General features: G+C 38.7%; 1 protein-coding gene across 5 annotated transcripts; it reads left to right on the forward strand.

Moving 5' to 3' along the window:
• The first annotated feature begins 8,400 nt into the window (after positions 1–8,400).
• Positions 8,401–53,598, forward strand: LUC7L (LUC7 like). 5 transcript variants are annotated; one of them, XM_036738349.1, is made up of 11 exons: positions 8,401–8,652; positions 10,051–10,121; positions 11,127–11,221; positions 23,897–23,995; positions 37,038–37,148; positions 41,054–41,197; positions 46,368–46,544; positions 48,037–48,125; positions 49,422–49,451; positions 50,839–51,041; positions 51,634–53,598. In XM_036738349.1, the coding sequence occupies exons 4-10, from the start codon at positions 23,900–23,902 to the stop codon at positions 51,005–51,007; spliced, it is 816 nt and encodes a 271-aa protein (XP_036594244.1). In that variant the 5' UTR covers positions 8,401–8,652; positions 10,051–10,121; positions 11,127–11,221; positions 23,897–23,899; the 3' UTR covers positions 51,008–51,041; positions 51,634–53,598. The 5 variants fall into 5 exon arrangements, with proteins under 5 accessions (XP_036594244.1, XP_036594242.1, XP_036594245.1 ...); XM_036738351.1 differs by having other exon boundaries at positions 8,534–8,652; positions 50,839–51,003; XM_036738347.1 differs by lacking the exon at positions 10,051–10,121 and having other exon boundaries at positions 50,839–51,003.
• The last annotated feature ends 7,864 nt before the right edge of the window (positions 53,599–61,462 follow it).

A 61,462-nucleotide genomic window follows, 5' to 3' on the forward strand; every position in this document is an offset into this window, starting at 1 on the left:
GTTACCCTTACACTAGCCTAGTCCTACATTGTCTGTTATCTGCAGGTAGCCTTCAGCTACCTCCCAACCCTTAATGCCATTCTCTTGGTTCCTGGAGTCTGCCTCATCCTAGTCCCATCAAGCTCCTCCTTAGACTCCTCCTCAAGACCTTCCCTAAACCCCTCCTCTCATCACCCCAGGACCACCCTAGATCCCTCCCACAGTCTTTGTGTATATAAGTTTCATCTTGCCCCTCCATGAAGGTGCTCGGATTCCATCTAGCTAAGATGAAATCTGGTCCACTTGTGAAAACAAGTGTCACAAATGGTGAGATTTGTTAAGACAACCCAATATGGAGAATCTGTAATAAACTTTGTTTCTCTTTGGCTGTGAGAAGACTTGAGTCGAATTCATTTGAGCAGGACCTGGCATGTTGGTGTTTTGGGATCTCCAGCACCCCTAAAAACATACAGTTCTTTGACCTTATCAGGAGGGCTGTGCAAAAAGTCACTAACCTCACTTTCTTCTCTGGGGTCATCTGGGTCCAGTGGCAACATATAAATCAGGACAACTGGTGAGGGTCTCCTCCTGGAGATTATAGGGAGCCATTACTAAAAGACTGAGCTCAAATACTACCTTTTGCAGGAGGCTATCATCTTGAAGATTATCCTGTTTTTATGTACCTGAGGTCTATACGCATACTTCTTATCTCTTTCTTAAAATGTAAGCTCCCAGAGGGAAATTTTGCTTTTACTTTTGATGATCATTTAATATCATTTTTTGTAACTTCAGTAAGAGCCAGAGCCTGAATTGATTAACCAGAAGAAGAGACTGAACTGATTAACCAGCTGAACCTAAGCTTCTTTGTTCTCTGAGTAAACTCTTCTTATGTCAACGAGGCCAGATGGGGCTGATTTAAGAGCATTCTTTCGCCTGCCTATTAGCCATTAAGGATGAGACCCTTAACCCGAGAAACTATCTTGCTTAATATTTTATGGGCATATACTATGTTATGGAGTGTTAATGGTAAATTAAACACAGAAACGCTGGGTTGTAGTTTCAACTGACACTCGTCAACTCTTATCTTATTGTGTTTACAACCTATTCAATTTAGAAAAGTCCTTTTTCTTGTGTCATGTTTAAACATACATGGAGATCATAAAATTGAAGTAACGTGGGCATGCTGAGTTGGGACTAAAAAAATGTATTTAAGCCTTCTCATTCTTTGTTCAGGCAGTCAGACTTTGTCTGGCCCCATACATGTATGTATCCACTAGCTTTAAGGGAATAAATTAATAAGTAATATAAAATTTTCTATCACCTAGCCTGTTGTCTCCTTTAACCAAATTTTCAGGTCAACACTTTGTATCACCAGCACCTAGCACAAAGCCTAGAACCTAGTAAGAGCTTAAAAAAAACATTTATTAATCAACTGATTAATTGACCCTGGACAAATCAATTAATATCACTTCCTCCTTAACTGGCTTCTTACCTCATTATTCAGTCTAAACTCCTCCCACCAAAGCTATCAATCAATGATCTCTTCATTACCAGACCTGGTATTTTTCCTCAGTCTTCATTCTTTTAGAGCTCTCTTAGGGACATCTAGGTGGCACAGTAACTAGAATGTAGGGTTTGGAATCAGGAGGACCTGAGACTGAATGCTCCCTCAGACACTTGCTAAGTGTATGACTCGTGGCAAATGGCCTAATCTTTATGTGCCTCTGTTTCATCATCTGTAAAACGGGGATAATAACAGCTGCTTTTGAGGATTGGCGTGAGGACCAAGGGAGGAGAGAAGAAAACAAATATTTGTTAAGTGTGTACTATCCACCAGGCACTGTGCTAATTGCTATATAACTGTCATCTCATTTGATCTTTACAATAGCCCTGTGAGGTAGGTGTTATTATCCTTCATTTTACAATTCAGGAAACTGAGGCAGAGGTTAAATGTGAAAGTGAAGCTGGATTTGGATTCAAATCTTCCCGACTCTAGGCCCAGTACTCTGTGCACTATGACACTACTCAGCTACCCCTGTGCTACCTAGCTGGCAGCTATATAAAGTGCACTGTATATGCTAGCCATTGTCATTATTCCTACATCCTTGATACTCGCTGCTCCCTTCTGGTTCTCCTACCTGTCTCCTTGCTCCTTCTTGGTCCCTCTCGCATCATGGTGGATATCCTGCAAGGTTCTGTCCTGGGCCCTCTTCTCTTCTTCCTTTTTACTATCGTACTTGGTGATCTCACCAGTGTCTATGGATTAACTCGTCATTTCTATGCAGGTGATTCTCAGATCTATTATTGTGTGGGATGGATTTTACGAATCCAAGAATTAAAAACAGAGGCATCTCAAGGTGAAAGTAGAAAGGAAAATTTATTACGATCCCGCGGGGAAAGGGCAACCTGGACATCAAAAGGACTGGGGGTCCTCTCAGTGTCAGAGTGCGCTGGACACAGAGAATTGGGGTGTTTATATAGGTCCCTAACCACAATTCCCCCTCCCAACCTCCTTCCTCTCAGCTTGCAGACGTAAGCTTTGAGGGTACAATCTGGACGTGATAAATCTATCCCAGGGACAATAGCAAGGAACAAACAGTATGGTTATTTTTGACAAGCAGGTGACGAACATGAACTTCCCACCATTCTTATTTCATTCTACTATCAACCTCAAGGTAGTAAATCTGTCTTAATGACAATGACAATGACGATTGAACAAACAGTTCGGTTATCGGTAACAGGCAGGAATTAGTTGTTGGTTACCTCATCTTCACATCTGTGGCAAACTAGCCTTTCCCATCACCCTTACATCTGTGACGGATATCCCCAGCACCCTTACACCTTGTCTCCCATCATTCATACCTGACTGGTCTTACACGTCTACATTGCACCTGGCTTTCCGGCTTTTCATTCATTTTTCTGCTGAGCTGAGGGTCCCTTATCTTGGGGTCAGTACACAGGGGGTGAGCATCCTGTGTCCTATCCTTACTTTCAGAGGATTTTATGGTTGCTGACTTATTCACCTCAACCCTTCTTTCTTTCAGGCCTCTCGCCATTAGGTAAAGACACAGGGTGTCCTGTTCTTAACCTCGGGGGCCTTATGGTCACTAGCTAAGCTTGTGGAGGGGAAAACATCTAAGTAGAGAAATGGCTTTACAGAAAGGAAAATATCTAAGTAGAGAAATGGGACTCACTATCCTACTTATTTCTATTTATCTAATTTGTTCCCTTTTATGAGAGGTCTTCACTCGTCCCACACATTATGATCTATCTCGCCTCTCTCTGAATCTTCAGTTTCACCATGTCCAGCTGCCTACTGGGCATCTCGAACTGGATGGATCTCTTAGGGACATCTAGGCGGCACAGAAACTAGATTTCAGGACAAACATCTTAAACTCAATAGGGACGAAACAACTTTGTGTTGTCCCCCAAGCCTTCCCCCTTCCTAACTGCCCTCCCAGTCACTCAGGCTCAAAACCTAGCTGTCATCCTTGACTCTTCACACGCTCTTCACTCCTCACATCCAATCTGTTGCCAAGTTCTGTGATTTTGCCTTTCTAACGTCTCTCATATAGGTCAATCACTCAATAAACCTTTATTAAGTGCCTACTATATACTAAGTTCTGGGGATACACAAAGGCAAAAAATACATGTTCATGCCCTCAAGGAGCTCACAATCCAATGGAGGAGATAGCAAACAAAAAAATATGTACAGGCATGCTATATATAGGATAAAAAGGAAATAAATAACAGAAGGAAGGAACTAGAATTAAGATGGGTTGGGAAAAGTTTCTGGTGGAAGCCTGTGATACATCCAAACCCTGTTGCAGAGAACACTATTCCATTGGGCTGGCTACATTATTTGAATGTCAAAGGTATATTTTATGGAGAACTCACACAAAGCAGGCAGCTCACTTGGTGGTCAGAAGAAGTGATACAAGGATACTCCCACGGTCTCCCTGAGGAACTTTGACAGGTGATACAATGTCAAAGGATCATCCATCATAGCTTACCACATCAAAGAAGGCACTGTGCTCTTGAAGAGAAATGTAAGATATGCAAAATTTAGAGACATCTCCACTCCAAATGTTTGTATGAATTATTTGTGCCTAATCTGTGGCATAGACTTTCAAGCTCATATTGGTCTGATTAGCCACAGTTGGACATACTGTACCTTGACTCAAACATAGTGATGTCATTTTAGTTCTCTTCAAGAGAGCAAAGGTCAACAATCAATAGATCACTGCCACCATTTTGCTGTTGGCCTTCATCATCTCACATTAAGACAATTGCAATGGCTATCCAGTTGTTTTCTCCACCTCTGATTTATACACAGCAGTCAAACTGATCTTCTTAAAGCCCAGGTCTTGTTATGCCCTGCCCCCTCTCTCCAGTTTCTCCATCTTGCCCCAGCTCACCCCACTGTTTTTACGCCCATCTTCATGGACCCCACTGTTTGTGTTCCCTTCTCCACGGAAATAATCCTTCCTCAGCTTGTCCCACTGTTTGTGTCCCCATCTCCTCAGAAATCTAATTGTGTTCTTTCCCTTTAAATACTCTATCCCTACCCCTACTTGGGGCTGTTCTATTTGAGTAATTACTCCCAACAGTCTCGCGCTTGAATAAATCCACATCCAAATTTATATCTGGGTCTCACTTGCTTTTTTTCGGCACAACAGTCTGACCATGTCATCCCTCTACTCAAAGGTGGATGGACACAGCTATGGGCTTACACAGACCAGGTTCAAAGTGAAGAGGATTTCTCTTTATGATTTTTGCTCCCATCCAGTATTTCCCATGGAAACATCAGGATTTGGCTTGTCTGTTGAAACTGTCCCATACAAGTACCTGATCTACCAAAACACTGAATATAAGACAAGTTTCATTAACATCAACAAAAAATGCAAAGCACTCTTTAAGCTCATAAGTAATCAAGACCATTTGGGAGACAGTGGAGCAGAGCAGTGTGCAATTGGTAGTTACGACAATCTGATTTCAAATCTTGTCCCTGCCATTTACCAGCTTCCTGATGTTGGTCCAGGCACTTAACCTCAGACTCACCTCTTAGAAGAGGGGAGGGTCTCTTCTAGCTCTATGATGTCATGAGCTCACCTCTGTTAGTCTCCACTTTCCTGAGAAACTGGCTCTTCCAGATTTATAGCCCTATTTTGAGGGAGCAGTCCTACAAAAGGAAAGCATTTGGCACTGCCCTCTTATACAGTACATACTAGAGTGGCAAAAAATTCAAAAATAAATAAAGCTTTCTGCTTTTAACCTGTGTGAACTTTTTGGTATTTTTGGAGTTAACGGGGTTGCAAAACTCCTGTGACTCTTTGGTCATTGATTTGTTACCAGAGTTGACACTCTATTTGACATTGAGAGAAATGATTTTTAAATAACCACTTGTTAATATTGGGGAGATCCAGGATTTTTTTCCCTTCCTATTTCCTCATTCTCTACTAGGTCAAATCAGCCTCTGAAGAGTAGGGCTGATAATGAAGTTGGATTTAACATTCTCCTGCATCTTATTCAGACCCTACTCAACTGGGGAAGCCCACCATGTTCCACTCATGTGGGGGTGGGTGGGACAGGTGTGAGTGGGTGGGTATGGGGTGTGGGAGTATCCCTTTATAAGTATCCCTTATCCTTTGTCTAGATGTATTAAAAATGATTGCTTGGTTGTTGTCCTTCATTCTCCAAGAAGACCAAAATGACATCGCTACGCTAGAGTCAAGTTTCAATATGTCTAACTGTGGCTGATCAGACCAATATGAGCTCAGAATGCTCTACCAAAGGTCGGGCACAAATAGTCCATGTGAACATTTGGGCAGCTAAGTGGTACAGTGAATAGAGCATGGGCCCTGGAGTCAGGAGGACCTGAGTTCAAATCTGGCTTCACACACATGAACTTACTATGGGTCCAGTGGTTAAGGTGATAGACTGCTAATCCATTGTGCTCTACACATGTGGATTTGAATCCCATCCTTGTTCCATTCCTCTTACTCATGAGGAGTATGGCTTTGGGGTGTAGGGTGTGTTCAGAGAAGGCTAGTACCTCTGGTGTGATGGCTGCCAAGCCCTTTTCAGGCTTGCTTTCCACCTTTGGTGTCTACCTGTCCCACCCAATTCTCACTCTCACCTGTGGATTAAAAACAGCACCTACTTCACAGGGTTGTTATGAGGCTCAAATAAGATAACAGTTGTAAAAAGCACTTAGCACAGTGTTTGGCACCTACTAGGTGCTATATAAATGTTACCCTTCATTTCCCCCCTCCTCCATCAACCTGCGCAAACTTCCCTTGGCCTCAGCATTTTGCAAACTAGGGTTTATATAAAGTGCTATATTATAAATGGTATTTTAAAAATTATACCATTGGTTTCCTTCAAGTACTCCCTACAGCAGCCAAACTGCTCTACTTGCAGAAAGTTTCCCTTACAGGACATCCCTTCTGATACCTCCATGGTTTTACACAGGGCACTAGTCCTCCAGGCCTGCAGTACTCCCTCTCCTCACCCAGGCTGAGCTCAAGTGAGACTTCCTAAGAGTGCTTTCCTTTCCTAATTACCTCCAGTTGTTAATTCTCCCTCCTTAATGTTACTTTGTACTTTTTGATATTTGCTTATTTGTCTGTGTACTGTTATTTCCCTCCTGGGAAAGTGTAAGCTCCGTGAGGGCTGGTACTGTTCCAGTTTTGTCTTTATAGCCACACTGCGAAACAAAACTGTTGGGCACATAGTAGGGCATCAAGCAATGCTTGTTAAATTGAATTGATTCTTTTAAAAAAAAATTTAAATAATTTAATAAACTTATTTATTTTTAGTTTACAACATTCAGTTCCATAAGCTTTTGAGTTCCAAATTTTCCACCCCCCCTTCCCCTTCACCCTCCCCAAGACAGCCTGCAATCTGATATAGGCTCTACATATACATTCACATTAAACATTTTTTCACATTAGTCATGTTGCAAAGAATCATCATAACCAATGGAATGAACCATGAGAAAGAAGAAACAAAACAAAAAAGAGAGAGCAAATAGTATGTTTCAGTGTGCATTCAGACTTCATAATTCTTTCTTTGGATGTGGATAGCATTTTCCATCATAAGCCTTTTGGAGTTGTCTTAGATCCTTGCATTGCTGAGAAGATCCAGGTTTATCAAAATCAGTCATCTCAGACTGTGGCTGTAACTGTGTACAATGTTCTCCTGGTTCTGCTCCCCTCACTCAGCAACAGTTCATATATGTCTTTCCAGGTCTTTCTGAAGTGCTCCTGCTGATCATTTCTTATAGCACAATAGTATTCCATTCATTAATATACCACGACTTGTTCAGCCATTGCCCAACCGATGGGTACCCCCACCATTTCCAGTTCTTTGCTTCCACAAAAAGAGCTGCTATAAATATTTTTGTATATGTGGGTCCTTTTCCCGTTTGTATGATCTTGTTGGGATACAGCCCTAGAAGTGGAATTGCTGGGTCAAAGGGTATGCGCATTTTTTATAGCCCTTTGGGCATAGTTCCAAATTGCTCTCCAGAATGGTTGGATCAGTTCATAACTCCAACAATGCATTAATGTTCCCATTTTCCCACATCTCCAGCATTTATAATTTTCCTGTTTTGTCATCTTAGCCAATCTGCTAGGTGTGAAGTGCTACCTCAGAGATGTTTTGATTTGCATGTCTCTAATCAATAGTGCCTTAGAACATTTTTTTCATACAATTATAGATATCTTTAATTTCTTCCTCTGAAAATTGCCTGTTCATATCCTTTGACCATTTATCGATTGGGGAATGACTTGTGTTCTTATAAATTTGACTCAGTTCTCTGTATATTTTAGAAATGAGGCCTTTATCAAAGACGCTGGCTGAAAATTCTTTCCTAGATTTCTGCTTCCCTTCTAATCTTGGTTGCATTGACTGTGTACAAAAAATTTTTAATTTAATGTAATCAAAATTATCCATTTTGTATTTTGTAATGTTCTCTATCTCTTGTTTGGATTATAAATTGATCTGTTCTCCATAAATCTGACAGGTAAACTATTCCTTGCTCTCCCAGTTTGCTTACAGTTATCAGCCTTTATATCCAAATCTTGTACCCATTTGGACTCTATTTTGTTATAGGGTGTAAGTTATTGGTCTGTGCCTAGTTTCTGTGATACTATTTTCCAATTTTCCCAGCAGTTTTTGTCAAATAGTGAGTTCTTATCCAATTCTTTATTTTTTTTAAACCCGTTAAGTACAGAATGCAGTATGAAAAAAACTAGCCCCCAGAAGACGTAAAAGGTCGAGTTGCGTCAAAGAAATTCGAGCACTTTCCCCTTACCATCGCCCAGTGAAACTAGAGCGTGAAACGTCCCACCCAATCCATTAACCCCACCTCAGCCGAACTACAACACCCAGAAGCCATTGTGTCCCGGTGCATACGCACTTCCTCCCAACATCCCCAGCGGCAGGGAAGGAGCAAGCAGGAGAGAAGTAGAGCTCTCGAGGCCGACGCGACCCGTCCCGACCTCGCAGCAGCGGAAGGCCGCCACTGCGGCTGGCGCCGTGAGAGGAACCTCCGGCCAGGTCCCCAGCGGCTCCTTTCCTTCTCTGTCGGCCCGCCGCAGCCAACCATGTCGGCCCAGGCGCAGATGCGGGCTCTGCTGGATCAGCTCATGGGCACGGCCCGGGACGGTGAGTAGGGAGCGGCCGAGGAGCTTGCGGGTGGGAATGGCGGGCGGTAAGGGCGGGGAGCGGAGAGGGAGGGGGATGGGGAGCGGCCTGGAGGGAGGTGGCGGGGCCTGGGCAGCCCGGGCGGCCCGAGGTGAGGCGGGGTGGGGGCGGCCTGCTCGGCCCTGCGCGTGCGCCCCAGGTGACCCAGGATCCCTCTCTTGTCTCCCCCGCCCGCCCCGGCGAGGCGCTCAGGCCTTTTGTGCATCCGCCTCTGGCCTCCCAGCGTCGGCCGGCCCAGCTCGGAGGCCCAGGTCCTGAGCCCCTTTGTCTCCCGTGCAGATCCTGCCTCCTGGAGGCCGATGCCGCGAGCGCTCGGGCATCTTACTTACCGGATTCTCCCCCATGCCCCGGCACGCATGCATACGCACTCCTTCCTGGGCCTGCGGAGGCCCAGCTTGGGCCTTTTTGTGGCTCACTCCCTTTCTTTCCACTCAAGACTAAGAGGCCGCGGAGCGCTGGCTCCCTCCACGCACGTCTCTTCCTCTGGAGGCTCTGGCGGTCCTTTTTGCCCTTCTGAAATTTGAATCCTCCTTCGTGGCTTCTTCTGGCCCCCCCCCACCTGAGCGAAACTTAAAGGGTGTCAGTAGTTGCTGGCTCAGAGTAACCGATTTGTATTTATATTTGGTGGTTTACAACCCCCCCTCAACGCTAACCAGCTAATACTGCCCGCTTTTGACCGTCTTTTCTTTGCCCCAGGGCCGACTTTTACTTCCTCCTCTCCTGCACACATACCCTTGCTTGTTGGCCTAGAAACAGCCACCTTAGGAGAAAATAGGGAATTTAGCGAAGGGCCTGAGTTTCTTGATCTCAGACAGTATGTTTTCCAAGCCATGTGGCAGTATTTTTCCTGGGCTTCCTCTGGGAAGAAGTTCTATCAGAGAGGGAGCCTAATATACAGATAATATATCTAAGTGCCATTTTTATTCTGTTTCATTGCAAGGGAAATGGTAAGGTCGGCTTTTCTAATATGGGGGTTTGTGCAAAGTGACTTTACCACGTTAAGCCTTCACATGAGAAACCTAGTGTTTAGTCAACTCCTTACAGATATAGGTAGGTTTGTACTATAGATAGGAAAGCAAAATTCTAATTGTCTCAGGAAAAAAGGCTGCAAAACAAACAAAAAAACCAAAACAAAGCTATATTCCAGTTGTGGTTTGTGTTTTCTTTTCTATGGAAATAATGAAGTTGTAAATTCACACTGGCACATTTTCAGGGCTGTGCAGATTCTTTGCACTTTATTTCATAGATGAATAAGTGCTTTTTAGCTTACTTTGTATATTGAGTTGCTTTTGAATTGCTTCCCATATTTTTATTTCATACAAACTGAACAATTGTGGCCCCTCTATTTTATTTATAAAGGTTCAGTGTATCTTTGCCTGCCTACATCAATCTGCAAGGGAGTTGCAGAAAAGCCTCATGTTCATCGAGCCGTGAGTCACAACCAATTTTTAAAGCTGTTATAACAAAAAAGTGTTTGCTTTTTTCACAAGTAACTTTAAAAGCGTAGTTTAGAAAGAAAACATTTTCAATAAAAAAGACACTACATTAATCCTGGATGCTTGCAAATCCTAAAATATAGTCCTACTTTAGTATTACACAGATCTGTGTCATATACACAGATTAGCTTTAAAATTGTCACATTCCATTGCCACTTTGCCTTTACTTTTATGTATCATTCCCCTGACTTCCTTACTGCAGGTGTGGGCAAGAAAACTTTTCCTTTAAAACTTTTCAACAGCGGGCATAAAATTCTGCAGCTGAGGTCTTGAAGAATGCAGATGGGTACAGTATGTGTTGGAGCTCGCAGTGTGTATTGACTAACCTAGTTTCTTTCTGCCTTTCTCATATTGTCTTGTTAAAAGTGACTCCCAAATGCCAAAATATTTTTAAGGGTGGGAAAAAGGGAACCAGGGAGATGCCTAGATCATAGGGTTCTACAATGACATTTGAATACTTTTCCTGGACTCTGGACAAAAAAACACTGCCTACTCAGTTGTCCACATGAAGAAAATAGATGAATAAGTACCTGTTGCTGGTGGAAATTTGGAGGTGTAAGTGTCATAGTCTTTGATTCATGGCCCACTGAGAAATGTGGGTTTTGGTATCTCCATCCCTATCTGCTCTCCTTGAGTAGGGTCCAGGTAAACTTTTGATAATTGTTAAAGCCTTTTAATTGTGGCCTTTTGTCTATTTTGCATAATGAGCAGGTCAGACATCATTTGGTAAGATCCCATACTCTGTCATGATGTACTTAAGTCTATAAATACATCAGTAGTCCAGTTTCCAATTACGTTTCTAGACCCTGTTTTTCAATGAATTTGATGGGGAGTACGCAAAATTGATAGTCGGCAAATCCAGGTGAATTGTTGCAGCAGATATCCATGCATGGTTAATATGATAATACTGTCTTATTTAAAACCAAACATGAATTTCAGGAGACGAAACCAGACAGAGGGTGAAGTTTACAGATGATCGTGTCTGCAAGAGCCATCTCCTGGATTGCTGTCCTCATGACATTCTGGCTGGAACGGTACGTGCTTTTTCATAATACAATAAAGTAAAGGAAGAATTGTTGCTGTCTTAGTGAAGCTGTTCAGCTGGTGCTTTATTTTACATAGCCTAGTAGAAATTTCCTGATGCCCTTCAAATTATACAGTATTAAGAGATGTCTTTGGGTATAATAGAATTATTGTGTGTCTTACTACTATAAAATTATTTACATAAAATTATTAGACTTCAGAAAGCCAGTCATGCTGATTACTAAGAAAATATTGTTATTTCCTGAAATATCCATATGTAGATTTGTATATTAACTGCTCCTATTTAGGCAAACAGATTCTAGACCCTCTCTGACTCTTACCAATCACACTCTTCAGTGTTGCCAATAATCTAGATTTATGGCTGTCTTTTTATTTTTTTTTTAAAGCTAATAGGTGTTATTTCTTAAGCTTTTTTATTTTTGGAGAACTTTTTAATCACTTAGTGTCTGGTTTCCTTTTTGCAAATTTATATCATGTTACTATTTTTAGAAAAGCAGTATGTGAAAGTCAGTAAATATGGATTTTTCTCCCATCTTACATTTTATTTTTCTTTTCATTTATTTATTTATTTTGGGGGGCATTCAGGGTTAAGTCACTTGCCCAGGATCACACAGAGCTAGTAACTGTCTGAGATGGAATCTGAACCCAGGTTCTCCTAACTCCAGGGCTGATCTGCTGTCTGTTGCACCACCTCGTTGCCCCCCATTTTATTTTGCTTTTAACTTTCTCCACTGAAGTCTGACCCTCATGTCTCCTGTGAAGTTGATCCTTGAGGATTGTCTGTGGGAGGCAATCTCTAGTAGGCCTTACCAGAAAGACTGAGTATAAGTCTAGGAGTTGACTCTTAAGTCTTTAGGCCGAGGACCAACCTGCTTAGCTAATAGATGAGATTCTTGTTACTAGGTTAACTATCAAGTATTGAATTTTTTTCAACCACAGAAACTCATGAAAACTAAGGTTTTTTTCTAGAGGGGTGCATTGCAAGCCGTGTTGGTGGAGAGACTCAGAGATGTGTTGGGGCCAGCTCATACTGGCTCTTCAGAGCTAATTGTTAAATTTTCCATAGGAGCATTTATATCTTGTACATTGGCAATTGGCTACAAATCAAGGCTTAATTGTTTGGTTTGCTGATTGTCTAGACTTAAAAGTAATGGTGAAAATGCTAATGTTGTAAATTAATGTGTTCTGCTTGCATTATTTTTTGAAAGCTGCTTGTAAACATTTACCAACATACCCCCAGGAAGCATCTTTGAGATACTGAAATAAATACAGATTTTGAGTAGAAAGAAAAGCAGCAGGTCTGTGCCACTTTTGTTTCGTACACATTTCCAAGATCAGTTAGGATTAAAAAGTCTGAAGGGTACAACTTTGCCTGTAGTGAAGAACACAGAAATGTAGAATGTAAATTCCTTGAGAGCAGGGACTTTTTTTTTTTCTTCTTATATCCCTACTAACGCAAGGCTTTGTACATAGCTCTGCAAATACTAGTGGATTCCAGAAACTTCATGGTTTCCTTAGATGTAACGTTCCTTCCACAAACAATTTTGAGGGCTGTATAGCATATATTCACTAAAGTGCTCATTTTGGCATTGGGCATGAACCTAGATTTTTAAAGGCTATGCCAGTGGAGTAGGAGCTCTGGCATATCCTACATAGCTTGAAAAGTTTTTGGCTTGTACAATACTATTTTATTATAAGCTTTCTCTTGTGTTTTTCCATGTGTGCTATACTTATCTCACCACTAGAACAATTTTAAGATAATTAGAAGAGATTTAATTTTTAAATAATACTTAATATAGCATCATTAGAAATGGGTATTGAATATTAATTGTTGGATTGTATGTCTTTCATCTTAGAGAACCATCTCAATGGGCTACTATTCCCTGCTATCAAACTGGGAAATACTAGCTAGATTCAGAAAGGTTTATCACCTAGTTGGCTGTAGAGTGATGCATTTTTAAGCCACAGTAATTCCTGAAGACCATTTACTAAGGTATAGAGGGGTTGCTATCTGTGTTAGTGGAGGACACCAAAACTATAGATCCTTAAAAGTATTGAAGGATGATGTGCATGTTCTAAGAGATAATTTTCTCTGTGATGAATCATTACTTTGTCTATTATTAACTTGAGGAAAGAGCCAGAAGAGCAGTCAGTTTCATCTTTGGTATTACAAAAGCTGGTAATTTGACTACCATAGCTTATCGCTACAGTTTGACAAGGTATTTTTGATAATGCTATAGCTATTTATATACCAGACCTTTGTGGCTCAATAGTAATCATCATTTTCTCCATTCATAAACATTCTGATTGGAAAGCAGTAATGGGAATGATCTTGGATTATATCCTGTAGTTGTGCATGAAAGGGAGCCATTTTAACCTTGTTTTGAATAACTGTTGAAATCTCATTCTTCACTTAACCACAATTGCCCTGCCTTCCCCCCTTCAAAAAAAAAATCACATTCTTTTTGATCACTGAGTGTGACATTTTTTCAGTCATGGAATATGTATTGTGAAATTAATATTTCAGTACCCACTTGTAGTAATGCTGTATTAATTAAACATCTTCTAATTATCTTTAAATAGTTCTAGTGGTGAGATAAGTATAGCCCACTTAGAAAAATATTAAGAAAAAGTTCATAGTAAGGTAATAGCTAGTGTTGTTTAGGAGAAAGTGTGCTATGTTTGAGTCCTAGCTCCCATGTTTATTAGTGCTGTGATTCTGAGCAGGTCATTTCTCCATGCTGGGTTTGGTTTCCTCTAAGATCTAGGTTAAAACTAGGGCCACTGAACTTGTTTTTTAAAAAAACTTAATATTTTGATAGCTACTTTAATATTTTATAATTTTAAGTAATTTGTGCATTTAAAAACATTCTGAGAAGACGACTTTACTAGACTGCCAGAGAGGTCTATGACATAAAAAAGGTTAAGAGCTTATGCTCTGAAATCTCTTACAGCTCCAGCATTCTTCTGTGCTTAGGTGGCTACTATAGGCTTCTAGTTTTCCCTGGCCTTTTTAATAATCTTTCTTTCGGTGCTGTGTCTCTAACTGGGGAATAAAACCTGGCAGAATTTTCTAATGCGCAGAGATGGTGAGGTGGAATAGAAATGGAGAGTTCTCTTCTTGGGGTCCATGTGTTAAGGAAATGGAATTGAGTATGAAATTAAGAAGTGAGCTAGTGGCAAGTTTTGAAGTGGAATTAAATAGAGGTAAGTGACTGAAATAGTCTTTCAATACACTTTTTTTCAGTAGTTTCAGGGTAGACATAAGGGAGTGGGATGATGAGCAAAGTTGTGTCATATTAAGAACTTGATTAAACTTGATTTTATAACTCATTAGTGTTGGGAATCAAAACACTCCTGGTTTTTGGTCATTGATCTGCTACTTGTTAGTTGCATTATCTCTGACGAGTTAGCCTCTCCAAGTCTATTTCCTTAACAGTAAAATAGTGTTAATCTTTCTTGAGGGTGTGGTTGTGAGCAAAGTGCTTTAGAAACAGGAGCTGCTGTTGTGATTTAATAGCACTTATGAATTCAGTGACAAAAGCAGTGTTCCAGGTAGGAGTGCTTTTAGTTACAGTAGTGTTAGGGTGATTAGTTCTATCTAGTTTTCTCAGCTAGCAACAACAGATAATGTTGCAAAAGGAAAGAGTAGAAGTAAAAGTATCACAGAACTACTGTTATTGGTGCAGTTGAAGTAGTTTTCAAATCTCTCATTTGAGGGCAAAAAGAATAAGACATAGTGTTACATTGAGTTAAGATTTATTGTCTCAAAGGTTTCTTGAAATGGTTGCCCTTTGAGTTTTCTGGTATGGCATTTGTATGGCTGCTACTATTTTGAAATTTTTAACTTCCTGATTTCAATGCCTATTTCTTTGTCAGTTTTCATTGCTTATTCTTTGCAAACAACAATGCTTGCTATTCATTTCTTAAAAGCAATATTTACTTCTGACTAGTATAATAATTAAATGGCTTTTCACTTATATTTACTTTATTTCAGATATGAAAACTACATTAAGGGAAGGTTGTCAGCCTGAGAGAGGCCAGACTTGGCTGTGACTTAATGGAATTCCCTGCACTGTTGTCTTAGCATTTGAATTTCCTATATCCTCTTCATTTCCCCTAGTATACGGTAGTTTTATGTCATGGAAATGGTGCTTCTGGTGATTCACTGTTTTCTGTGATAAGAATTTGATGCCTATGTACAGGAGTAATTTTAATTTAGGTATAAGTTAGAATTGTCATTGATACACTAGATCATGGGACATTGTAGGAGAACTTAGTATTTGCCTTTTGTGATGCTATTAGCAAATATATGGAATGTACCTTAAACAGCTTTACTTTCCCCATAATAGTGTCCTAAAAGCTCACATTTTTATAACACTTTACAATTTACAAAGCACTTTTCTCACTACAACCATTGGAGGGAGATGTAGTACCTGTGTTGTCCCCATTTTGTAGATAAACAAATTGAAATATCTGAGAGGTGAAATTAGTTGCCTGTTCACTTGAGCTAGGCCTTGACTCCGGGGCTGATAGTGTGTTTTATGTTCCTTGCACTCTGCCAAGTTGCATTTTGAAAGGAGGGATAAAGGTGGGAGGGACTGATTATCCGTAGTTTTATTCGTCATCCTCCAAGTGGTTTATGTTTTCTGCTTATGCGACATCTTGGATTAATGAGTTCCCTGTTAACACTATCTTTGTTATTTTCTGTAAAGAATTCCTTCCTTTTTTATTTGTCTTAAAACCACCTATCTCAGTTCTGAGCGTTTCCCTTCCTAGATTTCATTATACCAAAGCTAGATTCAAGACAACTAACATTTGTTGAATTACTACTACTTGTAAAGCCCTATGTGATTTTGTATACTCTATCATAAACATACACTTCATGATTTTTATAGACTTCAAAGTAATAGCTTTAATAAATACTTTCTGAAGCAAGAATTCTTAACTTGGCGGTCACTCCACTTAGTGCATGAATAAATTTCATCCATGGCTTAAATTTTTAAAAATAATATTTTATATTTTGATATTTAAAAATATTGTGATGTTTTGATAAATAATATTTATTATTTCAGTATATTTGCTTTCTTTTGTAGTTTTATATTTTATTTTATTCATTTAAAAACATTTCTGAGAAGAGGTCCATAAGCTTCATCAGACTGCCAAAGGAATCCATGATAAAAAAGTTAAGAACTGTTGTTGTTAAAGGCTTGCCTGTCTGAAGGAAGGAGGGAGGGCAAATAGCTGAATGAATTTGAGTTTGAAGAAATTCTGGGTACCACTTGTAGATAAGATTTAGCCCCAAAATACTAGATATTATGAAAACCATTTTTTTTATAATAAAAGTAAACTCTGTAGCACAGAGTTTTGGTCATTGATCTGCTATATGAATGTAGAATATTTTTGTTCTTAGAGAAGGCCTTAAATTGCTGTAGTCTTCATTTCAAAGATAAGTGTACAATTCTCTAAGTAGTATTGATTGGAGAGAATTACTTGAAGACTTATTGACAGTTATAAGTATTGTTAAAGTGGATCCCATTGAAGGAGACATCCCTAAAGCTTGTGTTATATACTCTTTGTATTACTCTTCTTACTCAGGGGATAGTAGATGGTGGAAAAGGCAATAAAGCAGGAATTCTTGCTCTCAGGTCTAGTGGACAGTGGGGCAGGGGATTATGAACTTGCTTGGGGAAAAATTTTGTTTTTATTTTCACTGATCTGTGATTGAAATTTATTGCTTCCATTGATTATGAATGTAGGCAACAAACTTTAGCAGTGTTAGGCTTCTTCTGATGGGGGGGGCAAGGTGGCTAGCAGCTGCAGTGTTGGGGGTTGGTCTGGTCAATGACACAATTAAGAACTCTTGCTCTAGGGAGATTAGATAGGGCAGGTGATTTGGATACCAGGAGTAGGCTATATTGCATCACGTCTCCAAGAGCTTCAGAGCCACAGGTAATGGAACCAATGGTATGTGTTGGGTCAAGAGTCTAGTCCTTGAGAGGACTAATGAAAGAGCAAAATGGCACCCTAGTCTCATAGGAAGTGGGATATAGTATGAAGCAAATTATCAAGGCAGGGACTCAGCACAAGGGAATCAGATAAGAATTCAGTTATTGAGACTGAAGTACAAAGCAGGAAGTTTGATCTTCATAGTTTAAGAGCCCAGTTGTTAGAACTTTGGTACAAGTTGAGAGTATGACCTAGCAGCATAGCTGTGGTATATTGAGGTCTGGACTAAGGAAACTCACATTGTTCTGTGCTCTCTTACTCTTTGCAATGTGGTGTTAGATAAAGTATTTAACAAAAACTCTGAATTTCTTCTGATAAAAATGAGGGGGTTGGATTACATGATGTCTAGTCTAAAGTCCCTTCGAATGTTAGCAGTAAGCATGGCTAAAGCCAGATTTTTTTTTTTTTTTTGGGGATTTTTTAAAGGTGTTTTATTTAATTTTAGTTTACCACACACGGTTCTACATAGTTTTGAGTTCCAGTTTTTCTCCCCTCCCTCCCCCCTCCCTCCCCAAGACGGCATGAAGTCTCATATAACTGTCATGTATAACTTCGCATTGAATTAATTTATGCTCTAGTCAAGTCGTGGAGAAGAATTTTGACCAATGGAATGAATCAAGAGAAAGAAGAAACAGAACCAAAAAAAAAAAAAACAAAACAAACAAAAAAAAAAACCCAAAAACAAAAGAGAAGCAGAAAAGGCGAGCATGTAGTGTGCCTCAGTCTGTATTCAAACTTCGCAGTTCTTTCTCTGAATGAAGATAGCATTCTCCATCGTGAGTCCCCTGGAGTTGTCCTTGCCCCTTTAGGTTGCTGAAAGAAGCGCAGTATGTCAGGGTTGGTCCTCACGGAATCCACATATCTGTGGCTGTGCACAACGTTCTCCTGGCTCTGCTCCGCTCACTCAGCATTATGTTGTGTAGGTTTTTCCAGGTTGTTATGAAGTCTGCATCATCCCCATTTCTTATGGCACAATAGTATTCCATCACCTTCATATACCACATAAAGCCAGATTTATAAAATGATTTTTAAACTTAAGTGTGCTTTGGGGAAAACTTACTGCATTTCCATGTTTTATCTTTTTATCCATCATGATTGAAATGTAGTCTGATCAGTCTGTAGTTTGTTCCTTTACATATATTCGATTATTTCTTGGTTCTACTTGAGCTGAATAGTTAGCTGTCATGTCTTAAGAATAAAAATTCTTAGGGGTTCCTTCTTAAGTAATTGGCTATTAGTTATTGTACTTGGTAGCTCTTTTAAAATAGACTGCTGAGTAGACTCAAGTGTCTGAAAATCCTCTTACCTCCTTTTATTTTAACTAATAACCATGGTTATTTAGGAAAAAAGCAGGAAGAATTGTTAGGTGGGGCAAATATTGCCCTTTTTTGTGTATACATTCTTCTTAAAATCCACTTTTGCAATAAGAAGCTTGAATCAAGTTAAGAAATTGTAATTTTTAATGTTGCCTAAGTAGTCTCAGAAAAACTTAGGGCAAGAATAACCAGGTTTATTCCTATATTTAGAATTGAGTTTAGGAAAAATTAACATGTTATTTTCAGGTGGTCATCCCTAGAAGCTGGCCTTGTGTGTTTCAGGATGATTTTTTGGTGGGAGGCTTAAATGACTTTTCCTTACTTTTCAAAGTGCTGCTAATTTATTCACAGTGAAGGTTTGGACCACATTATTGGAGGACTTCAACAAACAAGTTGATACTGTCTAAACTCCCAGCTCCTCGAACTCCTCAGCTCTTACGACATAACTCCTTCACTGTGCCTCAGCCACATGCAGAGACACACTCTGAAATTCTATTCTTCCTCCTCTTTTTGACCGGTGTTCCTTCTGCTCCTCAGTATTCCTCAGACTGTTGGCGCTGCTCAGTCTTCACTTTTTTTTTTTAAGTCTGAACTCTACAGTTAACCATTTGAGTACCTGGTCTTGCTCTGGTGTCTGTCTCTCCATCCGTCCATCCTTCGCCACCCGCCTTTTCTCATTGTCAATCATGTCTTACCAAACTCTAACCCTGGAAAACTCCCACCATCTATTTTCTCTGTTGCTGCTCACATGCTACCCAACTCAGCTGGAGGAAGTCATGCTGTGGCCACTACAAGTTTATGTTCTTGACTGGGTCTCACTGCAGCTGAGTAGTCAGTGGCTGTTCAAATTTCTCTCCCCAGGTCTTTCATACCCTTCTCCTTCCTTCCTTTCAGCTAAAGACCTCAAATGAGGTCTGAAAAGTATAGGCCATTTACAATAGTTCCTTGTTTTTCCCTTCTGTACAGCTAATGATTCTTTGCATCATCCTTTGTTCTTTAGTCTCTGAAGAAGTGGCCTTTCTCACCAAGGTCACTCTGTCTACACATGCCTTTGATTCCATCCTTTCCTATCTCTTCTGGGAAATTGCCTCCACAATTATATCCTCACTCATTCTTCAGTCTCTCCATATCTACTGGTTCTTTCCCTTCCCTGCTGCTGATAGCTCACCTCAGTCCTTAAAAAAATCTTCGACTCTACCATCCCCTCAAGCTATTTTTCTGTCTTTCCTGTCTTAGACATTCAGATTCCTAGAAAAAGCACTCTACCTTGTCTACTTTTCCTCTTGTTTGCTTTGGAAACCCTTTATAGTCTAGCTTCTGATATCATTCACGTGACCACAACATTATACTTGTCAAATCCAATAACCATATTTCAGTCATCATCCTTTTTGATCTGCTGTAGGACAGCAGCCAGTTAGTGCAGTGAATAGAACAGTGGCTCTTGGAGTCAGGAGTTCACATTCAGCCTCAGACAATTATTAGTTGTTTTACCTTGGTTCTTCGGTTTCCTCATCTATTGAGTGGGTAATTAAACTTTCAAGTACTATGTAAATGCTAGCTATTACTATTTAACGCTATTGACCACACTCTCATCCTGAGTACTGTATCCTCTTGGTGTCTCGGGACACTGCACCATGCCATTTCTCCTTCTAGCTGTCTGCTCTTTTTCAGTCTTTGATTTCCATCCGGTATCCCCTAACAATTGGTTTACTTCCAGATTCTCTCTGTGACCTTGTCGGTTCCCATGGGTTCTAATTACCATCTCTGTGCAGTTGATTCTCAGACTTCTATATCCAACCCTAGCCTCTCTTCTCTGCTTAAGTCCTGCATCATCTAAGGGACATTCAAAGTGGTTGTCTTATAGGCAGCTCAGATTCAGCATGTCCAAAACAGAACTCGTTTTTAACCTCAAACCGCCCTCTTTTTGATCTTCTGCTTTCCTTGAACTTGGCTTCCTTGACTCCTTACTCTTCACCCACATTCCAATCAGTTGCCAAATCTTGCTGATTCTCCCTCCGTATGTCTCACCTCTCTCCCACAGCCACCACAGTAGGCCCTTGAACTATTGCTATTGCTTTCTACTTGGTCTCCCCATCCAAATTTCTCCTCTAATTCACCCTCCCATGTGGCTGCCAGAGTTATTTTCTTAAAGTTTAGGTCAGCCCATGTCATTCCCCTGCTCAAACTCTAGCAGCTCCCTAATACTTTGAGGATAAAATATAAACCCTCATTGGCATTTAAAATCCTTTACAAACTTGGCCTCAAACCTATCCCTCCAGCCTATATACATTATTTCTCTTCACACCTTCTGTGGTACAGTCAAATTGGCCTTCTTATCATACTTTTCTACTGGCTGTCCCCCATGCTTGAAATACTCCCTCTTTTTTTTTTTTTAAGGTTCTTTCTTCAAAGCACAGCACAAGCACCTTCCACAAGAAGTTTCCTCTTCCTCTTTCCCTTCCCCACAAGCTGCTAGTGCCTTTCTCTCAAATTATTTTGTATGTGTATCTATATGCTCCCTTTGCAGATAGAATGTAAGCTTCTTTAGCCAGGGACTGTTTTGTATTTATATCCACAATTCATAAACGTTTTGTCTTGATTAATTGATTGACCTCACTCCCTCCCTTTTGACATTAGCACATGGAATAATCCAAATGGGGCTTGATATTACTGAGATTTTTGTGCAAGAATGGGAGAAGAGTCCCTAGCAGGCCCATTTAATATTCTCTTGAAGCTTTACCTGCTTGCTTTCCAAGCTGGCTGGAATATTACTCTTTTTCCCTCTACTTCCCCCTCACTTGTGCTGTCTTGTTCTCCTGCTATACACACATAACTCCCAAGATTCTGCAGAAATCAAAAGTACCTGCTAATCATGAAAAAACTGAAGCTGTTGCCTGCCGTGGATAATCTTCGTTCCAGAGAACAGAGGAAGAAACTCACGACTCTCATCTTGCTACAAAGGGGAGAGGGGATTATGAGTGCACAGACTTGCATATGCTCTCAGATACAGTTGCTTTGTCAGTGTTCTCTTTTTTTCAAGGGGAGGGAGCTAGATCATTATCAGGAGATGAGTTTTTTTTTTAAGAGGCGTTTATTTTTTTTTAATGGCAAAAGAAAAGGGGAAAAAAACCTCTCCAGTTCAAGTAGTGTACCCAGAGGCAAATATCATAGAGGGAGACTGTGGTACGATAAATAGTGCTGGAGCTAATAACTGATACGTATATATTTTAAAGTTCATAATTTACATACGTTCTTTCATTTTAACCTCACAATAACCTTATAAAGTTGGTACTACTGGTATTATCTCCATTCTATGCAAGAAGAAACTGAAGCTTAGAAAGACTTCAGTGACTTAACGTATGGCTGGACAGCTAGTTAAGAGTCAGAGATGGAACTTAAACCAACTTTTCTTGGATAGTGTAGCACTTGATTCACTCATCCACTGCCTCTGTCATTTACTATCTGTGTGCCTTTGGGCAAATTGAAACAGGTGACCTTCATGATTTTACAGTTATTGGAAGAGATAAGGCCATTTCTCCAATTGCAAGAACTCTGAGGTTCAGAGACTAGAAGTGTAGATGACAGGGTAAGTGGGAATGAGAAGTTGGCTTTTTTGACATCTTTCTCATTTCTCCAGATCATTTCTCATTGCCTAGTTTCCTAGAAGTCCAGAGACCAGAGCCTAGGTGCTCCAACTTGGGCACCTGATAGCTATTGTGAAATGTTTAGGGAGCATCAGGATTAAAGGGAAGGAATTTGACTGTAACAGCTTTAGCCATTTCCTCATAAGAATGGTAGCTTGCACATGCTACCTAGCTTCTACTTTCTCCTTCAGTGCTACTGCAACCTTCTAATGTTTCCAAATGGCAAAGTATCACATAGATGTTGTCTTCAGTTGTCACAATAACCCTGCAAGGTAGGAAAAGGGGGAGACATCAGTGTGTTTTTTCTTTGAAGGGCTGCTGTGTAGACAAGTAATCCGCTCAAATTTATTTTTTGACTTCGTGTGATATAGTAGAAGAAGTGGAATTTGGAGGCAAGACACTTGAGTTCAAATCATGCTTCAGACACATACTAGTTATGTGACAAGCAAGTCAGTCTCTGAAAGCCTCAGTTAAATCATCTTTAAAATGAGAGTTAAAGATCTAGAGCTAGAGGGGGCCTTAAGGCCCATCTAGTCCAACCTCATTTTAAAAATGAGAAAACTGAAGCCTAGGGAGGTTGTGACTTTTATTTTTCAATTAAAATATTTATTCATCATCTTTCCTACCCCTCCCAATTTAAAAAAACAAAATTTTTGTAAATAGGCATAGTCATGCAAACAGAGTGTCTGTATTGGCTGGGATTTGTGATTTGCCCATGATTACACATCTAGTAAGCCTCACCTGTACCACTTCATAGGGCTGTGAGGAAAGCACTTTAAAGTGTTACAAAAATGTCAGGAATTATTCACAAAGTCCTCAGAATTTCTGAGACCCAATTTGATACAGTCATTGAACCCAAATCCCATATACTATCTTTGCTTCTACCTTTTCTGCCGCTATAACTTGTGCACTTATCATCCTCAGTAGTAATTGTTACAATTAGGAAGCTTTAGGACTAACTCTGAGTATTGTCTTTGTTTATCTGTATGAAAACTTAGAAAGTTGATCAGACTCTCGTCATCCTGACGGGCCTTTTTGTCTGCTGTGTAGGCCTCACAGAACGCATAAGGCAGATTTTGATTGATCAGAAGTGAAAACTTCCTAATACCAAGAGCTGTCTGAAAGTAGAATGGGCTGTTTTAACCTATAGTGAGCTCCCCATCACTAGAATCTTCTGGCAGAGACTAGATGACCACTTGGCAGGGGTGTTGTAAAAGGGATTGATGCTTTGGATTGTAATTGAACTGAGTGTCTTCTGAGGACTTTTCCATTGCTGTGGAATCCTCATTGCTTTCCCCTTTTATTACAATACTTCCTACCATGTGAATTTTTTGATGTACCGGCCATTTGGTGGATGACAGAATGAATTTGTTGTGACAGATGGCAGAATAAAATTGGCAAAGGTAAGCTAATTATGCTAATAGTTTTCATTGTCATAATCCCTTACTATCATGGGACTAACAGCAACCTGGCTCTGTTCAGCTGTTATTAATGTAATATTTTAAAACTTCATCAAGCCTGGAGTATTAAGAGAAACAAAGCTTTTCAGTAGTAACCTTTTTCTTAATTTTCTAAGGTTGGCTTTGGAGTTTAAAAGCTTTGATAAATCAGACGAATAATGAAATACGCCAGTTGCGTTCTACAGCAGGAAAAGTTTCATGCATTGATATGTTGCTTTTCTTTTTTTCCTCCACAGCGCATGGACTTAGGAGAATGTACAAAAATTCATGACTTGGCCCTACGAGCAGATTATGAAATAGCGAGTAAAGAGAGAGACCTGTTTTTTGAGCTGGATGTAAGTCTTTATTTTGTATACATTAATCCAACTACATTGTGAGTACTTAAATTCCAAGCTGGCATTTTTTCTCTTTATAGCTTGTTGCTGAAATTGCTCTCCTGGCATATTCTTCCCACATACATTCAGATATGCTGGAATGTAATGTACTGGAAATATGGGATTTCCATAGATGGCATGAGAACTGGATGTTATGGAAAAAAGTCATTTAAGTTTTATATAGTTGAGGATTTGTTTGAAAATTTTACATTTTTGCTATAGATTCATTCCATTTTGCATTTCTACTCTTCCTTACATACATGAACAATGATAGGTAGAGAAACTGGTGTTGGGAAAGACTAGGACAGAGGGAGATCACATTTATAAGGCAAATAGAGAAGAGCTGAGCTAATGTGAGAGCTTAATAAAAGATTCAGTTGGAGCCAGTGATTTTTAAAAAATGGACTTCAGCAGCAATTTGGAAAGCTGTGAAGCCATGTGTTGGTTATCAAGGTTTGAGGGGGAAATGGACAGTTTTCAAAGCCTTACCTTAAGGCTTTAAAGAAAATAGTGATTTGGGGGGTAAGAAAGGGAGGGTTGGGACTGTTTTCACTGTCAAATTTATAGCTAAAATGGATTTGATTTTTATATAAGTCGTTAATTAGGTAATGCTTAACTGTATTGACTGATCTCAATTATATACTTTTTAGAAATATACAAGTTATTTAACATTTTTAAAGTTTCTTATAACTTCTGCAAAAGAGAATAAAGCCAGGGGAAAATTTTTTTTTCCCTAAAACCTAACACAAGTGGAAACCTGAAGACTTAAATGCATAAGAAATAGTTGCAAGGTACTTTGATTTAGGAATTAAGAACAATAGGTAATTCTGAAAAATAAGACAGTTGGGAAGTACATCTTTTAAAATTATAAATCCAATTTATAAATGAGAAATTTATAAAAAACATTCTTAAGAGCTGGAAAGGATCTTGGGATTTATCTCACACTTCATAGAATCATAGTTCTAGAGTTGGAATAGACCTCAGAGAACATCTAGTCCAACCCCTCCCCCTTTTCAGTTTACGGATGACAGGCTGAGGTCCAGAAAAGTTGAGGCATTTTATGAAATAGCAACACAAGAAAAGTAGCAATAAAGTATTTTTACCCCTGTGAAACTGAGGCATATGCTTTTATAATTGCATGTGTACACTACGAGAAGCGAGGACTCAATATAATGCGTACTTGTGTACTGTGAAACACAAGCATTTGTCATTAACAAATTTCCCTTTATTTTGAAACTTTTTTGGACCATTTTTCCCACCTCCCACCCAGGCTTGTATTTTGGAGAAGTTGACTTCTTGACTTCTCACTCTTAAATACCTGATCATCCAAGTCTTTTTGATTGCTGCTTCCACAACTTCCCTCGTATCTCTCCCCTTCTCTCCATTCACATAGCTACCATCCTAGTTTAGACCCTCATTGCCTCTCCCCTGAACTATTCCACTAATTTCCTATGTGGTCTCCCTTATTGAACCTCTCCTCCACATAGCTGCCAGACTAATTTTTCTAAAGCACAGGTCTGATTATGTCTCTCAAAAATACTTTTAGGATCAAATAAAAACTGACATTTAAAGCCTTAACAACTTGACACCAGCCAACGTAACTGTCTAGACTTATACGTTATTCTCCTTCATAAACTCTGTGGTTCAGTGAGACTGACTTTTGCTGTTCCTCGGACAAGGCATTTAATCTTTCGTGTCTGTAACTTTTAATAGACTATTATCATGGCTGGAATGTACTCTCTGCTCACTTGAGTTGTACAGTTCTTGCTTCTTCACAACTCAGCTTAAGTACTGCCTTTACAGGACACTTCTCCTTATATCCTTTCTGTTCTTCCACCGCTAATTCCCTCTTTCCATAAACTACCTTGTATTTAATTTTTATTTATTCTGGTTATACTTGTATATTTTCTCCCCTGATAGAATGTAAGCTTCTTGAGTGCAGGGAATTGCATCCGCTAGGTCTAGAAGAGCTCTCAGCACATAGCTATTTAACAGATGCTTGTTTGATTTCATAGTGGGACATATAGGGAATATCTGTTGCCAGGGCACTGTCATTGCCCAGTTCTACTGGTCTTGAGTCTTCTCTACCAGAACTGTAATCTCTCCTATATGCAGTCTCTAACAGGTGTTGCTCTCGGCTGACCACTTGTTGTTGACTTGACTTGACAAAAGTATGAATTAAAGTGGTGTGGTAAAGTGGAAAGAGTCCTTGATTTGGTCAGGGGACCTTGCTGGGATTGCAAAGTTAGAAGTCTTAGGAGGAAGTGACCTTGCATTTTAGAATTTGTGATCATGAAGGAAAACGAAGCTATACGAATTGTGACATACACCTTAGAATTTTAGAGAGAAGATAGAGGTTTCAGAGAGAAAACATGGGGTCCTTTAACCTAAAATTTTACAGAGAAATTCAGCCCAGGAGGAATGGGTAGCTCCCAAGAGTAAAATCCTGAAGACACAAAAGCAAAACAGTTCTGGTGAATAGGAAAAAGGAAAGTTGTCTAACTAAATAAAGAGATTGATGTGGATGCACTTGGAATTTATCAGCGTAGGTTTTAGAAAGATAGGTACAGAATATAGAAGCAAGGACACAAAATGATGTATGAATGCAAAAGCACATAAAGGTGTACAAATAGTGTCAGGAATGGTGACACTGTTAATGAACTTAGTCTGGTGAGGAAAGCTAAGGACAATAGTTAGTGGTTAGTAGCTGTTGTAGGAAAAACAGGAAGATCACCAAAAGGATGGGAAAATACCCTTGCTCAGAGCAGATGTGACCATGGTAGGGGTGAATGGTGAGAATGCAAGGTTACGTACGTCTTATATTACTTTTGATTTGTCTCCCACTGGGGTGATTTTTAGATTGCAAAGGACAGAACAAAAATAGCTTGTTAGAGAACCAAGGTGAAGTTCTAATGTTGAAGAACATCTGGCCCATATGAACTGTGTACAACCTAGGGTATTGAAAGAACTGTCAGGAATTCAGAGCCACTGTCTCTACCATGAAGCATAGGAGAGGTGCTGTAGTAATGGAGAAAGGAAAATGTCCCAATTTCTGTGTTAATGAATATCTAGAAATGGAAGCGGCAATCAGAAAGAGTCAGGTTACTAGAATGGTAGATCAAGGGAATGGTGTAGAAATAGCATACTTTCAATTTTAGTAAAAGCATTTGATAAGGTGTCATACCATTTTTGTGGAAAAGACAAGTGGGTCAGGTAAGACATGAAGAAATGTGGAGTAGGTAAAATATAATTAGGTGGATTCAGACCTGGTTGGCCAAGCATCCTTAATGGTTTGATGTTGTCTTGGAAGAAGATCTTGAATGAAATGACTAGTAGGGACCTGTGTTTAACTCTTCTGTTTGTCAGTGGTTTAGATGAGGGCATAGATTACCTGCTTATCAAGTTTGTAGGTAATGTAACATTGGAAGTGATAATTAATGTACTACATGATAGAGTGCTGTTTCAAAAAGATCCTGACAAGCTACTAGATCCAGTAAGATGAAATGAAATAGGGATTTGAGTCTTAAGCTTGGTCGGGTTCAAAAAAATTAACTTTATAAGTATCAGACAAGAGGTTAACATTAAAAAAAGAAACACTAAAACTAATGGAAATGAAAAAAATTATTTTGCTATTAGTATTCTTGAGTAACTAAATGTAACAATAAGTATGTGTTTGAAGATTCACATATTTTAATTATATAAAATACAGCTATTTTCTTTCCCTTTTAAAATCCACGGTAGAATTTTATTTTGAATTACATTCAATAATTCATATGTTAAATGACATTTTGTACCGTAACATAATTTTATTCAACAAAGTGACTAAGGTCCATTAATGGTCTACTGAGTGTCTCTGACCTCTCACCAGAATCCCAGAAGTCAGTCATAGCTTACATCTTGAGAATGAAGTATCCCAGAGCTGTAGATTGCCCTAGTCTCTTGTGAATTTAACCCCTGGCCAAATGTCTAATAATCTGTACTTCTGAGATTGGAATCAGCAAGGATCTTTTTACTTGGTTACATACAAAAGTAGTGTATTGGTCATTTTAAAGGTTTTAGATTATTCTTGAAAAGCTGGACCTTATTTTCTTTCTATATAACATGAAGATACTGGACTAAGTGATCTCTAAGTTACTTCCCAGTTCTAAAGTTCTTTGAATCTATGTTAGAAAGCTGTTTTGTGATCCCATTTGAGGTAGTACAAAGTTGGGTGGGGTATTTAACCACTTTAAAAGAGACTGGGGAATCTTTTTGAGGTGATCATAGGGCTATATAAGCCAATTTGTATATTGAAATAAGTATTTTCCTTGAATCCATTGGATTCAAGGAAAATACTTATTTCCAGCACCATTATTAATTCACATTTTTGGGGTGAGGGGTGATTTGGTGCTTCACAAATACTAAATATTTTTCATTCTGTTTGGCTATCTACATTAACTGCATTTTAAAAATATACCACTCTTCCCTTACCCAGAGAGCGATTCCTATAACAGAATAAAAAAGAGGGAAAATCAGCTGTCACAATTAATGAACACATCAAACAAATCTGACAGGATATGCACTCATGTTAGTTAAGGTTCATTTTCTTACCTTTTCAGGACTAATATTAATCATAATTCAAGTTCATATAAGTTTCCATCCTTCTCTGTATTCCTCATTTTAATTGTTTCTCAGGGCATTTTAATATTCCTTTATATCGTATACCACAATTTGTTTAGCTATTCTCCAAACAATGAGTATCTATTTTGTTTTCATTTGTTTTCTAAAAACGCTGCTGTAAGTGTCTTATGGGGTCTTTTGTCTTTGACCTCCTTGGGTCAAAGGGCTTAGTAGTGGGATCTCTGAGTCAAAGTGTATAGACATTTTGTTCACTTTTTGCACATGACTACAAGTGCTATGCCGAAACATCACATGTGTGCTTTTCTTTTCATAGTCCTCCTCCACACCCATCCCCAACATTGATTTCCTGTCTTTATCATTGACAAGTTACTGGGTATGAGTAAAAATTTTACCACAGGGTTGTTTTGATTTGCAATTCTGTTATTGGGGAGCTGCAGTTCTTTGGAGAACTCTTTGCACTTGTGCCTTGAATTGGTCCTATTTTTTTTAAAGTTAGTTGCTTTGATGCCTTTGTTTTTATATCACATAAGTGTTCTCTTCATGCAGGTCAACATAAAAACTAAAATATTGGATTAGCTCGGTTCTTGTTTATTCACAGCCTAACGAAAACAGTCCCCAAATATCCAGGATTAACCTTTTGAGATTGTTTACCTCCCAGTGATTTGATACGTGAGGTAGACATAATGAGAGCTTCAGGGGACCTTTGAGATTATAGTTTTCTCATTTAATTCCTAACAACTATAGCTGTTGAAAAAGTGCAGTGGAGGGGCAGCTAGGTGGCGCAGTGAGGAGAGCACCACCCCTGGAGTCAAGAGGACCTGAGTTCAAATGTGGCCTCAGACACTTGACACATGTACTAGCTGTGTGACCTTGGGAAAGTCACTTAATCCCAATTGCCCTGCCTTCCCCCCTCCAAAAAAGAAAAGAAAAGAAAAAGTGAAGTGGGTTGCAGGAGGTAGTGGGTTTTCTGTCACTGGAGGTCTTCAAGCAAAGGCTGGATGACCACTTGTCAGGTATGTTGTAGAGCAGATTTTTGTTCAGATATAGGTTGGAGAAATAGGTCTCTGAGGTCCCTTCCAGTTTTGAGATTTTGCGATTCTTGGACTTAAGTTTCAAATCCCAACTCTCACTTTACCATTACCTCCCATTTTACCTTTACTTAACCTTTTGGATCCTCATTTTCCTCATCAGTAGTGTGACCTTAATAATCTCTAAGACCTCTGTCAGCTCTAAATATGTGATCCTATGAATCTTTTATTGCCTCTAAATGTCCTAACCGAATGTATTTAAAGGAGAGAGAAAATTGCTTACTAATATAATAAAATTTCAGTTTTCTAACCCATTTATCTTTTGATTAAATTGCACCGCTACTTAAAATAGGTCCCAATGAGTTTAGGTTCCCCATTCAATCTTGCTTAGCTAATATGTCAGGTCCTAGACTTCTGTTCCGGGCAGATTTTTAATTGATTAAAATTACTGTACATCCTTCTCAACTGGTTTCTTTGGGCCTTATCATTATATACTTTCTAGGTCTCTTCCCAACACTTCCCTTCAAAACACACACACACACACACACACACACACACACACACACACACACACACAGAGTATCTCTCTGTCTCTCTGTCCCTCTCTCTCTCCCTCCCTCCCTCCCTCCCTCTCCCTCTTTCCCTCCCTCACCTACCGTCATCCCATCCCACATATGTAATAACATGGATCATCAAAGATGACTCAATATTTTAATTCTGGACTACAGTCTGCATTATGAAATGTTATTTCATAAGCTTTGATTTCTTAATTATGGTGTGTTTTTGTGCTTCTCTTGCATTAATATAGGTCAAACATTAAAAAGACTTATTCCTCCTGCATTTTTTCAAACATGAGGATATCAATAGCTTTTTTTTTTTAAATGAAAACTTGATTTATCAGTTTATAGCACATGATTCAGTCTTTGGAAGAGGGGGAGTTAGTAGAGGAGTGTATTTTTTTTTTTGGTTTTTTGTTGTTTTTGTTTTGTTTTGTGGGGAAGGCAGGGCAGTTGGGATTAAGTGACTTCCCCAAGGTCACACAGCTAGTACATGTGTCAAGCGTCTGAGGTTGGATTTGAACTCAGGTCCTCCTGACTCCAGGGATGGTGCTCTCCTCACTGTGCCACCTAGCTGTCCCCGGAGTGTATCTTTTTTAAAGCCTTCTGCTAGTGGTCACTCTTTTTTTTTTTTGCTCTTAGATATCCATGTTTTTTATTTATGCTTCTCAGGTACAATATAATCTCTGTTCTATACTGGAAGATTATTTTGATTGATAGAAGTCTATACCAAATTGCAGAATGCCCAGTCCACTGTCTGCGTTTGTTTCATTTCCTTCAGTACTACAGTAGTGAAGGCAGAGTATTAGGTTTGATGCTTGTATGGGTCACTTATTTTCTTTTTTAGTTTATTTATTTTTAGTTTTCTACATTTACTTTGATAAGTTTTAAATTTTTCCCCCTGTGCAAGACAGCCTGTAATCTGATATAGGCTCTACATATACATTTTTATTAAACATATTTTCACATTAGTCATGTTGTATAGAAGAATTATAATGAATGGGAGAAACCATGAGAAAGAGGCAAAACAAACAAAGAAAATAATCTGCTTTGGTCTGCATTCAGGTTCCATACTTTCTTTCTCTGGATGTGGATGGCATTTTCTATCATGAGTCCTTTGGAATTGTTTTAGGTCCTTGCATTGCTGAGAAGGGCGAAGTCTATCTCAGACTGTGGCTATTACTGTGTACAATGTTCTTCTGGTTCTGCTCACTTCACTCATCATCAGTTCATATAAATCTTTCCAGGTTTTTTGGAAGTCCACCTGTTCATCATTTCTTATAGCACAATAGTATTCCATCACATTCATATACCACAACTTCTTCAGCCATTTCCCAATTGGTGGGCATCCTCTCAATTCCCAGTTCTTGACCACCACAAAGAGAACTACTATAAATATTTTGTACATGTGGGTCCTTTTCCCATTTTTATTATCTCTTTTGGATGCAGCCCCAAAAGCGGTATTACTGGTCAAAGGGTATGCATATTTTTATAGCCCTTTGGGCATAGTTCCAAATTGCCCTCCAGAATGGTTGGATCAGCTCATGGCTCCACCAACAATGAATTAGCGTTCCAACTTTCCCACATCTTCAACATTTATCATTTTCCTATTTAGTCGTGTTAGCCAATCTGCTAGGTGTGATGTGGTACCTCAGAGTTGTTTTGATTTGTTTTTCTGTGATCAGTACTGATCATTCTTTTGATGAAAGAATGAGGAAAATTAACATCACATGAAGTTACCTTCTTTGGTTGCAAAGAATCTCTTTTCTGATTTAAAAAAAAATAGAAGTAATTTTTCCCCTTTTGGGTCTTTGTTCTTACTTTTTTTTTTTTGCTGCCTAGTTTGTACCTGCATAGGATCAAGTGTCTATACAAAAGAAAAGGCTTTCCTTTCATAGGTACCCGCTCTCTTGTGTTATTTGATATTTTTTTTCCCCGTGGGGCTAACCCTAAACTTGTAGGAGTTGTAAATTCTGCAGAAACCAAGATGTGGCTTACCCATGTCTTTCTGGAGACCTGTCTGTTTTATGTTGTGCTTTTTTCCCCTCCCAGTTTCCTTGCTAAAGATATTCTGGGACTTTAGTGGATAGACATTTTCACATAGAAGACATAAATGTTTCTACTTGTCAAACTACAAGTTGTGGATCAAAAATGGTTAGAAAGAAACCTACTTTCTCTGATTAAAAACAAAACTATTGCTTATTTTGTTTTCAGTAGGCATCAAGCTCACATTTCAAATAGGTAATATATAACTTTCCATAAATATTCTGATATATTGCCTACAAATTGACTTTAGTTTTTTTCCTCCTGTTAATAGGCTTTATACCGTGAGGTGAATGAAACCTATTTGTGTTATGTTCTTGAATATTTCAAGCAAATGAAATTATGTAAAGTTTTGTTACCATATAAACAGCTGTTAACTTACCTTTCCATGTATTTACATTTAGTCCCCCAATTAAAATTGTTCATAGAGTGTTCCAGGTAAATAAATATTTGTTGACTAGGTACTAATAATATTAACAAAGCTGTATCATGTTGAACCAATTATCAGCTTTATTTATGCTACACATAAAGCATGAACTTGTTTCTGCTCTTTCGGAATTGTTAGAAGAATGATTACTTAGGCTTTCCTTCATATCTCTATACATTACCTTGGAAAAAGTTCTGACCATATCCCTCCATTGCTTAATAAATCCAAGGGTTTTCCTGTTAGCTGCAAGACCAAATGAAGACTCATCTCCTCTTAGAATTTCTAATTTTCCTTAATCTTCAGCCCAAGCACTTTTTTCTACATGAAACCTTTCCTGATCCTCTCTCCCCATTCCTTCCAGTTGCTAATATCTTCCCCAACAAATTATCTTGAATATCTTTTCCAAATTTCTCTCCCTCTCTTGGTACATTATCTTTTGAATGTAAACTCCTTTGGGATTTCACTGGTTATCTCCAGCATTTAGCACACCTGACACATAGTAGAGACTTAATGAATGCTTATTGTCTGATAGTAAGCACTTAATGAAGGACTCTAATATTTATCATATGTAAAATATAACACTTGTCTTTATAATTCTGTTCCTTCTGCTGTTTCCCTTCAAAATTACATATATCAAAATGGGAGCAGATTTATAAGCCTAATGAAGTAGCTAATTTGTTGGAGAAAATACATTGAATATACTGAAAGTAAGCTGCAATATCTAGCTACCTTACAAAATGATGTCAGTTTTTAAAATAAAGTCACACTCTTGTTTTATCCTCTTCTGTTTAAGGCAAAATGAACTAACATATACTTCTTAATTCCATTCTTACAGTTCAAAAATTTTGCTTGAATGGTGATTCGACAAAGCACATTTCTATCATCTTAATCCATATTTATTGCCCAATCAGAATTCTGGTACCTTTTATCTACCAACCTTCAGGACACTCCCATTCCTTAATGAGTTCATACTGATATTCCTTCACATATCCTAATCTCACTTTCTCATCTTACTCATTTCTCATGACCTCCACTCTACCTTAATCACACATAAAAATGGCCATATAATTGATTTTGCCATTCACCCATAAGTGCACCACTTCCCTCTTCATGAACCCTGAAATTCCTTTGTTAGATCACAGTCTGTTGGCATTCCTCCTCTCCCTCTGCCTTGCCATCCACAGCACTGTTCATCTCCACAGTGACCTCGGGTCCCTCCATCCTTCAGGTTACTTCTAGGCTATCACCCCTCCATTGGCTACACTCCTTCCTTCCTTGTCTTGGTGAATCATTCAAACTCTACTTTGTCATCTCTAGTCTCTTGACCCCTTATATGCTGATCTTTATCAGCCAAACCTCAGCCTTGACCAACCCTGCCTTTGCTCATGCTGCTAAACAAGGCTGGAGAAAATCACAAAACAGTGCTGATTGGGTTCACCACTAAAAATAGATCTTATACGACCTTAACTGAGCCCTTGGTGCTGCCTGGCAGTCCTTTTACACCTCCCTAGTTAACTCACTGTTTCACCACAGCAATTTTTTCAGACCTTTTCATCCTTCCTATCTTCTATAGCTCCTTTCCTTCCACCCTCTCAGTTGAGAACTTTACCAGAAAAATTGAGACCATTCAAGCCAGAGGTTCCCAAAGTGGGCAGTACCGCCCCTTGAGGGGTGCTGGAATAATTGGTGGGGGCGCGGTAGTAGCCTCTAGTGCCATTGGGAAGCATTGAATAAAAATAAGGGGGTGGTGGAAGCATAAGGGAACTTTGAAAAACTGTTGGTACATATTTGATCTGTTATGTAACAGAGTTAAAGTTATAGTGATTATGTTACTCTCCAAATAAACTCACAAAGTGCAAGTTATAACTGATCAGTGGTCGAGTCTTAATAAGCAAGGTTTTACTAAGCAAGTGTCGGCAGGTGAGTATGTCACGCATTGTCAGGAAGTCCAGCATGCATTGGCAGGAATATGTGCATGCAGTGTGTGTGCAATGACTTGTTTACAATGTGATACTATACGGTTACGTGACTCAATATGTCATCAAAATTTCAATGCAGGAAAAATCCCACAAATTGACAACAAATTATTAAATTTAAGATGTCATTTAAAAATACATACATAATTTATATTTTTTTTAAATGATGCAAATTTTTAAAAAAAGTTAAAGTAGATTTCCAGGGTGGGGTACTGAGTAATTTTTTTTTTTTAATGGGGGCAGTAGGCCAAATAAGTTTGAGAACCTTGGATCTAGACTTCCATCTCTCCTCCTTATCTATTACCCAGATGCTTTCTGCCACTCTGTACTCCTTCACCCCTGTCTTACATAAAGAGATGGCCCTTTTCTTTGCTAAGGCTAACCCCTCTGCTTGCACAAGTGATCACATTCCACCCCTTCTCTAACCGTTGCTGCCACTGTCATCCTAAATCCTCCCTGGGCTCCTTCCTTCCTACAAACATTCCTGTGTCTTCCCCATCCTCAGAAAAACTTAGTGCCTCCATCCATCTCCACTGACTTTTATCTTGTGTCTCTCCTGCATTTTGTGGCTGAATTCCTTGAGAAAAATCAGTACCTCATCATCAGGTCATTTAACTTAATCAACAGTTTAATAATACTTTTATGTCGTTTAAGAGCATGTCTGGAGATTTTTAAAGTTGTCTCTTTGGTTTTGGTTTACATTATATACACCTAGTATTTTAATCTTTCTATTTCAGTTTTTGTTTAAGCAGTTAGCAAAAATATTCATATTACCTAAGGATATGTAACCTAGCTATATTAGGAAAATGAGTTCTAAACTGAATTTCTAGTAACAGATGTTATTCTGAGATTCTTCATATAGTGTGAATATGAGCCACTGAAAATTTTTCTTACTGGGGAGCTAACTCAACTGACTGTAGTTTTTTTAGTTGGGATCATAAGATTGATATAGGATCCCTTCCCTTTGTACTGTTGCCTAAAACATTCTGGAAAATAAATAACTATATTTAAAGATCTCCAGAGAAGGCCTCCCTATGACTTGTTTTTCTTCTATTTAGAAAAAAATCCTATTAGTAAGTTAATCTCTTTAACCTAAATCTCTTTTTTGTCCTAATTCTGACCTTGATAGAGTTAGAGAATAGCATATTTTCCCTTCTTTTTTCATAACTCTTTAAAAAGGCTATCTATACTTGGTGCCTCTACTTCCTTCTATAGTTATATTTGAATATTTAAATTTATCTTCACCTGCTCCAAAATAAAACTTTTTTTTTTAACTTTTTCTTAACAAGCTGAATTTGTAACATGTATCTAACATCCTTTGATCTTAATATTTAAAGTGGTGTTGCTATTAAAGACTTCAGAGAGCATGAAGTTTATCATCTGTTAGTATGGTCTATAACAGGGCTGTCCAAAAATTTACATAAATTCTTCAGTAAACGAAGCCGAGCTACTGCAGAGCTCTCACTAAAATGGCAAATCAAAATATATTGTCTATTGTTTCAATAAAAACCTAAGGTTGGACAGCCCTGAATTTTGAGTCAAAACAATGGAGGGTTCAAATTATCTCTGCCAATAGCTGACTTGGCAATCTTGGACAATTAATTTCATAATGGGATGATTGTTTCCTTGTCTGTAAAATGGGGAGATATTTGAGTGAGTGATCTCTGCAGACTCTTCCAACCCTAAATCTTTGATCATATGACAGAAGATTTATGTTTATAGTTTTCCTACTTAGGTTAACCATTCTCTTCTTCTTAGAGCCTATTATTGCATTTTAAACTATTTCTCCATTCAAATTTTATCCCTTTTTGAATAAAATTGTCCTATTCCTAGAATAAAATTTTCTCTTTGACTTTTTGGATGAAACACTTTCCCATCTCTGTCTTTACATATTATATTGTATATTACATACATCTTCTGTGAATCTCCAGCAAAGATCCTTTTTTAATTTTCTTTTTCAATCCTCTGTAGATCTCAGGGAACACTTCATTTTTCTTGAAAAATTTTCTAGTAAATTAATGTTTTTATAAAAATACCTGAATGCTTTTTCATTTGTAGAAAAAAAATTAATCGTCTCTCTGTATTTGTCCCTTCCTGAGTCCACCTTTTAAAAAGATTATGGAACAAATAAAAAATTAGTTTTCAAGAAAATACTCCTGAAATGCTTCTGTCAAATATTTGGGTAAGGTTGATGGGTTTTGTTTTATTTTTTTAGGAGATGGAGAACCGTGTATTATCTTGAAATTTTTCTCTTAAACCAGCTTCCAGCTGTAAGAAACGAGTTATACTTTGTAAGTTCTAAGTGCTGCAAGAAAACAGGTGATTGTAGCTCTCTCTTTATCTTAAATGCAGGCAATGGATCATCTAGAGTCCTTTATTGCAGAATGTGACAGGAGAACTGAACTTGCCAAGAAACGACTTGCTGAAACACAGGAAGAGATCAGCGCTGAGGTTTCTGCAAAGGTAGTATCATTTAATGAAATGTTTAAGTTCCTACATTTCTATTAATGAAGAGCTTTTAGAATCTTACGTCTTTAAGAAATTATCTAAATCTCAGCAGTCTGGAATGTGTAGCATTCATGAAGACTTCCACCTTCATAACTAACAACAATCAAGGTCCGTCAATGTTTCTCACTCACCGAAGTACATTGCAGAAGCAGCATTAATGACCAACTTGCCTTGTAAAAACTTGTTGACTGAAACAAAACAGTTTAACTATTTACTACCGTCTGTAAATTTAATGGGAAAGAAAAAATGAAGACCTAAAACTGGTTGGAATAAGTGAACTAGTAGGGATAACCCATTCTTACCAGATTTTAATCCCAACCAAATTCGTATTGTGGGTTCATCCCATTTTCACAGGCTAATGGAAAGAGGAGGAAAGATTTTCCATCTTCTGGGCACTTTTTACCCAGGAAATGACCTAGATCAAAGTACTCTTGCACCCAAGAAAACACCTTAGAACAGTTAGTTGATGATTGTCGAATTCATAGTTAAAAAAAAAAAAGGAAGATTAAAAACAACAACAAAAGCACGCTATAGAACAATTTAAGCTGTGTTGTGGCCTTCTACATATTAGGGTGATACTGAGGGTGTTTGGATGTTGGTTAGTGTGCTTGATATAAACTAACCAAAGAATAGACTAGCTTTAAGAAAGGCTTAGAAGCCAGGAAAAGAACAACCAAGATCCTAGAACCTTACATCATGTGTGGATGTGCCCTTTCAGGTTTGAACCAATTAGCCACTCAAGAAGAAAATAAATTACCCTTATATTCTGTTAGTAGTTTTATTGTTCTGAAGAGGGAAGAAGCAGGGTTCTTGAAAATTTGAGATTTGAAAAAAACAGGAGTCAGACTTTGCCAGGTTAGAAATCTTCAAGGCATTGTATTAAACTTCTTACTAGTTAAAATTGAAGGAATACTTTTGAGACTCAGAAATGTTTGAAGATGTACATTATCATATGTGTAAGGTAAAGGTAGAAAGGTGAATGTGAGTTTTCAGCAAATTGGAGATAGTTTTCATGGGGTTGCTTATTTTTTATGGATAGAGTTCATTGGAAGGGATGCTAGCAACTTACTTCACCCTCCCCTTTTTAAAACAGGTGAGAAAACTGAGGCCCAAGAACGGAAAGTTAATTGTCTTAAAAAAGAAAGGAAGTGTTACTTACACATTACTTATTAAAGAATCTTTAGCAGAAGTTTTTAAGTGGCATTCAGTGGCATTGCCAAGACCCAGTTCTCACGGTTACTTATTATTTATGTATATGTATGTGTATATATGTATGTATATAGGTACACACACACACAATTGATGCCCTTCATTTTTATATTACATTCATTTCTAAATATATCCTTCCTCTAACAGGAGAAGAGTCAAGAAAATGTACCTCCCTCCCCTCACTGCAGAGGTGGGGGACCATGGATGTGGAATATTGATCATGTTTTGAGAAGCAGTTAATTTGTTAGTTGGTTTGGCTGAATTGTTTTTTCCTTTTCTGATCTTTGTTGTACACGAGGATCATTCTGCAGTCATTCTGCAAAACCACACAGCATCTCAGCTGTTTCTGGTAATATGAGCTATATTCATATCCGTGGGCCCCTACCTCTGCAGTTAAGGAAGGAGAAATATTTCCTCAACTTTTCTCTGGGGCCCATCATGTGGAGTTCTGTTTCATTTTAGTCTTTGTTTTTTCATTGTTGTATTATGTATATTGTTTTCATGATCAGTTTCACTGTTTCTAATTTTATGTGTTTTCCCGTTTCTCTAAATTATTTATAATTATTCATTGTTTAGCTATTTTGCAATTGATGGGCACTTTGTCTTTGCTACCACAGAAAGTACCACAAGAAATAATATTTGTATGTAAGACTTTGCTTTGTGTTTTTGATCTCCTTTTGAGCATGCCTTTTAGATGGTTTCTCTGGATGAAAAGGGTATGAATGTTCTAGTTAATTTTGTCACAATTTCAAATTCCTTTCCCAAATTATTGCACTAATTCATACACAGTAGTGTATATCAGTATGCCTGTTTTCCTGCAGTAGTTTGGGGTTCTTTTTACCATACCACAGTCACCACTTGAAATTTTGCTGATTGAAAAATGATTAAAGAGTGCTACCAAGGTATTGCCTGGAAAAGCAGCTCTTATAAAACTAGTCAGTTGAACTTGTGGACCTATTTATTCATATGTTTACTAATCATTTCACAGTGGTTGGCTAATTGTAATTTAGAGGCATTATGCTGTAGTAGACAAAAAGTTGTCTTCAGATTCAGGACTATCTGGGGTTTTGTCCTAACTCATTCTTACAATGGGAAAGTCACTTGATAATCTCTTGGTACTTTCAGACATCTCATTCAGAATGTAATTTGCAGTTAAGTTTACAAGTCTGCATTGCCAAAGGAAGTTTTCTGTACCTATGAAATTAGAACTGAGGGTAAAAAAAAATTGGCATTTTCATGTTTTTAATTATTTCTCTTGCTAATCATACAAGACTGTATGTCTGTTATCTGAGGGTTAGCCTAACAAAATTCATTAACAGCTAGCCAAGGGGTGACTGAAATTTTGGTTACAGGAGTTCTTGAAGACCGCTTAATAAGTCTTAATTGAGTTGGATAGAGTTTAGTGGATGAAAGACTGGTGAAAAGTCAGATTCTTAAACGATTCAAGTATTTTAATTATATACCCAAATAAATATGTCCCTGATTGTTGCCATCCTAGGACTCCTTAGAGTCTCAGAGTAATCTAAAGAGGCATGAGGTAATTGTGATTTAGCCAGAGACTGACTGAATTTAGAGTTGGAAACTGTGTTCAAACTGTGGCTCTTCTGCTTAATTGCCTCATGTGACCCTTGAATATGTCCCTTTCAGTTGTAAATGCTGTGAGTCAGTTATCTGCATACTTTAAACCATTTTGGCTTTGCTAGAAATACAGGTTGCCTATGCTTTGTGTTTGGGGAAAGTCATGTTTAATGGCACTTTTCAACAGAAAAGAAGTGTTTCTAACAGTAAAGAATCCTTTTCAGCAGAAATTACCTATAATTTAATTTCTAACTTAAATTTCAGTTCTCCTTGTCTTTGCCATTATATCATCATTCTTTTCTAATGTTAGAGTTCTCTCTGAAGTAGAAACGGTTAAAATATGAGCATTGTGTGTAATGAAGCAAATTAATGGAGTACATACTTACACAATGTTAGAGCTGGAGGGAACATCAGAACTTATGTAATCTAGCTTAGACCTTAATGATCACCTAGCCATACAGGTAAAGAAACTAAAGCCCAGGGAGAATTCGCTTTCCCAAGATTACACAACTAGTTCGACTAGAGCCCTAAATTCATGATTCCCCAGTCATACATAAATTCTTTTTTGCTATACTGACTTTTTCTTTTTTGCATTAGTGATTTTTTATCTTGGATTAGGGGAAGAATTAAATGGTGCTGAGGTAAAAACTATACAATAGTAATGTGATGTTGACACGTTGAATAAAACCAATGTGTGTTTTCATTGTATGTTTTAATCCTGGGAAGATTACTTTTTATGACAGTTGACCAGTGAGAATTAGAATAAGGTTGAGCTATGATTGGAGGGGTTGGGGTTTACATGTAAAGCTGGCATTGTGAACAAAGACCGAATTGGGAATAGCAGAAAAACTGGAATGTGCTTTAAATTCAAAGCCTCAACAATTGATGTTTGTGTTAGGAAAGAAAAAGTTCCATTCTTAATATAAACCACAGTATAGCTCTTGGGATTGCTTCCATATGACCCCTGTTCCTTGAACACACATTTCTGAAACACAGTAGGAATGTTGCAAGAAGTTTTCAGACTTCAAAAAAAAAGTTTTCAGACTTGTGTCCATAATTCTTCTCTCCTCTAGGCAGAAAAAGTACATGAATTGAATGAAGAAATTGGCAAACTGCTTGCTAAAGCTGAACAGCTGGGAGCTGAAGGAAATGTGGATGAATCCCAGAAGATCCTTATGGAAGTGGAGAAAGTTCGAGCAAAGAAAAAAGAAGCTGAGGTTTGTTAGGAAGTTCTGATACTCTCGTAAGGGCTTCAGGGTAGATAACGTACCTATTTTTACCTGAGAGAAGCTCAAAGAAAAAACTTGCTCAGGAAAACATGACTAGTAAAAAGGTCAAGCTGAGATTCAAACACAAGTCTTCTGATTACTAGTTTGTACTTTCTATTGTACCATCCTACCATTGATGCAAGATACTCATTTCAATAGACTTTCAAGTAGTTTGACATGGCAAAAAAAAGCTAATGTCATTTTAGTCTACATTGTTAAATATATTATGTCCAGCATAAAGGCAACTAGTGTTCTCCCTTTCTTAAACTCTTATCTAGAATATTGTATATAGTTCTGGAAGGAAGCTTTATTTCAGGAAGGCCTTTCTTGAGCTGGAGTGAGTTATGTGTGTATGTGACAAGTACAAGAAGAATCACCATGTTTTAAGAGGTTGCACTGAAGGAACTAGAGCTGATTAGCCTAAAGAAAAGAGAGACTTGGGGGGATGGGGCAGGGAAATGTATTTTCAGATATTCAGAGGTCTTTTTGGCAAAAGAGGAATTCAGCTTGTTGTATTTAGCTGCAGAAGAAAGCACCAGGACCACTGAATAGAAATTATAGGCAGACAAATTTCAGTGTATTATTAGACATTCTTAATATAGTAATTTGAGGAATGAGTTATTTTGGGGGAGGTAATGAGTTTCTCATCATTGGGTGTCTTCAAACAAATTGTGTGAGTACTTGTTGGAGATCTGTCTCAAGTATTCTTGCTTTGATCATCATGGAGATCATCTCTGCCTAACTCATGTGAGTACATGATTTAGATATGGGAACTGCTCAGATGAGAAGATTCATGTTCTTCTGGAAAAGGATAAGCTCAGAGATTTCTGGAGGCACTTCCCCAGACTTCTCTCCCCAGCCATCCCAGAGCTTGGGCTGTGATTTCCTTCCAGCTTTTAAGAATATTTGAATTTGGGTTTAAGTACTGCATTGAGGGAGTGTCTTCATCAGGAGTTTATCACATCAGTGAAATCACAGGGCTGGTAAGAAAACAACAACAGTCATGAGCTTTGTGTTGTGGGTTTTTTGTTTTGTATTCTTTTTCCACCAGAAAGGTGAAGGCCTGGGTAACTGAAGTGTGGTTTATCAATATTCGGTGCCATATTTTGTTAGAATACACAGTGGGCGACATCAGTGTTCAAATATGAACTTGATTTCAGATGACTTTTTTTGGTTAGTATATATTATTAGTTGTCTTGAAGGGAAGTATCCAGAAGATATTCCCCCTTCTAAATTCCGTCTTTTGTGGAAGTTACTGACATATTCTCCTGGATGCTAAAATGTAAGGTGATAAAGCCATATGCCTTCTCTATTCAGTATACCACTTGGGTTTCAAGAGGCTCGGAATCCTTTACGGCACTATTTCTTTGACATTGTTCGTACTATAATTACTTTTAACTACTTCTCTTAATGTTCAGGGCCAGTGTTAGAAGTACCAACCTTTTTGTTTTCTTATTTGTTGTATAAAGCGCTTGTTTTTTGGAAATCTTTTAAAAAAAACAAACTGGTGTTGATACAGAATTTTATGCTTCCAAAGCCCTTCACTGTCATCTTGTTTGAGCTTCACACTCTGTACAGTTTTATGGAAGAATGTCTGGAAGTATTATTCCCATTTTATAGATGAGCAAACCAAGACCCTGAAAACCATTAGTCTTTCTATCTAGTGCTCTTTACGGTGCCTCAGCTTCAGATGTTTTTTGTCGTTTAATGATAGTCATTAAGGTTGACAGAAAGCTTTAGATAACTATAACTAGCTTAGTCTTATGGATGGTAAAGAAACCCAAGGTCACACAGTAAGTGGTTGAGCCAGGCCTTGAAATCCTGGTCTTGTTCCTAGCTACTTTGAGCATCTTCATTGTGCAAGTTGCAAATTCTGTATTATTGATTGATCTGCTTCCAGTCCAGTTTAGCAAATGTTTGCTGATTACCTACTTTGCTCTAGGTTCTGCAGGGGTGCAAAAATCTTTTTCTCTATATGTATCAATATATAAATACCAATGGTATCTTTATACCATGCTGTAGCAAATGCTTCCAGTCTTTGTGAGGTGAGGGTAATTTTGTCTTTGGAAAAAAAGACATCTTTGTTATTAATGTGTCTTAAGGAAACATGTTTTTGGTCTTTGCTAATCTTTTTCAAATGCTAGGAGAACCAACTACTGGAATTTCTGGGAAGTTTTGGGTTCTAATTTTTTTTTCTGGCAGAAATGACTTGAGGAAATTGATTGGTATGGAGTTGTTGATCATGTAGGTAGTATGGCTTGGTACCAGTACCTCTGCTGACCAGTTTGGGATACCTAAGTAGAGATATTATTTATCAGTGGATAATATAGATAGATGTCATTTCATATTTCTGTTTCTGAGGAACTTACATTGTAGTAGGGGAGATAAGACTGGTATGTAAAAATCCTTTAGACCATATAAAAACAAAGTGTCAGAGCCCTTCAGAGAAGAGAGAGATCACAATCACATTCATTTGGGAGCGTGAAGCATCTTTGCAAAGGAAATGACATTTGGGAGTAGCTTGTCTAGCGCTTTGTTTTAGAAAGATTATTCTTTATGTTTGGATTGTTATGCTGAGTAGGAAAATAGTGAGAATAGGAAGAGACCAGCCAGAGATTTCTATGATGGTGCAACACTAAGACCCCATGATTGTGATTCAAGTGAGAGATAATGACTACCTGAACTAGATCTTGGCAGTGGGAACAGGAGGGGAGAGAAACTGCAGGGGTAGATTCTGGTATTTTTGGCAGATTGTTGACCAGAAGGATGATGGTACAGCGAACAGAAGTTTGAATTTGGGAGGCAAAGATACTGAGTTCAGTTACGGATTGTTGACTTTGAAATGTTGGTAAAATATTGGATGAAGATGTCCAACTGAAAATTGAGAATGTGAAACTAGATCTCTGGAAGGAGAGTTTTCTTAGCCATCTTAATCAGTGTGGTATTTTAATATTTGAGAGTGAATGAGATGCTGAAGAAGAGGGTCCAGGACAAAACTTTAGGGAACATGTAGGTTTAAGCATGGGGAAAAATAGAAGAAACAGAAGTTGGAGGAGAGAGTTAAAGGAATTAAGAGGCGTTTGCTATATGCCAGGTTCTTTCCTTGGCGTTGGTGAGCAAGGCTAAAATGCCAGTGCTATCTCTCAACAGATTTATATTCTATGGGAAGAGATAACATGTATGTATATGTGTGTATGTAAAATATATACAAGGTAATTTTTTAAAAAAATTGGTAGAAGACATCAGAAGCTGGAGAGAATTGAGAAAGACTTAAGTAGGAGGTCAGACTATGAAGGAAATTGGGGTTCTAAGAGGCAGAGGGGAGGGGAGTGTGTGGACTAAGGCATGAGGGAAAAGTATTTGTAAAGCACAGAGGTAGAAGATGATGGAGTAGTGTGTGTGTGTGAGGAACAGCAAGAAGGCTTGGTTGGTTGCCTAGGAAGGGACAAGCCAGTTGAGGTTGGAAAGAGGTGGTCAGAAATTTCTTTGCCTGTGAGTAGTTGGCTATACTTCCAGCCAGTGTAAGATGGGAAGACCATCAGATTTGGCAATTAAGAAATTACTGGCAACAAGGTATGGGTAACACTGGAAGGTGACAGAAAAGTCCCTTGGCAATTAGGAGATTTTCTTTCAGTGTTAAGCTTGTGTGGTCATATTAGAAGCTAGATTGCAAGGAATAAAAGGAGTGGGTAGTTGGTATATAAGTAGTAAATATAAATTACTCTTAAAGTTTGTCAACAAAAAAGGAAAGAAAAGTGATAGGAACTTTCAGGAAATAGATTGTTTTTAGTATAGATTTAAGCTGAGTAAGTTTGCTGGCAAAAGGGAAGGAGCAAAGACAAGAGAAAATAGATAGAACCCATGTCACAGAAGGACTTCAGGTGAAAGGATTATCCTTAAAGAAAGGAAGGAAGGAGCAGCTAGGTGGCTGAGTGGATAGAGTACCATACTGCAGTGGATAGAGTTCCAGCCCTGGAATCAGGAGGACCTCAGTTCAAATTTGGCTTCAGACATTTGACACTCACTAGCTGTGTCACTTAACTCACTAGCAAATCACTTAACCCCAATTGCCTCCCCAGAAAAAAAAGAAAAGAAAGGAGGGTAGTTAAGGAACGATATAAGAAAAATTGCAACAACAGAACCCCTACTATACTACTGAGCAGAGTCAGGAACCAGCAGGTCCCTGAAGCAGTTTGGGCACAGGGGAAATCATTCGTCTTCACTGTTCACAAAATAGTTTGTAAAGTGTACAACAAGCTATACAGCACACACTTACGAAAGTGTTCTTACAGCTGTCTGATTTCAATAGAGCTCCCATCTAGGGCGCTATCCTTAACATTTGGTAGCATTAGGAGAGAAGCTAGCTCAGTGCAGCGTTCATCTATATTCACTCATTCAATAAAACTTTTCTCCTTTATACTTAAGATCTCCACTGCCACTCTGATTTTACTGAAACATTCTTCTCTATACTTGGAATTGATATTTGAAATCTGGGTGACTAGTTGGCTTACTACCAAGATGATTGTCTTCCAGAGAAGTCAAAGGAGATAAGAACCAGTAGGGTCGACTGAGTTGATTGATGAGAAGCTAGCTGAGCATTGGGGTCTCTGTCTCTAAAAAGTTTGTGTTGGAATTGGAAGGAACATTATCTAAGTGATGAAGAGTGGGTGGTATTGGCTTATGGAGAATAGGAAAGATTTGGGGCAGCTGCATAATTCTAGGGAATTAGCAGAAAGTTAAAGGGATTGCTCAGTAACAAGTGCTGACCTGGGTGAAATTAGATCTCCTGACTTAATTAAACAGTCTGTCAGCATAGCCTTCTCCAGAATCAACTAGCAGCAGCATAAAAAGCAGAATGCAGTTTGTAGAGAGCTGGAGATATGGAAGGTGAAATGAAGAGAGCACGTTATAATTACTAGAAGGTTTCAGACTAGATAGAGAAACAAGTGAGTTCAGAATGGGAGTGATGGCCAGAATAGCAATATATCAGGGGCCCAGAGATCAAGAGGCTTATGACAAAGGACAGTATCAAAAGAATGAGAGTGTTGGTAGAAGGCAAGAGAGGTGGGAATTTAAAGTTTGAGATCTCGAATCAATTTTTCCCCCTTTTGTTACTTAGGAAGAATATAGAAATTCCATGCCAGCATCCAGTTTCCAGCAGCAGAAACTTCGAGTCTGTGAGGTGTGTTCTGCATACCTTGGTCTCCATGATAATGATCGTCGTCTTGCAGATCACTTCGGGGGCAAATTACACTTGGGATTTATTCAGATTCGTGAGAAACTGGATCAGTTGAGGGTAAGTTGATTATATTATCTGTTAAGAGGAGGTCTTTTCTTTCCTTTCAGTTCCTTTGAGGTATGTTTGGCTTCATTGGAGCCAAGTCATAAGATTGAAACCTTATCTTTCAGACTTCTGTAACAGGATGCTTCAGATTCTATACTGAAGCAGTCAGCTTTTAACTTTCCTGGTTTTAAGTTAAACTTTTTCATGTTTTGATTTTTTAACTTTGAAGTTCCTTATGTTAAAGACAGGCTAAATACTTTTTAACAACTGGCATTTATGTAGTGTTTTACAACTTATCAAGGTACTTTTCATATGCTCTTATTTTATCTTTGAAGAGCAATCCTCCAAGGTAAGTAGTTCCTGTGTTATCTCCATTTTATAAGAATAGAGGCAGTAAGTAGAAGAACTAGGACCTTAATTAATGAAGGTCTTTCTGACTGCAAGATCAGTGTTTGGTTTTTTCCCCACTCTGCCACACTATCCTTATTCGATTTTTTTAGTACTTAAAATTTGTGGGGTTTTTACAAAAATTGTAATGTAATAAATACCTCAGCAACTGAGCATAAGGACTGTTCACTTGCAGTGTTGTAGGAGCACCTCTACAGTCTGTTAATGCTGGCATATCATGGCACCCCGGCTTCTTCCTAACTTTTCCTCCTATTTTTGGTTTCTAAGGCACAGAAATAGACTTTTTGGTCAGAGAATGCCTGTGAAGAGGCTGTTTCCCCTGCCTGTTGTCATGGTGACATATTGAGGCCACAGCCTTTGTGTCCCACTTCACCGGATCAACCGAGGCCTGACCGTTTCAGTCTGCTTGGAAAGTAGGACAGGAAGAAAATAAAGTTTTTACTCAAGTTAAAGCAAAGCTTTGGTTGATGAGTTTCTGGTAATGAATTCTCTCAGAATAAAACTGCTTACCTTTTTTGTGCCGGCTGGCAGCTTTATTTACTCATTAGATTGTTGTCCTAGCTCAGAATACTTCACAACCACACTTTAAACTGGCTTCTCTCTTTGCTTAAAAGCAGATAGTTTTTCATATGTGCTTCCCCTGGGAGCTTGTCTTTAGCATGTCATTGGTAAGATTTTGCAGGTGACTCAGCACCAGATATTTCAGAACATAGCTGTAAGAGGAAGGTATAGAATTAGGAAGTTGGGTTGATACAGGATTATTATCACTTGGTAGCAATGTCAGTCAGTGAGCATTGTTCATGTGCCTATGTGCCAGGCACTCTGCTAAGCACTGAAATACTATGAATTAGATGATTGGGAAAGTTTTTCTACTCCTGGAGTGTGATGAAATCTAGATGTACTTGTTCGATGGATTGATTTTTATCATCATGAATTTGTGAAATGTGCCTAGAGAAATAAATTGACTTCTGTATGACAGTTCCGTAGCAGAATGAAGAGCCTTAAATTCCTGAATTCTTGTAAAACCATTCTCTTGGTGGGTTTTTGTCTATAAAATTTCACAGTATATGAATCTTAGAAGTATCTCTGCTTTTAGAAAACAGTGGCAGAAAAACAGGAGAAAAGAAATCAAGATCGTTTGAGGAAGAGAGAAGAGCGAGAACGAGAAGAAAGGATGGGCCGAAGGTGAGTTTCAGCAGTCACACCTGAGAGAAATCAAATGGTGTGGAGGCTAGTTCAGAAGAACTTGTAGTTTTAACAGCTTCCCAGTAAACATGAATACGATTCTGTAAATTTAATATGACAATTTAATAAATTCCTACTAGACCGTAGGGATCCAAAGATGAAAACACTGTAGAGCTTGAAATCAAATGTGGAGGACACATTTTGCAGATAGGTAGGACATAAGGTAGAGTGAGATAAGAGCAGTGGAAAGATTTTTTCTGGTGAGCAGCTCACACAGGATCCAAGACTCAGAACTAGAAAGGACTGTAGAGGTTGAGTTCAATCCCGTCTTCGTTTTACTGATGATGAAAGGCCATAAAAAAAGTGACTTTCCCAAGGTCATGTAGCTAGTAGATAGTGGCAGATGGGATTTGAACATTAGGTCCTTTGATCCCAGATTTTGCCCTCTTTAAACTAGGATACAACAGTGGTAATGGCTGCCTTTCGGATCAGGAAGGGCTTTATGGAAGGAAGAGAAGACTTCTGACAGATGGAAATGAGGAAGGAGAGTAATCCAGTCTTGTGGAGTGGCCTGTGAATGTAATCTGGCAGGGGGGCAGGACAAATTGAGGGAACAGTTGACTAGAACTTAAAAGGCTTAAAGGGGAGTAATGGGAAAAAAGAGTGAAAGCTAACCTTATTTTGTAGTCATCCATGTTTATGTAGGAAACAGCAAATTTAAAGCAACAAAAAAGTGTTTGCCCACTCTTTGATTTCATCACTTATCTCATTTCTGCATGTTTTATCCCCAGAGGAAGAGGAAGAAATAAAAATTGTTCTGTAAACAAAGAAGATTTGTAAAGTCAAGATACAATTAGTGTGGTATCATTTAAGCTGCAATTGGTAGAGTTGAGTTTAAGTTTTGACTTCCAAACTCTTTGCCTTCCTTGCTCCCCTCCCCCCTCATTGAGGAGGCAAGCAATTTGATATAGGTTATACATGTGCAGTCATGCAAAACATTTCCATGTGTAATAACAATTTAGATTTGAAGATCTTTTCCACCCATTAATAGGCCATGTAACCTGTTTATGTCACATGTGGTGGGAGGAGCTTGCTGAGAGGAAAAGAAAAGTATGTTTGGTAGTAGTAAGGCTCCATACTGTGAGAGTAACATACCACTTGCTTCAGAGGGTAGTTGTGGGGAAAGCACTTTGTAAATCCAGAAGCATCACATAAAAAATATGAACTGTTCAGCTATTTAGTTCAATACAGTGGCTGTGGAAAATTAAATGCTTGCACCTTTTTTTCTGTTTTCAGGTCTGGATCAAGAACTAGAGATCGAAGAAGGTGGGTGTGTTGTATATGTATGGTGAGAAAGTATGATGAGATTTTCTTATTGGGAATGGGGGGAGGGAAGAAGCAGAGGGGATGGTAACTTAATAGGGGAACCAGTAATCTATCAATGAGCAGGAGGAATGGGAACTGAGGCCGACATAATAAGTAGGAAGACATGCTTTGTGCTGGCTCGTATTCTATTTCCCACTGCAAATAATAGAGTGAGATACCACACAAGTATGTTTTATCCTGAACTTTTTAGCCTTAAATTTTAACCAGCGTGTCTTCAGGAGTGCTTTATTAGAATACTGTGAAATATCATTAGAATATCATTAGATAATTAGGAAAAAAGGGACACCAGATATAAGTAAAAAAGACAAATAACAGGACAAATTGGCAGAATAAGGAGAAGTCACTAAAAGGTGGTGTTAAGGGATTAGATCATATCCCTCGGGCACTGTGAATCTGGCATTCACCAATGACATAGAATCCCAGATTTAGAGGGGACTTCAGAAGTCATCTAGACTAAAGAATCTGAGTATGAATTGCTTCTATAATATCTTTGTTGTTGTTCAGTCATTTCTGGCTCTTTGTGACCCCTTCTGGGGTTTTCTTGGCAAATATATTGGAGCAGTTTGCCATTTCCTTCTCAAGTTCATTTTATGGATGAGGAAACTGAGGCAAATGGGGGGAAGTGACTTGCCCAGAGTCATACAGCTAGTAAGTGTCAGAGGCTAGATTTGAGCTCAGGTCTTCCTGACTCTAGACCCCACTCTCTACCAACTGTTCCACAGTTATTTTTCAAACCTTGCAGTGACAGGAAACCCGCTACTTCCATAGGAAACCATTTCCTATACTTTGCTATAGCTTTGTTAGAAAGCTTTTTGATATCCTATTTCTTGCCTTCTCAATGAGTAGGAGAAGAGGTAGAGGGAAAGAATTTGGAACTGAAAATTTAAAAAAAAATTTTTTTAAGAAATTTTTTTGATATTTGTCTTAACTTTGATCATTGGTTCCATTAGATACTCTTTGTCAGCAAAGGTATATAAGAGAGGTGTAAATAACTTATCAGGTTGCTTAAAAAGCTATGGACCTGGAGATGTACTTAAGGCTATTCATTTTTAATATAAAACAGCTGAGGGATAGTGAAGACAGCACTAAATTAGAGATTGAGAAGAATTGACTTCAAACCTGACTGCCATTTATCAGTTGTGTGCCTTTGATCTCTGAGCTTCAGTTTCCCCATTTTGTATAATGAGGGAAATACCTGCTTTGCTTATTAACTCATTGAGTTGTGAGGCTCAAACGAAATTACTGTAAAGCACATGCTGTGTAAATGTGAGGTATTATTTATTCTTTTCAGAATCCATAGCTTTGGATTTTTGCCGCCTCTAACTAGGTCACGATCTCGGGACAGGCGACGAAGGCGGTCAAGGTCAGGCTCTCGTGAGAGGCGAAAGTCCCGGTCACGATCTCGGGACAGACATAGGCGCCACCGAAGCCGCTCACGTAGCCATAGCAGGGGTCATCGACGAGGTTCCAGAGACAGAAGTTCGAAACACAAGTAACTACTCTGACTCCTTCACGTAGCAGCAACCAGGAGTGAGCTCCTTCTCTTTGTGTTACCAGGGTCATTGGGTCCTAACAGTTTTTAGTCAGGAATTTTGACCTGGGGGTTTGATGAGGTTAACTGAAATAAAGACTCAGTATGCAAAAGACTTGAATTAATTCCTTGCCAGTTACCATGGAAGTGTTTGCCAGTGTGTGGGCGAGGGTGGAGATGGGGCTCAGAATGGGGTTTAAAGGGTGGGAGGATGGGCAGTGTTCCTGGAACATTGATTATGTGATTGCTAGGAGTCATATCTCTTGTGAGATATGACTGCCTGACTTCAAGCAGATCATCATCCCAGCAGCAGTGAGTGCATGTCATAGACCCAGAATTTAAGTTTTGAACAGAGGCCACTGTAGTCAAACATGAATTCATACTTGAACATAAATATCCTGACGTCAAATTAATGGGAATGTTCTACCTGATGTTGGTCGCTACAAAGGATGTAATCTATACTTGCCTTTTTGTTTTTGTGTCCCACTGCCTATGATTTGCTAATGGTTACCTATATAATCAGGAGGGAAACTGCCTTCCCACTGAAACGTTATCAACTTCCACTCATTGATTGGTGTTTCTCTTTCCTAGATCTAGAGATCAATCTTCAAGAGAGAAGTCCCAGGATAAAGAGAGGAGGGAAAAGAGCTTTGCTGAAAAATGGCATGAGGGTACAAATGGCAACGCTGGTTCAAAGAGATCAGAAGAAAGAGAAGCTGGCGAGATCTGAACTCACACTCTGTGTTGCATTGTAAATAGTCTGATAAACATTCTACACACAGCCTAAATTTACCATTTATATTTGCTGAATACAACTCATCTTTTGTAGTTTTAAATTTCTATTGTTTTGAAGATAGCTGTGAGTTTATAGAGATACAGAGTTACATACCGTTTACTGGAATTTTGTTTAGTAAGATATAAGAAAACATGATCTGATGGATTGTCTTCAGTATAGGCCAGTGACACCCATGTAACTTGTTGGTTGCCTCACCCCAATGAATTCAGCAGTTAGCCCCATGGTCAGAAATGTAATCATTTCCCCTTCCTCCTCCCCCCCTCCATGTACATCCTTTAGAGAACATTCACCTTGACCTTTCAGAGACTTGAATTATATAAGATTAGTTGATAAAACATTACTACCACTGGTGCTGAATTTGCTATTTTCTGTTAGATTTATACACAGAAGAATCAAGACTTTAAAATATTTGGCCACTTCATTTTGAGTTTCTGTTATTGGTGCTTCAAGTCCGGAATATTATTGTTTGTATTCCCCATTTGTACATCTTTGCTTCAGAAAGATAAGCAGAGCACCTTGTGTACCTTAAGGGTGGGGTGCACTAAATCACTTGAAATTATCTGATTTTAAAAGCCAGAGTCAGATTGACTATAAATTTGGTTCTTTTGTTCATGTTCTCTATTTTGTGGATCCCTCCTAGTTAAAACATAAATTCATAAAGCACCTATAAAGATTCTACATATGCTGAGTTGATTTTTGTATGGTACAGGTTGACCCCTTTAAAAAACATCATATAACTTTAGCACAGATCTCATAGAATTGTGTCTTTACCTGAATTCTACAGTGTGGTCTCTTTGTTTACCACTTATATTTGAGACAAAGATAAATCAATATGTAATCAAAATTATATATCCAGAAATTCTCATCAATAGGGGCACTGTTAAAAAGTTGGTGCTGTGAACACCTTGGCTTCTAGGGTTACCACGGTTCTTTTTTTGTTTTATTCTTTGAAATACTATGTGATTTCACGTAACTAATCTCTTCATCTGAATTGATTTCTTCTGTTTCTTGAGGCAGCCAAGTAGCTTTGACTGCAATCTCTTAAACTTTGTCCCACAGGCTAATTTGTTTTAATTTCATAAACCAGTTATTTACATTAGTACCAAATGAATATTTTCAAATTGGTGAACATGTTATTTGTAGATACTGCACAAATTTCCATTTTTGAGTTTTAAGTGGGAAGGAGAATTTTGAGGAGCTGAGCTTCTAATAAACTTTTTTCTTTTTAAAATAGGCCCTCCCACCTTAAGTTTCTGTGGATATACAGGGGCCATTCTGGGTCTGTTTGGTCTTATTGATTGATGCATGTTTAGCTATTGCAGGAATCTAGTTCTGTTTTTTCCAACAGCTATTATATTTTAATTATGGGTTATTTGTAGTCTCTACTTTGTTCAGGGTTCTCCTTTTCCATATGCTTCCTGTCCCCCATGGCCCTTCCCTCCTTCTTCTAACCCCCAATGAGAGGACAGGCCTATGGCCATGGTGTGTTTCTCTTTCTTGAACAAAATGGACCTAATGTCCCAAAGCTTCTGATAACTGATTCCACATTAAAAAGACGGTGGTAGAATGGAACCCACATTACATCGATTTGTTGTCGTGCAACAATTTGCAAATATCATGACAACTGGGATTTGTTTCTTTTGTGGCACCTTTGCTTATGAGGAGTTTTGGTCTAAGTATACAAATGTAAGTAAAATCCACTGTTCTCTTACCAGTCTAACTCACATTAAAGGTTTATGTTTATGTTGCTTGGAGTAGAACTTTGGGTAATTTCTTGTTTAGCTTTTTGTTTTAGCAGGAGAAATCCTTCGCTTTTATTTCTGCAAATGTGTAAATGAATTTGCTAAGTCTTGTATTCCAAGGGAACTATAATTTAGGGGATATTTACTGCATGCTCTGAAGAGCAGACTATCTTCAATTGCTGGTAAGATTACTTTCTTTAGGTCTTGTCCCAATGCTCAGTGATTCCATGGGGAATTAGATGATTTAGGAAGTTAAAATAATACAACAAGGAAGACAGGAGATTTGTGTTAAATCTTCATATGTTGTATTTAATGGTTCTGAGAATGCCTGGCCCCCCTGACTGTTCCACATTTTCCCAATAGTGAGACTACTCATTATTCACAGGATTAATTCCTTACAAATATCAAAAAATATATGGATATTAAAAGCCAGGAGTCCTAGCCCAGAGCTCTTTTCACATTTCTACCCTAAATAATAGAAGACTTTAACCAGGAAGGGGACCTAAGAGATCTTTAAATTCCAAGACCTTCAATTTGGAGATGAAATACTATTTTCCAGAGAAGGTATGTTAACTTCTCCAAGGTCACACAGTAAGCAGAGCTAGCATCTTTAACTCAGATACTCTGATTTTAAATGTAGCACACTTTCTAGTATGTCACAAATTTTTTTGGCCCATTTTTCAAGAATGGTACTTAAAAAATTGAATTGTTTAGTGCAGGTGTGGGAAACCTTGAGGCCACATGTGGCCTTCTAGATCTCGGGGTGCAGCTCTTCGACTGAATCCAAGTTTTATAGAATATATCCTTTTATTAAAGAGATTTGTTCTGTGGAGTTTGGATTTGGTCAGAGGGCTGCACTTGAGGACATAGAAGGTTGCATGTGGCCTTGAGGCTGCAGGTTCCCACCTCTGGTTTAGAACAATAAAAAAGAATTTAATTACAGAAACCTTTGTTAGGAGGGATTAAAGTTAGATTTTGTTGAAATGGGGAAAAGAAAGGGACTTCTTGGGTATGAAGACTGTCAAGGGAACAAATACATGATTATTGTTGTAATTTTTGAAAAGAATATGGGGTGGAGAAAACCTAAATGTTAGCTGGTTCTAAAATGATGTTGAAGAATTTAATGAGATTTTGAAGGTATATCCCAAGGCTCCTATGTGCCCTGTCAAGTTTTGAGCTGTATCTTTAGAAGCAGCCTTCAGTATGGATCCGGAAACTTGTACATTCAGGGAAAGGTTTTGCTTATCCCATGATTATCCATTTAGATATGAAAAGATTCCTGACCAAGCAGACTGTTCTCCTCTCACCCCTTGGAACTATGCCCATTCATTTGTTGGGGAATTAAATGGGAAATGTCAAAGCAGAATAAATCCTTTGGTACCCCCTAAGGACCAATACTGTGCTAGGTAGTGACAACACAAAGACAACGAAGAAGTCCTTGCCCTCGAGAGCTTTACATTCTCATGGAGAAAACAGTTTGCGGGTGTGTGAATATAAACAGAAGGCCTTTCTGGAGATGGGGGCGGGTAGAGGGGTACTCCCAGTGGGCAAACCATGTACTCGAGCTGAGGCTTAAAGGCTAAACCAAGGATTCCAAAAAGGTGAGGAAGGAAGGGAAGAGAATCTCAGGCATCCTTCAAGTTGATAGCCTCACCCCTGGAGATTGGAGCTTCATAAAGCCTTTTGTTAACTTTGTTAGGTAAGGAGTAGCTGTAAAGAAAGATAGTGTAAGTTCAATTTGTAAATATCTGTCATCTCACTGGGAGTTAGAGAAATAGGCACAGAATATTAGCTCCATTTTAGTTGGATACTTCGAGTTACTTAGGACTGCTGGGACTCCACTTTCCTCACCTGTAGAATGACTAGATGATTTATGTGATCCCGTCAAATTCTTTATATATCGGCAGTGATTGCCAAGTGCTGGCTGTGTGCTGGGCAGTAAGAAAAACGTTGCAGGCCTCTGTTCATCAAGTACAATAATATTTGGAGATCAGGAAAGGCCTCATAGACATTGGACTTTGAAGAAAACCAGAAAGGAGGACATGAGGGTGGTGTGTTGAGGCGCGTAGGAGGTGAGTGCTGTCATGCATGTATGATGTGCAGATCACAATCCCTTCATGCTTTGAGCTATAATAGGCAAAATTGTGGTCATTTGAAGGTCTCAGTAGGTTGCTCCCCTCTGTTTCTCATCAAACCCTTTTCATCCTAGTGGACCCTTCCAAACTGCTGTGCTCGCCATGCCACATACGAAGTCAGAGTTGAACTTACATGAATATGCTTCATTTTACAAAATTAAGCAATTAGCCTCCTCACTTGGTATCAACAAACATTGAGGATCTGCTGTGTTCCCAGTGCTAGGGGGAGCATATGTGGAATTGTCAGGTACAGTGTCTTCCCCTCAATAAGTTAAACCTCTTAGAAGTGCACACAAGTAATCTATGCAAAGTGGAATGTAATTAGGTTAGATATGCTGTGTTATGACTTTTTTTTTTTAAACTATTTACCAAGTCCTTTCCTTAAAATGTCTACATTATCAGTCCTGTTTCACAGATGAGGAAAATGAGACTTAGAGAAATGAAGCAGTGTGCCCCAGGTCATACAACCTTGTGTTGGAACAGAAAGTCAGGCCTGGCTTGTCCATTCTAGAACAAGGACAGTGCTACAGTGGAAAGGAATAGGTTTGTACCTTGTTTGAATCTTACGTGACCTTGGACATGTCATCCTGTCTGCAATTCACTTTTCTCTGTAAAAGGCTTAGAGTAGATGATATCTGACATTCCATTCCAGCCTCAAATAAGTGGTTTGATGTCAGACTTTTCCAGTATCGGACACTGTTAGAGGAATTCAGAGTGGGGCAAGATCATTGTATGTATGGTGCCTAGGAAATAGAGTTGGAACCGTGGATTAGAGTCAAGAAGCTCAGAGTTCAAACCCAGCCTCAGATGCCTTACTAGTTGTGTGACCCTGGGTAAGTCTCTGCCTCAGTTTTCTCAACTGCAAAATGGGGGTGATAATGGCACCTACCGATCAGGTTGGTTGTGAGGATCAAATGAGATATTTGTAAAATGGTGCTATAGAAATGTTTATTCCCTTTACTTCCCCAGGATATAGGGAAGTATGGTGGTTCAACTTTGATGATAAAGGTACCTGCCAGTGGATGCCGAGAAGTCAACCATGCAGCCTGATTGTCATGTAGGAACACTATGGCTTATTAGTGTCTTTCCTGAAATACGGTCCCTCGAATTGAATTCTGGTTGTGGGGTGACCAAAGCAGAAAATGATGAGACTATCGGCTCCTGTTTCTGGTTACTGCCTCTCTGTAGAACCTAAGATCACACTCACTTCTGCCATACTGTACACTGTTGACGCTGAAGTTTGCAGTTCACTATTCTTTAATCACGCTTCTCCCATCTTGTATTTGTGAAGTTGGTTTCCAAATCCAAGTGTGAGAAATGTCTTCAATGTCTTGATTAAAATGCTGAGGGCCTACTTATGATTTCTGTTTGGGGCTAGTTATCTAGTCAGTTCTGAATTTAGCTGACTACTGTGTGTTGTGTCTATTAAGTGTCTAGGAGCTTTAACACAAAGAAAAGCATTTAATGTAACACAACCTAGAAACAGATTTTAGAGCTGTGGAAGGGAATTTAGAGGTTGTCTAGTCTAATTTTGCAGATAAGGAAAACGAGCCTTAGTTTAAGTGAAACTCCCCAAACGATTTTTATTTTTCCTTGTATGACAGTCATTCTCTTTAGTGGAGAAAACAAAAGCAGGGTTAGATAGTTACCCTTTTGTTCCATTACCTATTAAAATTCCGTCTACTCCCAAACAGCTTCTTACTTAACACTCTTGTTTTTAGCATTCATAATCTCAGGTCATTCTGGGCTTTTGTACTCCTGTCTAATTTTACAGGCACGCCCTCTTGTATTCTCCATTACTTGCCTTTGCTTCAGTCTTACAGGTAGTGCCTTTAAAAAAATCTGTTGATTGATGAAACAGATTTTTTTTTGCTTGAGTCTTCATAATTTAATTATTGATAGCTATCCATCTCTCTTAGGCATTTGCAGAATGTTAGACTTTAGACTCCCAGCAATCCCTTCTTGAAACTTAAAATCTGGAAAAAAGGACGAACGTCAGATTAAGCCCAGTTTTCTTGTCCTATAGCACAGTCTAAGGATGTGGAGTCTTCTCCCAGGTTCCCATTTTACTGAAGCAGTCTGTCTTTTGTTGGTCAGATTCAGGTTCAGAAGAGCAGTTACTTCTACCACTTGTACAAAGCTGACTTGCCTTGACTTTCGCATGAAGGCATCCTTTGTGCCCACAGCGATCTTGCCCACCTTTAGACAATAGCTTTTATTGTTATCCATATTCAGGTTACACTTAGTCATTCTTGCCTTTTAAGATCTCTAAAGTGATTATAGATCTACTCCTGGAGGGGACCTTACAGGTTATCTAGTCCAGTTAAGTGACCAACCCAAGATCATGTGATTTGAACTCAAGTCCAGTGATTTCATATTGAGTGTTCTTTCCATTGCAACTTGTTCTTGCCTTAAGCTGTTCCTGATAGTGTTTCACTTTATCTTATGATGTGTTTGTCTATAATATTTTTCTGATTAACGCTTTTTTTTCCTTTTGCACATTACTTTTGATAGCTTTTTTTCTTGTGAGGATTTCTGGCATGTTTGGCACAAAGATTTTCTGTTTTTGAGAAGATTGATAATGAGGAGAGAGAGATTCCCTTGAGAACTCAACTCTACCACGTTTGTGGATTATCTTTGTCCCCTTCTGAGCCACTATAGAACTTGATAATTCTGCTGATCACATTCAGTTTTGCATATTATATATCCCCACCACTAGACTACAAGCTTCAACCCTGCACTGACACAGACACCTTTGATTCAGCTTCTCCTTCCACCAAATAAAGACAAGGGAAGAAAAAGACTTAGGTTCTCAGCTGAGCAATGGACTTCGCTCAATACATGTTTGAGTTAGATGAGGACAAGGATCAGAAGAACCTTCTCCAAACTTCAGAGGAAATCCTAAGAGTTTCTATCCCATGTGTGCAGCCATAGTAAAAGATTTGTCATTAAATGGCCTATCTCTGGGACTTCAAAGGTTTCAGGCATACATTGAAGTACGGTGGTTGATTCAAGCCCATTAAATTCTATGTTAAGCACTCCATCTGGTCAGCTAAGCTGTTCCAAATATGTTTGGATTCTAATATTTTTTGGCCAGACTTGGAGAATGAAAAATTATAGAGCATCATTTGCTTACCTGTAGCACTCCAGAAACAGAAGAATTCTAAGGCTGTTGGGTCATTGCTGATGCCAGATAATTTAAGGCACTTTTGCTCCTACAGTCACAAAATGTTAAAGCTTAAGAGGATACTGGAGATCATCTTGTCTAACCCCCTTGTTTTAAAGTGAAGAAGGGGTCCCAGAGAAGGATAAAATTTGACCAAATTTACAAAAGGAATTCATTCAGCAATTAACTATTTTTGTGTTTAGTTTCTAAAATCTTTTTCCAATTCCTCATCTTGAGGGAGATGACTCTGGGTTGTCTTATCAAAGGTGATTCTAGCAGAATGCAAACTTTGGTAGGTCCAAAAATGGAATTGTTTTGAACACGGATTAGTGATTAGTAGCCTGGCCAATTCAGAGGCTCAGTGACTTAATAACTATAATAAGACTTGAGGTAAGGGTGGGGGTTACAACATGGGTCTCTAGAGGAAGCACCCACACCTTTAAAATATCTGAAGCCTATGCAGCATGGTGGGGTAGATAAAAAGACATTTTAAGTAGTGTATTTTGTAGATGATAGGTGTTGAATGGATAGTAATTTTTCCTGGAGGACTTAGAAACTCTAATATTTGTTAAGTGATCTTTTAAAAGGAGATTGGGGAGTGGAAATTATGCTCCTTAGCTCTAATAACTCATTTTCTAGGGAAAGACATTAATTTGCTTAGTGTTTTCTCCATCTTACCAAATTGGAAGGGGGAGGAGATGTAGAGAAGTAGTACCTTGTACATAGGTGCTTAATGAATAGAGTCAAAATAGGTTTAAAAGCAGTGGAACCAGGGACTTAAAGACTTTAGTGGTTCAGATAAGATTGGACCAGAAAAGTTAGAACTAATAACTATGCTTTTTTGTAACCATTTGCCTAAACTTTATTTTGGTTACTTCCCTTACTCATCTAATAAAGTTCTCTTTCTTAAATTCTGTTTGGTCTCTGTTGGAGAGGGTGTATCAGGGTAGTTCTGAAGTGGAGGTTGGGGAGTTGCTGATGTCCAATCCCCAGTGCTGTGTGGGCAACGTTGCTCTTAGGAGCAGGTCTGGAATTTGACCTCAAAACTACCTTCTTTTCACCACCCCAGGTATTTCTCCAGTGTTGATATGCAGGCCTGTCACAAGGATGTGTACCATTGGACAGTCTTTCCTTGTAACGGGATATAGAGGTTTAGTCGTGAAGGGTCAGATTTGTAATTGTCCCCTCAAATCTGCAAGACACGTAAGCATGTTGGACCAGGACATTCCAATTGGTTCACAGCCTGAATCGCTGACTACATCTAGAGATACAGCAGCTGGGACCACACGCAGCCAAGGAAACATTGCATAGCTGACCAAGCCTCATTTGAGACATCTGGATGATCACTGCCTCTCTTGACACACTGTCCTGTGACTACAGGAGTACGGTAGTCCGATAGTGGTAAACCGAGACAGAAGACAGTACAAAGATTCCACTTGTTCCTTTACCAAGGGTTAGTAGAGCCCCTTCATCCCATCCCATATTCCCCAGCTATGTTCTTCTGCACCTATTTATTGCTAAATGTGGTCCTAATTGACTTTGCAGCAGCAGCTTATTTCCTTTCCTCCCTTGTCCTTACAAGGCAATGTAACAGAATAGATAAAGCACTAGGCTTGGGTTCAAGTCCTTCTTCAAGCTTATATACCAACTAGCTGGGTGAATCTAGCTAAGTCACAACTTTCTATTAAGCCTTTTTCCTCATCTGTGAAATGGGGATGACTGTAGCACCAGTAACGTAGGGTTGTGAAGATCAAAGGAATTTATGTATGTCAAGCACTTTATGAACCTTAAAACCTATACATGGGAGCTAGTGAAGTAATTAATAAGTCAGGGTAGGGTAGGGAGAGTTTGCTTTGGGTCATCCAGAAAGCTGGCTCACTGATGACAAAGGAGAAGCTACTGATATTCGACTTGTAAGGACATTGTACTCTTTCCCTGGCCCCAGAATGTCTCCAGGCCCACAAGGTTACTAGATTGGAGTTCCTTGAGATTCAGGACATATGTGTCACCAGCATGGCCATATAATAGGCATTCAGTAAAGTTCCAAGTGATTAAATGGGCAGCAGAGAGCAAAATTTAAGATGTCTTATTAAAGCTCTTTGGATTTGCAACAAAATGTTAAAATTGCCTGAATCATGTGATTCATTTATAGCCAATTAGATTCCATTTATTACTGCTGTAAGCGAATCCTTAGACATGGTGATCTATGGTGAACCCTCTGTTCTACCTTAAATGAGGAAACAAGATGAGAGATGTCTAGCTTGTTTCTTCTTCGCAGACATCAGTAATAATAGTGCCTATACATGAGGACTCATTCTGTGTTGCTGGTTCTTAATGGGGATGGAGTATAGGTGGCTCAGACTGGAGCATCTATTTGATTGGGACAACTCCTTTCTAACAGCAGGCTTGATGTCTTTGCTCCATTAAGATTGACATCTGACACAGCAACATACTATGCAGTTAGGGGTCAGTATGCACATCAGTCAGTATGGCATTACGTTTTAAACCATCAAGGCATTTTATAACTTGTCCTCAAGAGTTTATCACCTGGGAAACCTAATGGGATTAGGAACTTTCTGTT

Source organism: Trichosurus vulpecula, chromosome 9, assembly GCF_011100635.1.
Source record: "Trichosurus vulpecula isolate mTriVul1 chromosome 9, mTriVul1.pri, whole genome shotgun sequence".
Classification (NCBI taxonomy): domain Eukaryota; kingdom Metazoa; phylum Chordata; class Mammalia; order Diprotodontia; family Phalangeridae; genus Trichosurus; species Trichosurus vulpecula.

What these genes read in the sequence shown, in the direction of transcription:
- LUC7L (XM_036738347.1), top strand. Translation starts at nt 8,592, where the DNA reads ATGTCGGCCCAGGCGCAGATGCGGGCTCTGCTGGATCAGCTCATGGGC. An exon ending in CAAAGAAAAAAGAAGCTGAG is followed by an intron (nt 41,198 to 46,367) that starts GTTTGTTAGGAA and finishes TTTGTTACTTAG; the next exon opens with GAAGAATATAGAAATTCCAT. An exon ending in AGAAACTGGATCAGTTGAGG is followed by an intron (nt 46,545 to 48,036) that starts GTAAGTTGATTA and finishes CTCTGCTTTTAG; the next exon opens with AAAACAGTGGCAGAAAAACA.